The 72,089-nt window shown below is 45.0% G+C and overlaps 2 protein-coding genes across 6 annotated transcripts in view; one reads left to right on the top strand and one right to left on the bottom strand.

Annotated features, from left to right (window-relative positions):
• Positions 1–603: 603 nt before the first annotated feature.
• Positions 604–58,857, bottom strand: LOC140724201 (NACHT, LRR and PYD domains-containing protein 3-like). Of its 5 annotated transcripts, none has more exons than XM_073038686.1 (12): positions 58,699–58,857; positions 54,080–54,246; positions 46,624–46,716; positions 44,932–45,047; positions 39,219–39,311; positions 26,103–26,269; positions 24,773–24,944; positions 24,605–24,670; positions 9,320–11,057; positions 1,705–1,791; positions 1,382–1,549; positions 604–1,217 (listed from the first exon to the last, which is right to left on the bottom strand). In XM_073038686.1, the coding sequence occupies exons 3-12, from the start codon at positions 46,656–46,658 to the stop codon at positions 1,124–1,126; spliced, it is 2,736 nt and encodes a 911-aa protein (XP_072894787.1). In that variant the 5' UTR covers positions 46,659–46,716; positions 54,080–54,246; positions 58,699–58,857; the 3' UTR covers positions 604–1,123. The 5 variants fall into 5 exon arrangements, with proteins under 5 accessions (XP_072894787.1, XP_072894786.1, XP_072894789.1 ...); XM_073038685.1 differs by having other exon boundaries at positions 39,195–39,311; XM_073038688.1 differs by lacking the exon at positions 46,624–46,716 and having other exon boundaries at positions 39,195–39,311.
• Positions 58,858–66,364: 7,507 nt separating this feature from the next.
• LOC140724208 (uncharacterized) overlaps positions 66,365–72,089 on the top strand; it is a 9,005-nt gene continuing 3,280 nt past the window's right edge. Inside the window, exon 1 of the mRNA XM_073038696.1 lies at positions 66,365–66,441. The gene's annotated coding sequence lies outside the window, so the exon portion shown is untranslated. The remainder of the gene's footprint in view (positions 66,442–72,089) is intronic.

Here is a 72,089-nt window from a genome sequence, read left to right on the forward strand (position 1 = left end):
GGCTCGGCACCAGAAATTCCAACGCCAGGAAAGGCTCCATCAGTCCTGAAGAACTTTCAGGCCATGAGAGGTTGAGACATCTCAAGAGATGCTCCAGTTTCTACACCGAACGAGAATCACGAAGATAAAGGAGGAGGGACGTTGTCCCGATGTTAGTGGGGAGACGACGGCATTGTGTCTGAACCCGGGAGTGTGTGAAGGAAGCTTCACTCTGTGTCTGACCCCGGTAGTGTGTGATGGGACTGTGTGGACGGAGATTCACTCTGTGTCTGACCCCGGTAGTGTGTGATGGGACTGTGTGGTGTGCTTCACCCAGTGGCCAATGCCAGTATTCCATCCCCTATCCCTATCATACTTGGGACCTAAGTGAAATTACGTCTGGCATTACAGTCTATTTTAACTGTCTGCAGGGGCAGTTAGCCTTGATGGGGATAGGGTGGAGATGAGATCCTGGGCACCCAGACTCTGCAAGTCCAACATCCCCCAGCCTGGAGCTGAGAGGTTGCTGTACCAGTGTGAAGAGATCAGACCCATTATGCAGTTCACCCGGTGCAGGGGGCAGTAACAGACGGGCACTGTTTCTCCTCCAAAGAGACTCAAGTCTGACACCAAGACAAACAATAGTTTATTGATTTCATCATGACAAATGTAAATTAAACAATGTCTGAACTGCTGATGTGTGGGAACAAATAAGCTGCACCCGATTCACTCAGTCACACACAATTCACTGACTGACACCAGCCAGTGACAGTTTGAATAATCAGTCCCATTTCTCACCATTACTTTGTATCAGGGAACTGATGATTATAGAATCACATTTGAGGGCCGTATCAGAAATTGCTATGGATCCAGGGTCAGTGCCGAGATATTTGTCAATTTAGCATCATTATATCGGCCAGACTGCGGAATGCACAGTCCGCAGCAAAGGGAGCAAAAGGATTCCCTCCCCAGATAATCCCACCCCAGGACACCGGTGTCCCAGACTGAGACCCGGCCCCCTGGCTCTTCCCGTGTGTGTAATTCCCTGCGGTCTCACATGGGAGTGTCATGAACCCGCACATCCGGTGGAAGCAGCGTCTCTAGACAGGAGGTGGGGATGTCCCCTATCCACGGGTGTGGATGTTCACTCATTCAGATGTACACTCAGTCCGGGTCTGCGTTCCTGCAGAAATCTCAGATTTTTCTTCCCATTCCGACTGAACCGATTTCCCCCCAGTCTGAAACAGATGGAAGAAGAAAGATGAAATAAACAGATTACACAACCGTGTCAGTAACAGGGGACTGGGGTTAATGTTTCAACAACACTCACAGACAAATATCACCAGAAAACCCGCAGAACTGCTGATATTTTATCATATTTAACATTAACACAAACACTCACTGGATCTGCTCCAGACTCGGGAGGGTCAGTATGAGGTGGCAGAGAGCGGGGACAGACTGGTCTGTGAGCGAGTTTAATCCCAGGTCCAGCTCCGTCAGTGATCGATTTGTACTGACAGTAGAGGCGAGATCCTTGGCACCAGAATCTATGAGACCGACACGGTTCAGCCTGGCGATGAGAGAGAGTGAGGGTGAAGGACACAGAGAGACAGGAGACGGTACAAATCCCCAGTGTTTATCAGTAACACAATTACTGATCACATTAATGTTTGGTGTCAGACACCCAGTGACTGTAAACTCAATCTCCCAGAGTCTGGTACTTACCACAGTTTTTGTATTTTACACTCCGGGTTCATTAGAGCTGCAGACACCAGTTTCACTCCTGGATCACCCAGCTGATTCCACCCAAGTCTAAACACAGACAAATTGATGAACAAAGTGACTCAAACCATGGGTCTGAGGGAATTTCTCTCACTCGGATATTTCAGGAAACATTAAATCCTTCAGTAAATCATTAATCGGAGTTCCCAACACTGTCAATGTGCCTCACGGCCCAAAACCAGGGCATTCACTGAATGTCGGCAATTTAGTCTACCAGTGTGTCCCTGTAAACTCCACATATTCTGTCCATTCACCGATGGTGAGAGAAATGTTTCTGATGTGAGAGACGGGAGTGACAGGGAAGAAATGTGGGAGAAAGTCCACAGTGAGGAAGATTTCAGTGAGTGGGAAAGTGCCGATGGGAGATGGTGGAAGAGAGCCCACCTGACAAAAAGGGGATGTGGAATAAACATCTGACATGAGGAAGGGGAATGGGAAGTGTGATCCCACAGGAGGAAGGGGAATGGGGAAGAGAGATCCCACAGGAGGAAGGGGATGGGGAAGTGTGATCCCACAGGAGGAAGGGGAATGGGGAAGAGAGATCCCACAGGAGGAAGGGAGATGCGGAAGAGAAATCCCACAGGAGGAAGGGAGATGGGAAAGAGAGATCACACAGAGAGAGGGGAATGGGGAAGAGAGATCCTACCGGGGAAGGGGGATGGGGAAGAGAGATCCCACAGGGGAAGGGGGATGGGGAAGAGAGATCCCACAGGAGGGAGGGGATGGGGAAGCGAGATCCCACAGGGGAAGGGGGATGGGGAAAAGAGATCCCACAGGAGGAAGGGGAATGGGAAAGAGATCCCAAAGGAGGAAGGGGAATGGGGAACAGAGATCCCACAGGAGGAAGGGGATGGGAAAGAGAGATCCCACAGGAGGAAAGGGAATGGGGAACAGAAGTTTGTCCGGTGGAAGGGGGATGGAGAAGAGAGTTCCCACAGGGGGAAGGGGCACAGGGAAGAGAGCTCCCTTTGGAGGAAGTGGGATTGGGAAGAGAGATCCCACGGGAGGAAGGTTGGAGGGAAGATTGAACCCACAGGAGGGAAGGGGATGGGGAAGAGAGATCCCACTGGAGGAAGGGGGATGGGGAAGAGAGATCCCACAGGTAGAAGGGGAATGGGGAAGAGAGATCCCACCGGGGAAGGGGGATGGGGAAGAGAGATCCCACAGGGGAAGGGGGATGGGGAAGAGAGATCCCACAGGAGGGAGGGGATGGGGAAGCGAGATCCCACAGGGGAAGGGGGATGGGGAAAAGAGATCCCACAGGAGGAAGGGGAATGGGGAACAGAGATCCCACAGGAGGGAGGGGATGGGAAAGAGAGATCCCACAGGAGGAAAGGGAATGGGGAACAGAAGTTTGCCCGGTGGAAGGGGGATGGGGAAGAGAGTTCCCACAGGAGGAAGGGGCACAGGGAAGAGAGCTCCCTTTGGAGGAAGTGGGATTGGGAAGAGAGATCCCACGGGAGGAAGGTTGGAGGGAAGATTGAACCCACAGGAGGGAAGGGGATGGGGAAGAGAGATTCCACTGGAGGAAGGGGGATGGGGAAGAGAGATCCCACAGGTAGAAGGGGGATGGGGAAGAGAGATCCCACAGGAGGAAGTGGGATAGGGAAAAGAGATCCCACAGGAGGAAGGGGGATGGGAAAGAGAGATCCCACAGGAGGAAAGGGAATGGGGAACAGAAGTTTGCACAGTGGAAGGGGGATGGGGAAGAGAGTTCCCACAGGGGGAAGGGGCACAGGGAAGAGAGCTCCCTTTGGAGGAAGTGGGATTGGGAAGAGAGATCCCACAGGAGGAAGTGGGATAGGGAAAAGAGATCCCACAGGAGGAAGGGGGATGGGAAAGAGAGATACCACTGGAGGAATGGGAATGGGGAACAGAAGTTTGCCCGGTGGAAGGGGGATGGGGAAGAGAGTTCCCACAGGGGGAAGGGGCACAGGGAAGAGAGCTCCCTTTGGAGGAAGTGGGATTGGGAAGAGAGATCCCACGGGAGGAAGGTTGGAGGGAAGATTGATCCCACAGGAGGGAAGGTGATGGGGAAGATAGATCCCACAGGTAGAAGGGGGATGGGAAAGAGAGATCCCACTGGAGGAAAGGGGATGGGGAACAGATGTTTGCCCGGTGGAAGGGGGATGGGGAAGAGAGTTCCCACAGGGGGAAGGGGCACAGGGAAGAGAGCTCCCTTTGGAGGAAGTGGGATTGGGAAGAGAGATCCCACGGGAGGAAGGTTGGAGGGAAGATTGATCCCACAGGAGGGAAGGGGATGGGGAAGAGAGATCCCACTGGAGGAAGGGGGATGGGGAAGAGAGATCCCACTGGAGGAAGGGGGATGGGGAAGAGAGATCCCACTGGAGGGAGGCGAATGGGGAAGAGAGATCCCACTGGAGGAAGGGGGATGGGAAAGAGAGATCCCACAGGGGAAGGGGGATGGGGAAGAAAAATCCCACAGGGGAAGCGGGATGGGGAAGAGAGATCCCACAGGAGGAAGGTGAATGGGGAAGAGAGATCCCACTGGAGGAAGGGGGATGGGGAAGAGAGATCCTACAGGGGAAGGGGGATGGGGAAAAGAGATCCCACAGGTGGAAGGGGAATGGGAAAGAGAGATCCCACAGGGGAAGGGGGATGGGGAAGGGAGATCCCACAGGAGGAAGGGGATTGTGAAGAGAGATTCCTACAGGAGGAAGGGGGATGTGGAAAAGAGATCCCACAGGAGGAAGGTGAATGGGGAAGAGAGATCCCACTGGAGGAAGGGGGATGGGGAGGAGAGGAAATGGAGCTGGTGAATAGAGATCCCACCGGAGGGAGGGGAATGGGGAAGAGAGATCCCACAGGGGAAGGGGGATGGGAAAGTGAGATCCCACAGGGGAAGGGGGATGGGGAAGGGAGATACCACAGGAGGGAGGGGATGGGGAAGAGAGATCCTACCGGGGAAGGGGGATGGGGAAGAGAGATCCCACAGGAGGGAGGGGGATGGGGAAGCGAGATCCCACAGGGGAAGGGGGATGGGGAACAGAGATCCCACGGGAGGGAGGGGAATGGGGAACAGAAGTTTGCCCGGTGGAAGGGGGATGGGGAAGAGAGTTCCCACAGGGGGAAGGGGCACAGGGAAGAGAGCTCCCTTTGGAGGAAGTTGGATTGGGAAGAGAGATCCCACGGGAGGAAGGTTGGAGGGAAGATTGATCCCACAGGAGGGAAGGGGATGGGGAAGAGAGATCCCACTGGAGGAAGGGGGATGGGGAAGAGAGATCCCACTGGAGGAAGGGGGATGGGGAAGAGAGATCCCACTGGAGGAAGGGGGATGGGGAAGAGAGATCCCACTGGAGGAACAGGGATGGGGAAGAGAGATCCCACTGGAGGAACAGGGATGGGGAGGAGAGGAAACGGAGCTGGTGAAGAGAGATCCCACTGGAGGGAGGGGAATGGGGAAGAGAGATCCCACAGGGGAAGGGGGATGGGGAAGAAAAATCCCACAGGAGGAAGGGGATTGTGAAGAGAGATCCCACAGGAGGGAGGGGATGGGGAAGAGAGTTCCCACAGGGGGAAGGGGCACAGGGAAGAGAGCTCCCTTTGGAGGAAGTGGGATTGGGAAGAGAGATCCCACGGGAGGAAGGTTGGAGGGAAGATTGATCCCACAGGAGGGAAGGGGATGGGGAAGAGAGATCCCACATGAGGAAGGGGGATGGGGAAGAGAGATCCCACAGGTAGAAGGGGAATGGGGAACAGAAGTTTGCCCGGTGGAAGGGGGATGGGGAAGAGAGTTCCCACAGGGGGAAGGGGCACAGGGAAGAGAGCTCCCTTTGGAGGAAGTGCGATTGGGAAGAGAGATCCCACGGGAGGAAGGTTGGAGGGAAGATTGATCCCACAGGAGGGAAGGGGATGGGGAAGAGAGATCCCACTGGAGGAAGGGGGATGGGGAAGAGAGATCCCACTGGAGGAAGGGGGATGGGGAAGAGAGATCCCACTGGAGGAAGGGGGATGGGGAAGAGAGATCCCACTGGAGGAACAGGGATGGGGAAGAGAGATCCCACTGGAGGAACAGGGATGGGGAGGAGAGGAAACGGAGCTGGTGAAGAGAGATCCCACTGGAGGGAGGGGAATGGGGAAGAGAGATCCCACAGGGGAAGGGGGATGGGGAAGAAAAATCCCACAGGAGGAAGGGGATTGTGAAGAGAGATCCCACAGGAGGGAGGGGATGGGGAAGAGAGTTCCTACCGGGGAAGGGGGATGGGGAAAAGAGATCCCACAGGAGGAAGGGGAATGGGAAAGAGAGATCCCACAGGGGAAGGGGGATGGGGAAGGGAGATCCCACAGGAGGAAGGGGATTGTGAAGAGAGATCCCACAGGAGGAAGGGGATGGGGTAGAGAGATCCCACAGGGGATGGGGGATGGGGAATAGAGATCCCACAGGAGGAAGCGGGATGTGGAAAAGACATCCCACAGGAGGAAGATGAATGGGGAAGAGAGATCCCACTGGAGGAAGGGGGATGGGGAGGAGAGGAAATGGAGCTGGTGAATAGAGATCCCACCGGAGGGAGGGGAATGGGGAAGAGAGATCCCACAGGGGAAGGGGGATGGGGAAGAGAGATCCCACAGGGGAAGGGGGATGGGGAAGGGAGATCCCATAGGAGGAACAGGGATGGGGAGGAGAGGAAACGGAGCTGGTGAAGAGAGATCCCACTGGAGGGAGGGAAATGGGGAAGAGAGATCCCACAGGGGAAGGGGGATGGGGAAGAAAAATCCCACAGGAGGAAGGGGATTGTGAAGAGAGATCCCACAGGAGGGAGGGGATGGGGAAGAGAGATTCCACAGGAGGAAGGGGATGGGGTAGAGAGATCCCACAGGGGATGGGGGATGGGGAATAGAGATCCCACAGGAGGAAGCGGGATGTGGAAAAGACATCCCACAGGAGGAAGATGAATGGGGAAGAGAGATCCCACTGGAGGAAGATGAATGGGGAAGAGAGATCCCACTGGAGGAAGGGGGATGGGGAGGAGAGGAAATGGAGCTGGTGAATAGAGATCCCACCGGAGGGAGGGGAATGGGGAAGAGAGATCCCACAGGGGAAGGGGGATGGGGAAGAGAGATCCCACAGGGGAAGGGGGATGGGGAAGGGAGATACCACAGGAGGGAGGGGATGGGAAAGAGAGATCCCACAGGAAGAAAGGGAATGGGGAACAGAAGTTTGCCCGGTGGAAGGGGGATGGGGAAGAGAGTTCCCACAGGGGGAAGGGGCACAGGGAAGAGAGCTCCCTTTGGAGGAAGTGGGATTGGGAAGAGAGATCCCACGGGAGGAAGGTTGGAGGGAAGATTGATCCCACAGGAGGGAAGGGGATGGGGAAGAGAGATCCCACTGGAGGAAGGGGGATGGGGAAGAGAGATCCCACTGGAGGAAGGGGGATGGGGAAGAGAGATCCCACTGGAGGAAGGGGGATGGGAAAGAGAGATCCCATAGGAGGAACAGGGATGGGGAGGAGAGGAAACGGAGCTGGTGAAGAGAGATCCCACTGGAGGGAGGGGAATGGGGAAGAGAGATCCCACAGGGGAAGGGGGATGGGGAAGAAAAATCCCACAGGAGGAAGGGGATTGTGAAGAGAGATCCCACAGGAGGGAGGGGATGGGGAAGAGAGTTCCTACCGGGGAAGGGGGATGGGGAAAAGAGATCCCACAGGAGGAAGGGGAATGGGAAAGAGAGATCCCACAGGGGAAGGGGGATGGGGAAGGGAGATCCCACAGGAGGAAGGGGATTGTGAAGAGAGATCCCACAGGAGGAAGGGGATTGTGAAGAGAGATCCCACAGGAGGAAGGGGATGGGGTAGAGAGATCCCACAGGGGATGGGGGATGGGGAATAGAGATCCCACAGGAGGAAGATGAATGTGGAAAAGAGATCCCACAGGAGGAAGGTGAATGGGGAAGAGAGATCCCACTGGAGGAAGGGGGATGGGGAGGAGAGGAAATGGAGCTGGTGAATAGAGATCCCACCGGAGGGAGGGGAATGGGGAAGAGAGATCCCACAGGGGAAGGGGGATGGGGAAGAGAGATCCCACAGGGGAAGGGGGATGGGGAAGGGAGATACCACAGGAGGGAGGGGATGGGGAAGCGAGATCCCACAGGGGAAGGGGGATGGGGAAAAGAGATCCCACAGGAGGAAGGGGAATGGGGAACAGAGATCCCACAGGAGGGAGGGGATGGGGAAGGGATCCCACAGGAGGGAGGGGATGGGAAAGAGAGATCCCACTGGAGGAAAGGGAATGGGGAACAGAAGTTTGCCCGGTGGAAGGGGGATGGGGAAGAGAGTTCCCACAGGGGGAAGGGGCACAGGGAAGAGAGCTCCCTTTGGAGGAAGTTGGATTGGGAAGAGAGATCCCACGGGAGGAAGGTTGGAGGGAAGATTGATCCCGCAGGAGGGAAGGGGATGAGGAAGAGAGATCCCACTGGAGGAAGGCGAATGGGGAAGAGAGATCCCACTGGAGGAAGGGGGATGGGAAAGAGAGATCCCATAGGAGGAACAGGGATGGGGAGGAGAGGAAACGGAGCTGGTGAAGAGAGATCCCACAGGAGGGAGGGGATGGGGAAGAGAGTTCCTACCGGGGAAGGGGGATGGGGAAAAGAGATCCCACAGGAGGAAGGGGAATGGGAAAGAGAGATCCCACAGGGGAAGGGGGATGGGGAAGTGAGATCCCACAGGAGGAAGGGGATTGTGAAGAGAGATCCCACAGGAGGAAGGGGATGGGGTAGAGAGATCCCACAGGGGATGGGGGATGGGGAATAGAGATCCCACAGGAGGAAGCGGGATGTGGAAATGAGATCCCACAGGAGGAAGGTGAATGGGGAATAGAGATCCCACAGGAGGAAGGTGAATGGGGAATAGAGTTCCCACAGGAGAAAAGGGAATGGGGAATAGAGAGCCCACAGCAGGAACGGGGATGGGGGCAAGATCCCCAGGAATGGAAGTGGGATTGGGATGAGAGGTCCCACAAAAGGATTCTGAGGGTAAACAATAATCCTTCATGATGAGTGGATGCAAATCTATTGTACAGGAGGGTTGGGTCTGAACAGTGGCACAGAGGAGATGCGCCCATGGTGCCTGGATATCTGGTACTGAGCAAAGTCACACACCGGAAATGGCAGGGGAGGACAATCTCACAAAGGTATTTCTCTCTCTCTGACTGGGACAATCCACTGACAGTCTCCTATCCATTGCCGGGGTGGGGCTGTGAATCTCTGACCCAATTGTTGCAAGTAGCATCGGTCTCAGTGTCAGTAACAGTGAGAAGGAACATTGTCAATGGACATGTCAGAGGCAGCGAGAAACACAGCCATTCCTGTGATTTATTACCATTCAACCAATAGCCATTCTTCACTGATCTGATGAAGTCTCCAACATCCCTTTACAAGGAACCAGAGAACCCTCCCATCCTTAGGGAATTACAGACCAATCCCTTAGGCATTTGATATAGTTCTTTACAATCTAATTTGCTACAGTTTTACCCAAAATCCTTTACATTGAAATAACACAATGGAACAGTTTCACAATTCAGGGTGAGAGCTAAATCAAGTTACCTCAACTCCTGGCACTTGTGTAGCCCGGGTCCCAGCCGTTGGATTCCTTCATACTGAATGTGGCAGCTCTGTAGGTCGAGGTGTTGTATTGTATCACAGAGACCGATGACATGAGACAGGACCGCACAGTCAATCGGGGTCAGTGTCATTCTATTGAATGAAAGTTTTTTCACAGATCCCAGTGCGGCCTGAGCCAGCCCACTATTGTGAGACTCAAACAGGTAGTGCAATGAGTTCAAGAGGCTCCTTTTACCAGCTTTACTCCTCGAGTTGCCACTCTGGCGTTTAACCTCCTCCTTCACCCAGTCAATCACCCGGCAGGTTGTTTCACGAGGAAATGGACCCAGAAACTCCTCCAGGCCCCGAGTTGCCATTGGGAAGGAGAGTCCAGCAACAAAACGAAGAAATATCTCAAAACGCCCATCTGACGTGTTGTGGGCTTCAGTGAGGAATTTTAGGATATCCCCGGGATGTGGATTCAGGAATTGTGCAACTGCAGCTACAAACTCTTGGATGGTGAGGTGTGGGAATGTGTACACCACACACCGGGCAGAATCCTCTCTCTCCAAAAGCTCCATCAGGAACCCGGACAGGAACTGGGAAGGCTGCAGATTGTAGTTGATCAAATCTCCATCTGTAAACAGAATCTTCCTCTCAGACACTCCTCTGAAGGCCATCTGACTAATCCTGAGTAACAGATCACGGGGGTTCTCAATCTCACGACTGTGGTTCTTCAGGATGTTGTAAATGTAGTAGGAGTACAGTTGGGTGATGGTCTTGGGAACTCTCTGCGGGTCCCTGACTCTTTGTGTGAAGAAGGGACCCAGTGCCAGAGCAAGGATCCAGCAGTAGGAGGGGTTGTAGCTCATGGTGTATAGGATCTCATTCTCCTTCACGTGTTTGAAAACAGCTGCTGCCACCGTCTGATCGTCAAAATGCCTATTGAAATATTCCTTCCGTTCCTCACCAACAAATCCCATGATTTCAGCCCAGACACTGATCTCTGCCTTTTTCAATAAATGTAACGCAGTGGGGCGGGTGGTCACCAGCACTGAACACCCTGGGAGCAGCTTGTGCTGGATTAAACTGTACACAATGTCAGACACTTCACACCACCACTCAGGATCTGGGCACTGGTGCTTGGGTTCTGTATCTTTCCGACTGTCAGCAAAATCAATTTTGTGTTTGAATTCATCCAAACCATCGAATATAAACAGCAATCCCTCTGGGTTCTTCCAGACCTCTCTCAGGGTATTCCCAAAGTAAGGATACTGGTCCAGAATCAGTTCCCTCAGGTTTATTCTGCAGTTAATGGAGTTTAAATCACGAAATTTGAAACCGAAGACAAACTGGAACTGTTGGTATATTTTCCCTGTGGCCCAGTCATAAAGGATCTTTTGAACCATTGTTGTTTTCCCAATCCCTGCGACTCCGGCCACTGCTACCGAACTCCCAGATTTGGATTTACTCCGGGAAAAGCTGCTCTGGTACAGCTGATCAGTCCGGATTTTTTCCAGCTCTCCACGGAGATCCTTCTGTCTCCACTCCTCATGGTCTCTGCCTCTTGCCAGCAGCTCATGTTCCACCAGTCTCCGATCTCGAACAGTAGAAATGACCGTGAGCTCAGCGTATCGATCAACTAACTGAAAAACCTTTACCTTTTCCGTCATCAGGATCGTGTTCACTCTCAGTGTTTCAGCTTGTGCCCATAGAGTCTGCTTGTGTTTCTCTTGAATATCTTAAATGGGAAAACAGATAAAATAATCACCACATTACACTTGTCCAAGACATAACTTGAAAGTTGCAACGTAATCTCTGTGCTGATATTGCAAGAATTCAACGTTCCTATGGACGACGGTGTGGACAATGAAACCTGGTTCACAGACCAAGAAAATATAAGATTGTACAATCTAATATTCAGTGATCAGTGAAGGTGTAACTTCCCACTGCTATTTCACTTTTTCCTTCCTGCCCATGTAACGGCACATGTGATTTTCCTGTCCAGAGACTCTTTCTGATATCCAATGATTCTTGACAGCTCATCAATAATGACTCCACAATCTAGTTCATAACAACCCCTTCCTGATGGGCCACTCTGGCATTCTGGTGATCTCATCCCTCGTATTTCACTGCCCTGAACTTGTCTGAAAATATCACACCACTTCCTCAGCTCTCAGCAAGACCCTTCACCAAACACCACACACATCTTTCTGCACTGGAATCACTCAGCAACATTTTGAATTAACAACTTTAATTCCCATTTATAGACTATTTCTGCTCGTAACTACCTCTCGGTCTTTCTAACCTGCCCCAACGCAAAAGCCCACATGCAAACTCTGCACCTTCAGTTCAGCCATTCTGCCTCTTCTCACTTTCCAAATCTCCACTGATAGCCCTGAATCTGAAGTATAATATCCCTTCCCTTTATTGTTTTATTTGTTATCTGGGATATTGCACGCATAAATTGGGACAGAATGTGAAAAATAGGGCATAGATTCCTTGAGAAAATGCATATTGAACATGCCGGGCAACTATGCTCGATAGCTCACTGGCAAAGGTTCCTGTTGCACTGCAGCTACAGAGGGATGCATTGCAATGTTATAAATACAAACTGATAAACAGGAAAAGAAACCATATTACAGATTGAAAAAAATATTTTGGAGCCAGTTGAAACTCTGAAGCAAGAGTTGACCATAATCATGTATGTTCCCTGTCAATTAGGTTAACAGGACTGTGGTCAACCATGATACGGTTGATAAAGGGATGTAAAAAATGGAGTTGTTTGGAAGTGAATGCATTTTCATGGATACTGGAGTCTGCAGGTGGCGAATATTGAATTGGATTTCTTCACTTGGACGCTGATTTTATTGGACCACGGCGCTTTCTTATTCCCCTTCTGATTTCTGTCTCTGAAACTGCACCTAGATCCATAATATCAGTTTTAACATATTAACCAACAAGTTAGAAGCATAGAAAATGAAAGCCTACAGCACAATAAAGGCCTTTCGGCCCACAAAGCTGGGCCGAACTTGTCCTCATCTTAGAATTTACCAAGGGTTACCCACAGCCCTCTATTTCTCTAAGCTCCACATACCTATCCAGTAGTCTCTTAAACAACCCTATCATATCAGCCTCCAACACCATCGCTGGAAGCCCATTCGACGTACTTGCCACTCTGCATAAAAAATACTTACCCCTGACATCTCCTCTGTACCTCCTTCCAAGCACCTTAAAACTGTGCCCTCTCATGTTAGCCATTTCAGCCCCGGGAAAAAGCCTCTGACAATACACACGATCAATGCATCTCATCATTGCATACACCTCTGTCATGTCACCTTTCATCCTCTGTAGCTTAAAGGAGAAAAGGCCAAGTTCACTCAACCTATTCTCATAAGGCTTGCTCCCCAATCCAGGCAACATTCTTGTAAACCTCCTCTGCACCTTTTCAATGGTTTCCACATCCTTCCTGTAGTGAGGTGACCAGAACTGAGCAAAATACTCCAAGTGGTGTCTGACCAGGGTCTTATATAGCTGCAACATTACCTCTCAGCTCCTAAATTCAACCACATGTTTGATGAAGGCCAATGCACCATATGCCTTCTTAACCACAGAGTCAACCTGTGCAGCAGCTTTGAGTGTCCTATGGACTTGGACCCCAAAATTCCTCTGATCCGCCACACTGTCAAGAATCCATATTCTGCCAGTATATTTGATCTACCAAAATGAACAACCTCACACTAATATGGGTTGAACTCCATCTGGCACTTCTCAGCCCAGTTTCGCATCCTATCAATGTCCCGCTGCAACCTCTGACAGTCCTCCACACTATCCACAGCACCCCCAACCTTTGTATCATCAGCAAATTTACTAACCCATCCCTCCACTTCCTTATCCAGGTCATTTATGAAAATCACAAAGAGTAAGGGTCCCAAAACAGATCCCTGAGGCACTCCACTGGTCACCGACCTCCATGCAGAATATGAACCCGTCTACAATCACTCTTTGCCCTCTGTGGGCAGGCCAATTCTAGATCCACAAAGCAATGTGCTCTTGAATCCCATGCCTCCTTACTTTCTCAATAAGTCTTGCAAGGGGTACTTTATCAAATGCCTTGCTGAAATCCATATACACTACATCTACTGCTCTACCTTCATCAATGTGTTTAGTCACATCCTCAAAAAAAATCAATCAGGCCCGTAAGGCACGACCTGTCTTTGACAAATCCATGCTGACTACTCTGAAACATATCATGCCTCTCCAAATGTTCATAAATCCTGCTTCTCAGGATCTTCTCCACCAAATTATGAACCACTGAAATAAGACTCACTGGTCTATAATTTCCAGGACTATTTCTACTTGCTTTCTTGAAACAGGGAACAACACCCACAACCTCCAATTCTCCGGAACCTCTTCCGTCCTCATTGATGATGCAAGGATCATTGCCAGAGGCTCAGCAATTTCCTCCCTGGCCTCCCACAGTAGCCTGGTATACTTCTCACCTGGTCCTGGTGACTTATCCAACTTGATGCTTTCCAAAAGCTCCAGCACATCCTCTTTCTCAGTATCTATATGCTCAAGCTTTTCAGTCCACTGTAAATTATCCCTACAATTGACACGATCCATCTCCAGTGAATATTGAAGCAAAGTATTCATTATGCACCTCTGCTATCTCCTTCGGTTCCACACATACTTTTCCACTGTCACACTTGATTGGTCCTATTCTGTAAAATCTTATCCTCTCGCTCTTCACATTTGCCTCAGTGTTTTCCTTAATTCTGTCCATGACCTTCTCATGGCCCCTTCTGGCTATCCTAATTTTCTTATTAAGCTCCTTCCTGCTAGCCTTATAGTCTTCTAGATCTCTATCATTACCAACTTTTTTTGAGCCTTTGGTAAGCTTTTCATTTCTTCTTGACAAGATTTATAGCAGCCTTTTTTACACCATGGTTCCTGTACCCTGTCTCATTGGAACGTACCTATGCAGAACTCCACACAAGTATCCCCTGAACATTTGCCACATTTCTGCCATACATTTCCCTAAGTACACCTGTTCCCTATTTATGTTTTCAACTTCCTGCCTGAATAGACTCATATTTCCCCTTACTCCAATTAAATGTTTTCCTAGCTTGTCATTTTCCTATCCCTCTCCAATGCTATGGTAAAGGAGATAGAATTGTGATCACTCTCTCCAAAATGCTCTCCCACTGAGAGACCTGACATCTGACCAGGTTCATTTCCCAATACCAGATCAAGTACAGCCTCTCCTTTTGTAGGCTTATCTACACACTGTGTTAAGAAAACTTCCTGAACACACCAGACAAACTACACCCCATCTAAACCACTTGCTCTAGGGAGATGCCAATCACTATTTGGGAAATTAAAATCTCTCATCATGACAACCCTGTTATTAATACACCTTTCCAGAATCTGTCTCCCTAACTGCTCCTCAATGTCCCTGTTACTATTGGGTGGTCTATAAAAACACCCAGATTTATTGACCCCCTCCTATTCCTAACCTCCACCCACAGAGACTCCATAGACAGCCTCCTTTACTTCCATGACTTCCTTCTTTACTGCAGCCATGACACTACCTCAGATCAACAGTTCCATGCTCCCACCTCTTTTGCCTACTTCCCTGTACTTTCTGAAACATCTAAAGCCTGGCACTCGAAGTAACCATTCCTGCCACCTGAGCCATCAAAGTCTCTGTAATGGCCACAACATCATAGCTCCAAGTACGGATCCACCCTCTAAGCTCATCCGCCTTGTTCATAATATGCCTTGCATTAAAATAGACACATCTCAAACCATAAGTCTGAGCACATCTCTTCTCTATCACCTCCCTATCCTCCCTCTTGCAAGGTCGACAAGCTTTCTCTATTTGGCAGCCAAGCATCTCTTCCTCCGTCTCTTCAGTTTGGTTCCCACTCTCCAGTAATTCTAATTTAGACGCTCCCCAATTGCCTTAACAAACCGCCCCGCCAGGATATTGGTCCCCCTGGGATTAAAATGCATCTCGTATTTTTTGTACAGGCCACATCTGCCCCAAAAGAGGTCCCAATGATCCAGAAATCTGAATCCCTGCCCTTGCTCCAATCTGCCAGCCATGCATTTATCCTCCACCTCATTCTATTCCTATACTCACTATCATGTGGCACAGGCAGTAATCCTGAAATTACTATGTTTGAGGTCCTGCTTCTCAACTTCAAACCTAACTCCTTGTGGTCTGTTTTCAGGACCTCCTCTCTTTTCCTAGCCATGTCATTGGTAACAATATGTACCATGACCTCTGGCTGATCCCCTTCCCACAATAGGATATTGGACACGATCAGAAACATCCCAGACCCTGGCACCTGGGAGGCAAACTACCATCTGTGTTTCTTTCCTGCATCCACAGAATCCTGAGTCTGACCTCGTAACTATAGAGTTCCCTATCATTGCTGCCATCCTCTTCCTTTCCCTACCCTTCTGAGCCACAGGGCCAGAATCTGTCCAGGGGCACAGCCACTTTTGCTTCCCCCATGTAGGCTCTCCCCTCCCAACGGTACTGAAACAGGAGTACTTATTGTTAATGTGGACAGCCACTGGGGTACTCTGTAGTATCTGACTCTTGCCCTTCCCTCTCCTGACTATTACCCACTTATCTCTCTCCTGAGGCCCCGGTGTAACTACCTGCTTATAGCTCCTATCTATCACCTCCTCAATCTCCCTGACCAGATGAAGGTCATTGAGCCGCATCGAAGTTAGATTCCCAATTCCTGTCCATTAACGTAATAAACAATAAATCAATAAAGTAACAAATCTGAAATGACATCTCAATCAAAACACCTACATTTTGAAGAGAATTTCATCTATTTAGCCATGTCATTTTAAAAAAAGAATGGATAGGTATATGGACAGGAAAGGAATGGAGGGTTATGGGCTGAGTGCAGGTAGGTGGGACTAGGTGAGAGTAAGCATTCAGCATGGACTAGAAGGGCCAAGATGGCCTGTTTCCATGCTGGAATTGTTATATGGTTGTAAGGTTATATGAAGTGAAATCCAACTTGTAAACAAACTCAGTCCCTTCCTTGCAGAAAAAGTGCAACCTCTTTGATTCAGTTATACTACACACCACTGAACAGTTATCAGGAGATACAGGAGTAAATAAATCACAGAGCTGTAATGAATAAAAGTGCCATCATAGGAGATCATCCCAAAAAATGAATCTGGATTGCATTTATTAACGGATTGAAGAGTGTATAAATTTTAAAGCGCGTCGAGGAGAGACCCTGTTCCTTCGTGTAATTAAAGCATTTTCAATATGGAGACTGAAGCTAAGGTTCATAGCAGTTATGTGAAGGAAAACAGATGGATTAAACACAGACATCCTGAAGTAGTAGAGGGATGATTTTGATTGTATACCATAGCGCTGATTGAAAATAATTCTTCACCCAGAAGGCTGGAGTCATTCAAAACTGAATAGTGGGAGTTTGGTGCCAATGTGGGCATGAAAGGAGTAAATGGTAAGGAACATTGAAAATCAAGGTACATCAGTGGTTTTACTAATAAAAGGTGGTGTTCTTGGATTAAAGAATAAAAAAAAACCAAAGAAAATGTTCTGCGAAATATACTTGAAATGAATTATGAGACCAGTCTGGGACATGACATAATGATGTTTAAGAGAAATGTAAAAGCGTTTTGGTTTCCGGTGATGTCATAGTCGGGAATGGCACCTTAAGTCACTAGCTCCTCCGGAACAACGCGTATTAAGCCCCATTAACCCTTCAAATATAATATTTTTTGAAAAATATTTGAACTGAAAAGAGGGGCAAGAATGGGGAGAAGAAATGGAAATAAAAAAAGCGACACTGCGGAGCCTGCGTCCAAGAGGAGTGCAGCGAGCGGCTCTCCATCCCGACTGCGTGCTGGTGAGGCGGACGCCGGGCCTCGTTCAGTCGAAGCGGTGAATGTCTTCAAAATCCTGAAAGAAATAATGGAGGTCCAGAAAGAAATAAAGCAGCAGCTGCATGATTGTAAATCAGAGCTCGCCAGCGTTAATCAAAAAATAGCGGTGGCAGAGACTAGCATTGAGAACGTGGAAGATCGCGTACAAAACGTGGAATGGATACTGAGCAAGACAATAAAAATAATACATCACAAAGAAGGTAAACTGCTTGACCTGGAGAGAAGATCATGGCGGAAATATATCAGAATCTACAACATTCCCGAAGGAGCAGAGGGCTCGTCCATGACGGAGTTTGTCGGAAAGTTACTGCGGGACGCGCTGGAGCTTCCCCTGGCTATGAAGCTGGAAATCGAGAGAACGCACCGCGCGTTAGTTCCGAAACCTACGCTCAATAATAATTAAGTTCCTTCGGTGCAGCACCAAGGCAGAGATTCTACAAAGGACCTGGGGTAAGAAAAGTGTGTTTTTCGATGATAAATTAATATATTTCGATCAAGATTATTCCCCCCCCACCAGAGTCCTCCAGAAACGCAAAGAATACTTTGAAGTAAAGCAAGTACTAAAGCAAAATAAGATTAGATTTCAAACTCCGTACCCTGCTAAACTTCGAGTGTTTTATGACAACGGAACGCGGTTGTACCAGACAGTGGAAGAGGCGACTACAGACATGAAGGCCAGAGGGTTGCCCGTCAGCATGACCAAAACGAAGGAAAGCCTGACTCAGGAATTATCCCTCTCCACTTGGGAAATAGTGTGAGAATCGAGAAGGCAGGAGACGGGAGGAGGCTGAGAGAAATGTATCAGGAAGGGACCTGGAGTTTCCCAAAGACAGTCCTCACCCCCTTCATATATACACATACACACACACACAGGGAAACCTTTTCTGTGTAATGGATTTGTTCACTGACTTTTATGAATACTGCAATGGGGGCCCTCAACTCACAAATAGGAGGGTTTATCCCCCACAGCTAGACATTTCCTGTAGCTCAACACAGGGTCATCTACTAGAGACCTCAGCCTTGGAATCACATGTCTGTTGCCATTTTTGTTATTATTTGCATTTATTGGTTCTTATTTGTTCAGGGAGTAGATCGATTAAGTTTTATTCTAATTTCAATGATACATTGACAGATAAATACAGATGGCTAAGGACAAGGTAAAATTCATTTATTTTAATGTAAATAGGCTATTAAATCCAATCAATCGTAAGAGAATTTTATGCAAAATGAAAAAAAGAACAAGCCCATGTAGTGTATTTACAGGAAACTCATTTAAGTGATAATGAGCATAAAAAACTAAAGAGAATGGGCTTCACTAATCTGTTGTTCTCCTCATATAAATCAGGACATAGGAGAAGAGTTGCTATTCTTATCTCAAGTAAGGTAAATTTTGAGAAAGTATTCGAAATTGGAGATAAAGAGGGCAGATATATTCTGGTAAGGGGAATATAGACGGCAATTCAGTTACTCTATTGAATATATACACACACCCCGGAAGTGATATTGGTTTCTTTCAGAAAATTACTGATATTATGGTAATGGAAAGAGAAGGTCTCCTGATATGTGGGGGAGACTTAAATTTACAATTACAACCAAACTTAGACTCTTCCGATAGAAAAACCTATGAAACAAAATCTTTACACAAGAAAGTTAATACCCTTTTTGAGGATGTTGGTTTAATTGATATATGGAGGGACCTTTTCCCTGACAGAAGGGATGACACTCATTATTCTGCTCCCCATTCTGTATATACAAGAATAGACTATTTCATAACATTTGGAGAAGACAAAGACAAAATAAACACCTGTGGAATTGGGACAATAGATGTAAGTGACCATGCACCTATATACTTATCTGTTGATTTTGACCTACAACCAAAGAATACTATTTGGAAACTAAATTCAAGCTTACTCAATGATCCGTACTAAAGGAACAAATTAAAAAATAAATTGGTCTCTACTTAGAGGAGACTTCACCTCCCATGTTATGGGATACTCTGAAGGTGGTCTTAAGTGGGAAAATTATAGCGATATCTTCATATCAGAAAAAAATAAGGAATAAAACATTAGAGGAATTACAAAATAGGCTGAAGGAACTAGAGAAAAAACACAAATTGAATTTGGCACAGGTACATTAGGGGAAATTAAAAGAATTAGGGATGAAATAAATAATTTGGCTATGCAAGGAATCAGGAAAAACTTAATGTTTCTGAAACAGAGACATTATGAAAGTGGATCAAAATCTATGAAAATACTGGTGTGGAAACTGAAAAAAAGATAGCAGTAAATACAATTCATAGAATTAGGGACCCAAGAACGAAAATGATAAAAAATAAGCTAAGTGAAATTCAAGAAGTGTTTTTGAAAACTCTACATTCCAAAGTTCCAGGGGGAAGCATAACCCAAATTGACACTTTCTTGAATTTTCTAGAGTTACCCACTTTAAGCGAAGAACAAAATAGAATGATGACTGCTGATATAACTGAAGTTGAATTAAAAGCTGCAATTAATAGGCTTAAATTATCAAGTCACCAGGATCAGATGGGTATACGGCAGAGTGGTACAACAAACTCAAAAATGAGTTAATTCCTGTTTTACTCCCCACACTGAACTGGGCTCTAAAAAAAGGCACAAATGCCACCCAGTTGGAAGGAAGCGATAATCTCAGCTATACAGAAAGAAGGCAAGGATAAAATGGAATGTGGGTCATTTAGACCAATATCCGTTCTTAATGTAGATTATAGGTTATTTACCTCCATCATGGCCAAACGATTAGAGGAGTTTCTGACCCATACTGATATGTAATGATCAGACAGGTTTTATACGACAATGCCAGACACAAGACAATATATGAAGGACACTCCACATTATGGATCATATACAAAAAAATAAAATCAAAGCAATAGTGATAAGCGTGGACGCTGAAAAAGCATTTGATTCGATTAATTGGAATTTTCTTTACAGAGTTTTACATAGATTTGGTTTCCAAGGCACAATTAATAAAACTATACAGACATTATATGATAATCCTACTGCTAGGATTAAAATCAATGGATATTTATCAAATAGTCTTGCCCTAGAAAGGGGCACGAGACAGGGTTGTGCATGGTCACCATTACTCCGCGTTATATCTGGAACCATTAGCTCAATACATCAGACAAAATGAAGATATCAGGGGAATTACTATAAAAGGGGCAGAGTATAAATTGGCTTGTTATGCAGATGACATCTTGATCTATCTAGGGCAACCAACATACTCTTTGCCTAAATTGATGCAATCCTTTGAACAATATGGTCAATTATCAGGATACAAGATCAACATAGATAAAACCCAATTACTTTCATATTACTATAGCCCACCAAGAGAAATTGAAAGTCGATACCCCTGGGAATGGCATACAGAGTCTTTCAATTATCTGGGCATCATTATACCAAAAGATTTGGCAAAATTATCAGAATGTAATTATCAGCCTTTATATAAAAAAAAGGAAGATGTGGCAAGATGGAGCCTGATTCCTTTTCTCAGTCTCAGTTCAAGGATTGAGTCTATTAAAATGAATGTACTGCCCAGACTGTTACATCTCTTTCAGACCCTACCAATAGAGATTAATCAAAATCAATTCAATGAATGGAACAAGATGCTATCAAGGTATATTTGGCAGGGCAAAAGGCCTAGTCCTCTTCTCAAAACTTTGCAATTAGCAAAGGAAAAGGGGGGATCGTGCCTACCTTCTCTTAGAGATGATTATTTTGCAGCACAGTTGAGAGCTGTGATATGTTGGTGCAACCCATCACATGACGCTCAATGGAAAAACATTGAGGAGCGGGTACTTCCCATCCCCATACAAGCAATTCTGGCTGATAACAACCAGCAAAGGTACATAAATACTATTGATAACCCATGGGTGAAATTGACTCTTAAAATATGGAAAACTATTATAAAAGAATATAATCTAGAGGGAGATTCTTAAATGGTATGCATATGACTCGGATTTTACACCAAATAAATTGGATGCTAGATTTAAGGACTGGACAGCTAAAGGAATAACAGTTCTTTGCAACATAATGAAAGAAGGAACACTGTTCAGTTTTGAAATGCTTAAAGAGATACACGTATTAGAAAAACAATATTTTTTAAATCGGTATTTACAGAGGTGACAATATGTTAATAAGATGCTTAAAAAGGTAACCAAGGCAAATACATGCTTGATAGAGCTCTTTAGAAAAACATAAAATTCAGATAATGGTAGTAGAAGCATTTCAAGCATGTATAAGGGGTTCTCAAATCTTAAAACACATTCGACTTCATACATTAAAACAAAATGGGAGAAGGAAGGAGGGATAATTATATCTGAGGAAGAATGGACAACAATATGGAGGTATCAATGGAAGTGTAATAGTTCACAAAAATGGAGGGAGTTTGGATGGAAAAACGTGATAAGATATTTTATTACACCCTCTCAGAAATCCCATTATGATAATAACCTCCCTGTTTGCTGGAGAAATTGTGGAAATCTAAATGCAAATCATTATCATATTTTTGGGACTGCCCTGTTATCAAAAACTATTGGAGGGGGATACACAATGCCCTACAAGACATCTTTAAATCTGAAATACCCTTAGAGAGTAAGACCATATATTTTGGATATATACCTCAAGAATGGTTGAAAAGAGATAAATATTTAATGAATATACTGTTGGTGGCTGGTAAAAAGACTCTTACTAGGAAATGGTTATCACAGGAGAGCTCGACTTTAAATACATGGATGGAAATTACAATGGACATTTACAAAATCGAGAAGATAACAGCATCTGTTAATCATAAGCTGGAACAATTTGATGCATACTGGGAAAAATGGTTTAACTACATAATGCCTCATAGGCCTGATTTTATTCTCACAGATCAATGAACCTGTTGTAAAAAAAAAATCACTCCCTACTTATACATAGTTCTTTCCTTTTGCTTGTTTCTTTTCTTTCCACTCTTTTCTATAAGTGTATACCTCACATAAATACTTTGTGGAGATTTGTGATTATATGATTATATGATATATATGTACAATGTCTGAAGTACATCTTATGGAAATGTTTGTTTGATGATGAACTTCAATAAAAAAAATGACAAAAAAATGTAAAAGCGTTTTGTGAATATATTACAGGGCAGAGAGGTTCAGGGTATCAGGACACTGCCAAGAGTACAAGGGAGTTCAATGTCTGCGGAAACCTCCAGGGGTGTATGCAGGGATTGACCATGTACTGGGACACTCTGGGAAGTGAACTTCCCAGGCCAGGGCTGCCTGCTGTTTTACGGTGCATCAACACCCTGCCAGAAGTCTGTTCAGTCCATGGTCGTAATGTGGATTAAACGAAGTATAGTTTAATACTCATTCAAATTATGCTGAGTTGGACTCTGGCTGAAGGAACTGCTTCATTAATTTTAGCGATACAGCATAGTGACAGCCCCTTCCAGTCCATGCGCCCACACTGCCCAATTACACCGATGTGACCAATTAAACCTACTGACCTGTACATCTGGACATGGACCGATTGAGGATAGTCAGCATGGCTTTGTGTGTGATAGGTCATGTCTAACCAAACTTATAGAGTTCTTCGAGGAAGTTACCAGGAAAGCTGATAAAGGCCAGGCAGTGGATGTTGTCTATATGCACGTTAATAAGGCATTTCACAAAGTCCTGCATGGAAGCTTGGTCAAGAAGATTGCTCGGCATTCAAGATGAGGTCGTAAATTGGACGAGACACTAGCTTTGTGTGATAATCCAGAGAGTTGCCTCTCTGACTCGAGACAGGTCATGTGTACTGCAGAGACTGGTATTGGGTCCATTGTTGCTTGTCATCTATATCAAAGATCTGGATTATAACGTAGTTAACTGGATCAGCACATTTGCAATGTCATCAATATTGATGGTGTAGTGGACAGCAAGGAAGTCTATCATGACTCGCAGCTGGATCTGAAATGTTAGGAAAAATGGCTGAACATGGCAGATACAAATTAATGCAGACAAGTGTGAGGTGTTGCACTTTGACAGGGCCAAACAAGGCCAATACAGTGAATGTTGGGGCACTGAGGAATGTGGTAGAACAAAATGATCTGGGAATTCATTGAAAGTGGCGTCACAGGTAGACGGGGTCATAAAGAAAGCTTTTGGCACATTGGCCTTCATAAATCAAAGTACTGAGTACAGAAGATGGGATGTTATGTTGAAGTTGTGCAAGACATTGGTGAGGCCTAGTTTGGAGCATTGTGTGAAGTTTTGGTGACCTACAGGAAAGATGGAACTGGCTAAAGAGTTCAGTGAACATTTTGCACGGACATTACTAGGTCTGGAAGACCTGAGTTGTAACGAAAATTGGAATAGATCAGGACTGTAATCCTTGGAATGCAGAAAATTGAGAGAATTAATAGAGCTATACAAAATTATGGGGGGTATAAATAGGGAAAATGTAAGCAAACTTTTTCACTGACAATATGTGGGACTACAACTAGAGGCCATGGTGAATGTTTTAAGGGGACATTCAACTAGACTCATTGTGCAAGAGCACCGGGACAACCACTGGTCTGTCTCCTGATCCATTCTGTAAATCTACTTCACTCAGATGTTTGTCAGAGTGTGAAACATGATGCCAGCACAAATATATAAAAGTCTATATTTCAACTTTTAAGGTGTTTGATTAGGTACATGGATAGAGGTAACTGGGAGTAGGCAGTTTAAGTGGCTCAGCATAGGGTAGATGGGTCTATGTGCCTGATAATGTGCAGAACTTTTCTATGACTCCATCTTCAGAACATGCAAGAAAGCGGAGTATCCAGAAGAATTCCTCGCAGTCATGGAGAGAAAACACAAGCTCTTTACAGACTGCAGTGTGAATTGAACCAAGATCACTGATGTTGGAAATCAGTACTCCAATACCATGTCGTCCTAACCGTGGATGAACTTCACGATTATTCTGCTTTCAGACAATCTGGGATTTGCAGCTGTATCAACAGTCAGCATTGTTGGGATTCACAACACATCAGCAGACTGCCAGCAACATCTATGGGTTTCTTGGGAAGCAGGACCTTGCTGGTTGAAGATGCCTGAGTGAGTCTTATGGCTGACTGTCCAAAATACCGAACTGAGTTAGTTGCGCAAAATGTCAAAAATGGCCTGAAGTGCAACTTCAACTCAATACCAATTGACTGATAGTAATTTTCAGTCAAGACCATCCCTTTCCACAAACACTGACAGCTGGGCTCCTAGTTTCAGCAATCTGTGAACAATCGCTGTTCAACATCATTCCTGTCAAGTTATCAGTTTGAATTGCTTATTTCATCACTCACCCTTCAGTTGAGAAGATGACTCATTAAAGCCTCGGGTGATATTCATGCCTTCATATGGATCAGGACCTGTTGACATAGAAAAACTTTAATGAAATTGGGTCCAACGTGCATTGTTAAATCTGGAAAGTTTCAATCTGTTTTAGGGTAGATGGTGTTATTTCACTGTACCGAGTTCATGGATTTCCTTCAGTATCTTGTCCAACTTTGGTAACTCCTTCCTCATTTCCACAAAGGATTTCCACATCTCCCTCTGGGCCTGGGTGCCTTTCTCCATCACCAGACTGAGGAAGAGTTTGGAGCTCTCCGTCCGGTTTCTCCTCTCCACAAGCTCAGTGACTTCCTGTGAAGAATAACAGTGAAGAGAGGATTGACAGACACAGAATGATGAGGAAGATATTTGCTCATTGATGGAACATTCAACTAGTCTCATTGCCCAAGAGTACCGGGACAATCACTGGTCTGTCTCCTGATCTAGGTGTTGTAAATCTATGGGTTCAGATAATGGAACCAAAACACGAACTGAACACAAATACAAGTTGGTATTTTGTCGCAGAGTGAAGTAATCTCTTTTGCCACATTCCTCCATAAAGCCTGTGGACCTAGTACATGGTTTTGTCGGTAATGACAACCTGAGCTAGACATTGGACCATTAACCAGTGGATTAGGGCTCGTTACAACTCTGCTGCTGCTGCACAATCCATTGCTTTGCTCTGCAATCTGGTCTGGGTCTGTCTCTTTCTGTATGATAGAAGTGACATGGATGTGCTCCGTGTGAACATTTCACACCCACAAGTACTTGGGATGACAATCTCCATTGACAGATAGCACAGTTGGATTGTTAATTAGGTTTGATTCTATAGGATTGTGCCGTGATTCATCTCTGGAACAGCTTGGCAAATTCCTGCTAATATTTACTGTTCTAGTGGATCCTCCCAGGTGACCCGGGCTGATGTGCCCTGATTTTGAGTTAGCTATCAGGTTCTATAGCATTAGTACATTTGTACTGCCCTGGAAAGATGGAGCTGGTGAGACACAGTGATGATTTAATAGCTAAAAACAAAACTCTAACGACATTTTTCTGTACTATGATTAGTGCAATGTTTTTCATTTGCAAGTTGTTACTTTTGAACCGACTGTATGACCTGGTGTATATGTGGTGCTGTGTTAGAATTTGATGAGCTGGAGTCTCGAGAGTACACATCTGCTATGGACATTGCTGATGCGAACTTGGGGCTGGATTGGATTGACAGGAAGCAGGCCCGAGAGCAAGGAATGAACCAATGCTTGGTCATTCCGCTTGCTAGAGCAGATCAATAAGTTTTGGACCTTTCCACCTCACTGATTTTAGCCCTGGTGTGAAGGTTTTGGACACAAATTGTTCAGTGATCAATAACATCACTGCAGTCCACAGAAACAAGAGGATGAGCCAGACTGACCTTTGTCTCACATCCCACTTTTCACTAAAATGAACAGTATCCCAAATGTTTCCCCCAATCACCTTGTGTTCCCGTTCACTGAATTGTTCTTCCTGTCTCAACATCAAGCTTAGTCCTTCTACGCATTCCTCAATCGCGGGTTTCAGTCTCTCTCGGTAGAAAATTGTCAGGTGGAGCAGTTGATAATCTTCACACCCTGTCAGGAGATCTGAGATCGTAGATTTGGGATCTAGGAATAGAAATATGAAAATACAGCACTGTGCGGTGTGAAGCAGAGAGTAAGTTGGTAAGTATGCTTCAGTTGTAGCTGACATCATTAAAACCTGTCTGGATGAGTGTGTGCGTACAAATACTTTCTGTACATTTCCAAACAAAAAGCCCTGGATGAACCAGGATGTACATCACTTGCTGAAGGCTAGATCTGTGGCATTCAATTCTGGCGACCAGGTCTGTACCAGAAAATCAGGTATGATTTGCGGAGTGCTATTTCAAAGGTAAAGAGACAATTTTGAACGTAGTTGAAGGCAACATCAGATGTTACAACTCTGGCAGGGTTTGCAAGACAATATTTCCTACAAAGTGAAACCCAATGGCATGAATGGCAGTGATGCTTCCCTACCAGATGAACTCAACGCCTTCTATGCCCACTTTGAAAGGGAGAATATAACTACATCTGTGAAGGTCCCTGCTGTACCGGATGACCCAATGATCTCTGTCTCTGAGGCCAATTTTAGGCTGCCTTTAAAGAGGATGAACCCTTGAAAGGTGGAAGGTCCCGATGGAGTACCTGGTAAGGCTCTGAAAACATCTGCCAACCAACTGGCAGGAGTATTCAGGGACATTTTCAACCTCTTACTGTTGTGGGTGGAAGTTCCCACTTGCTTCAAAAAGGCAACAATTATACCAGTGACTAAGAAGAATACTGTGAGCTGCCCTGATGACTATCACCTGATTGCACTCATATCTACAGTGATGAAATGCTTTGAGAAGTTGGTCATGACTAGACTGAACTCCTGCCTCAGCAAGGACTTGGACCCATTGCAATTTCCCTATCGACACAATAGGTCAACGGCAGATGCAATCTTGATGGCTCTTCACACAGCTTTAGACAGACACCTATGTCAGGATGCTGTTCATCGACTACAGCTCAGCATTTAATAGCATCATTCCAACAATTCTGATTGAGAAGTTACAGAACCTGAGCCTCTGTACCTCTCTCTGTAGGTGGCTCCTCGACTTTGTAACCAGAGGACAACAATCTGTACGGATTGTTGATAACATCTCCTTGCTTATGATCAACACTGGTACACCTCAGGGGTGTGTGCTTAGCCCACTGCTCTGCTTTCTCTATACCCATGACTCTGTGGCTAGGCATAGTTCAGGTACCATCTATAAGTTGGCTGATGATACAGCCATTGTTGGTAGAAACTTAGGCAGTGACGAGAGGGCACATGGGAACGAGATATGCCAACTAGTGGAGTGGTGCCACAGCAATAACTTTGCACTCAACGTCAGTAAAACAAAAGAGCTAATTATGGACTTCAGGAAGGAAAAGACAAAGGAACACATACGTATCATCATAGAGGGATCAGAAGTGGAGAGCATGAGCAGTTTAATGTTCCTGAGTATCAAGGTCTCTAAGGATCTAACCTGGTCCCAACATTTTGACACAGCTATAAAGAAGACAAGACAGAAACTATGTTGGAAAAGGTGAGTGTGGAGCACGTGCTGTGGGAAGGGGCAGAGACCCCATGGCAGAGATGGTGCGGGGAGTGTGGGACAGCTTGTAGAGAAGGCAGGAGGGTTGTGGGACATGTGGCAGAGAAGGAGAGCCTGGGGTAGAGTTTAGTGAGGGTACGAGATAAGATGATTTGATTCCAAACAATCGGCTTATTGATCATTACAGAAAAGATCTCTCTGGTTTTCTTTCCCTACCATTTTCCCAACCACGACTCCCCTCTCTGTCCCCTTCCCACTTTCAGTCCACAATAAAGACGCATATCAGAATCACTCATACACATCACTTGTTTTTTTTTGTTTTGCAGCTGCAGTACTGTCCATTATGTAAAATTACTAAGTATGGTGCCAAGGTATTGGGGACATTTACTGTATATAGCTAGGGTGCCAAAGCACAGCACCGTATGTGCACCCCACATTCAACTTACACCATAAGCTGCACAGAACAGACTTGCTGTTCACCCCACACGCTGCCTTCACCATCACTGGTTCAATGATACTTTTTTCTTCATTTTACTAATGCACTCATTCCCACTATGATGATGAAGCAATGGGTATAAAATATTGCAATCTCCCTTCTCTCCCATATGTAACAATGTTCAGTGTTAGTAATTCCAGTGAGATTGCAATATTGCCAACTTTCCTGTCGAGTATCTGCTCTTGGATTATTTGTTTATATAGCATCCAGCCAGACCTCTACTCTGCTCATTCCTGGGATGTGAACACCATTTACAAAACTGCCAGGTGTTGTGGACCTCATTCTAGAGGGAGGGAATGCCTTCATTTTAGAGAGCAGGTAAAAATTGGCTCGATTGTATCATGCTTAGACACAGAGCAACAAGTTCAGATCCTGATCCCTGAGTGGGTCACATGAACAAATTTGGTTCTCAGGATTATGGACACTGGCTGTTCACTGATTTATTCTGTCACTTCACATCACTATTCGAGAATCTCTTGTGAGATTCGAACCTGCATTCTGCTCAATGTCTAAGGGACTGCACAGACAAGCAATGCCACCATATCTGGTATTGAAAACTCTGCATATTGTTCTCCTTTCAACTGCCAGTTTTCTCCTTTGGCCTGTGTGTCTCGCTGTTCCTAATGTGCCTCGATACCAAAATAGTCACCAATCTTCTCATGAAAATTGCCAAATGTATCTCAACACAAGAAGAGAACGCAGGTGAATTGGGTTGAGTGGCATCCTGAATCAGCCATAATGGAATGGCAGAGCAGTCTCAATGGGCAGAATGGCCTAATTCTGCTCCTCTGTTTTATGGTCTGATGACCTACCTGGGCATTTCGATCTGGAGTTGTAGGTGGTGGAAAGCATTTTACTAGGTAGATAGTGGAGTGGCTGCGCAAAAAATGTTGCAAGGCCTGCATTTAAAGTCAGGGACGGTAAGATTAAGCAAAATGGGAATACCGTGCGGAATTGCATGTATATTATTGAAGGGAAAGTTGTTCGAAAGGCAGATAAGCTCAGAGCACAAATCATCATGTGGAATTAGGAATGTGTAGCCATGTTTTACACACACACACACACACACAATATAACAATTACAGCAGAGAAACAGGCCATCTCGGCCCTTCTAGTCCATACCAAATGCTTACTCACACCTAGTCCCACTGGCCAGCACTCAGCCCATAACCCTCCATTCCTTTCCAATCCATATACCTATCCAATTTTACTTTAAATGACAATACCAAACCTGCCTCCACCACTTCTACTGGAAGCTCGTTCCACACAGCTACTGCTCTCTGAGTAAAGAAATTCCCCCTCATGTTACCCTTAAGCTTTTGCCGCCGAACTCTGAACTCATGTACTCTTGTTTGAATCCCCCTACTATCCACGTCAACTCTATCCATCCCCCTCATAATTTTAAATCCCTCTATCTAGTCACTCCCCCCCCCCCCCCAACCTTCTATGCTCCAAAGAATAAAGACCTAACTTGTTCAACCTTTCTCTGTAACTGAAACCCAGGTAACATTCTAGTAAATCTCCTCTGTACTCTCTCTATTATGTTGACATCTTTCCTATCACTCAGTGACCAGAACTGTACAGAACACTCCAAATTCAGCCTTACCAATGCCTTGTACAATTTTAACATTACATTCCAACTCCTGTACTCAATGGTCTGATTTACAAAGGGCAGCATACCAAAAGCTTTCTTCCCCATCCTATCCACATGAGATTCCACTTTCAGGGAACTATGCACCATTATTCCTAGATCCCTCTGTTCTACTGCATTCTTCAATGTCCTACCATTTACCATTATTGTTCTATTTGGATTATTCCTACCAAAATGTAGCACCTCACACTTATCAGCATTAAACTCCATCTGCCATCATTCAGACCATACTTCTAACTGGCCTAAATCTCTCTGCAAGCTTTGAAAACCTACTTCATTAACCACAACACCACCTACCTTAGTATCATCTGCATACTTACTAATCCAATATACCACTTCATCATCCAGATCATTAATGTATATGACAAACAACATTGGACCCAGTACTGATCCCTGAGGCACACCACTAGTCACCGGCCTCCAACCTGACAGTTATCCACCACTACTCTCTGGCATCTCCCATCCAACCACTGTTGAATCCATTTTACTACTTCAAATTAATATCTAACGATTAAAATGATGTCAAACTGATAGGCCTATAATTACTAGGTTTTCTTTTAGAACCCTTTTTAAACAATGGAACCACATGAGCAATACGCCAATCCTCCGGCACCATCCCCGTCTATAATGACATTTGAAATATTTCTGTCAAAGCCCCTGCTATTCTACACTAACTTACCTCAAGGTCCTAGGGAATATCCTGTCAGGATCTGGAGATTTATCCACATTTATATTCCTTAAGAGCTCCAGTACTTCCTCCTCTTTAATCATCATAGATTCCACAACTTCCCTACTTCTTTCCCTTACCTTACATAATTCAATATCTTTCGGCTCTACACATAGCTGTCTACTCTGATTCTGTAAGGGACCAATTGTATCCCTCACTATCCTTTTGCTATTAATATAACTGTAGAAACCCTTCTGATTTGATTTCACCTTACTTGCCAAAGCAACCTCGTATCTTCTTTTAGCTTTTCTAATTTCTTTCTTAAGATTCTTCTTACATTCTCTATATTCCTCGAGTGCCTCATTTACTCCATGTTGCCTATATTTATTGTAGATATCTCTCTTTTTCCTAACCAAGTTTCCAACATCCCTTGAAAACCATGGCTCTCTCAAACTTTTAACCTTTCCTGTCAACCTAATAGGGACATAAAGATTCTGTAAGCACAAAATTTCAACTTCAAATGACCTCCATTTCTCTATTACATCCTTCCCTCAAAACAAATTGCCCCAATCCAGTCCTTCTAAATCCTTTAGCATCTCATCAAAGTTAGCCTTTCTCCAATCAAAAATCTCAACCCTGGGTCCAGTCCTATCCTTCTCCATAATTATATTGAAACTAATGGCATTGTTGTCACTGGACCCGAAGTCTTGCCCAACACATACCTCTGTCACCTGATCTATTTCATTCCCTGACAGAAGATCCAACACTGCCCCTTCTCTAGTCAGTACCTCTATGTATCGCTGCAGAAAACTATTCTGCACACATTTTACAAACTCCAAACCATCCATCCCTTTTATAATATGGGCCTCCTAGTCTATGTGTGGAAAATTAGTCTCCCACAATCAGAACCTTGTGCTTACTACAAATATCTGCTGCCTCCTTGCAAATTTGCTCCTCCAATTCTCTCTCCCCAATAGGTGGTCTATAATACACCCCTATAATTGTTACTACATCTTCCCCATTCCTCAAATGCTTCCAAATAGCCTCCCTAGATGAGCCTTCTAATCTATCCTGCAAGAGCACTGCTGTAATATTTTCTCTGACAAGCAATGGAACAGCTCCCCCTCTTATCCCTCCGATTCTATCGCAGCTGAAGCAAATCCAGGAATATTTTGTTGCCAATCACAGCCATCCTGCAACCATGTTTCACTAATAGCTACAACATCATATTTCCAGGTATTAATCCATGCTCTAAGCTCATCCACCTTTCTTACAATGCTCCTAGCTTTAAAATAAATGAAGTTAAGAAATTCTCCACCTCTTCTTTTCTCTTTATCTCTAACAGTACAAAGAAGTTTACTTGTCTTCTTTTTCTTCCTTCTCCCATACAACTGCTCCTACACTTTGGTTTCCCCCTCCCGCGTCATAACTAGTTTAAATCCACTGGAGCCTCTCTAGCAAACCTACCTGCAAGAATATTTGTCCACCTCCAGTTCAGATGTAAACCCTCCCAACGGAACAGGTCCCACCTTCCCTGGAAAATTGCCCAATTACCTATTGTTATGAATGTACCACAGCTCTGAGGGGCCGAAGGGTGCGGGTCCAGCCCCTCCTTCCGGAGAATCACAAGATCGCTATTAATTCGGGTCTTGGACCCAGGAAATGAGAGATAATGCAACGGATTTGACCATTGTTTTTAGAGGCACCTGTGTGAATTGCAACTCTATAGTACGTGCCAGCTATCAGGGACATGGACACCCTCGGGCAATGTGGGATGGGGATTGTATCACCCTACCTTGATTGACATTTACAAATCCGCCAGTCATGATAAAAAGGAGACTACAGGAGGCAGTACTCCAACGACGCACCAGACGGAGACACCATCGCTCATCGCTCCCCGCTCCCGTTAGGACGAGAAGCTGTTCGGGAGCCACGTGTGATTCGGTTCACTTGCTAGGGAATCGAGTGGCTGATAACCCCGAAAAGGATTCCGAACTGACAATGGGGAACTCACTTTCCCGATTCCACGATTTGAGTCCAACAGGCTGGCAAGTTTATTTTCTCTCTCCAACACGTGAGCCCCAGCGGTTTCCGAAAGGCTAAAAGCCTGCATGAACTTCAGAGACTTTGATATTTCCATCGGACAATAGTTTTACCCCTAGACAAACGATAGAGCTACTTCGCATTGTTGATTATTACTATACCCGTGCTTTAGATTGAGTATTGATGACGCATATTATCTGAATGTTTGTATTAACCTTACTTTTGTGCCCCTTTATAAATAAAAACGTTTAAAAATGGTACCATCAGCCTTCAGTGGACCTCTCTATCTTTGCTGGTAAGTGACCCAGTTATGGGGTTTATAACAACGTGGGGCCTCGTCTCGAGATTTGATACCAAATTGGGAGGTCAGTGAATTGGGTTCGTCAGTCAAAAAATTTGGATCTGGTACGCGGGTAGCCAGACGGGAAACCAGCAAAGATGGACGTGGATGAATTTATGGAAAACCCGACTCTGGGGGCGCTAGAGGCCGCTACATAATTAGACTTGGTAAATCTGGCGAAGGGGTTAAGCCTCACAAGAGGTGAGGTCATCAATGAAAAAGCGGGAAGTGCGAAGGGTCATAACTCAGTATTAGATTGGGAAGAAGGTGTTTGCAGCTGAGGATTTGGAAAATATCCCTGAAAAGGTACTAGCGAGTGGGACGGATCAGTTAGAGTTGGAGAAATTAAGGTTGGAACATGAATTTAAAGTAAAGCAGCTGAGAAGGAGAAGGAAAGAGCTGAGGAGAAGGAAAGGGCTGAGAGAGAAAGGGAACAGGCGTTCCAACTAAAGGAATTAGAGGGGAAACGGGTTCATGAGCTCCAGCTAAAGGAGCTGGAAGCAACAGAGAAAGAGAAAGAAAGAGCTGAGAAGGAGAAGGAAAGAGCTGAGAAGGAGAGGGAGTATGAGGAGGCAGAAAAACAGAGGAAACATGACTTGGAGATGGAGAAGTTAAGGAAAGAGCGAAGAGATCAAGGGTTAGACCGAGAGGAGAGGTTTAATGTTAGTCGGGAGTTAAGGGTAGTACCTCCATTCGAAGAGTCGGATGTTGATAGTTATTTCTTGCTTTTTGAAAAGGTGGCAGTAAATCAGAAGTGGCCCAAAGAGCAGAGGGTGGCGTTGTTACAAACTGTGTGAAAAGGGAAGGCACAACGAGCATATGCAGCGTTGTCCATCAAGGAGGGGGAAGCGGAGAATTATGCCAAAGTATAGGAGGCCATTCTCCGGAGTTACGAGCTAGTACCTGAAGCTTATAGACAAAGGTTCAGAAATTTACGGAAAGGGTGGAATCAAACGTATACCAAGCTAGCCCATGAGAAGGCTATGCTCTTGGACCATTGGTGCACCGCGGAACAGGTGGACGGGGATTATGGGCATATCAGGGAGTTCTTTTCGATTGAGGAATTAAAAAGGTGTGTTCCGGAAGAGATCCGGATGTATTTGAGTGAGAAGCCGAATAAGTCCATCTCAGAAATTGCTAGGTTCGCAGATGAATATGCCCTAACCCACAACACAGTTTCCCTCGAATAAAAGTACCCCGAGAGACCATGGGAACGATCAAGAAAGTCCGCCGGCTGAAGCAGAGGTCCCGCCGGGAGCTAGTGGTAACGTTGTGGGGGAAAGGCCAGGCAGCCCGAGATTTCCGGGCTTGACCTGTTTTAATTGTGGAAAGGGAGGACATATTGCATCTAGGTGCTTTGCTCCGAGAAAGGAGCCAGAAAAAGGGAAAGCAGCGGTCCCTATCGGGTGTGCAGTGGTAATCAGAAAATCGGCAAGAGGGTCCCGGGTAAGCAGAGAGTGCTAGGGGTCTGAGATTTATCTGTCACACGGAACCGTGTCTGTGAGGGAGGGGGACCACCAATTCCCGTACGGATTTGGAGAGACACGGGGGCGGAGCTATCATTAATTAGCCATAACGTATTACAATTTGGACCTCAGACGGGCGAGGTAGCCCTGAGAGGAATAGGAAAATGGACAGAAATGATGTCCTTACGTAAGGTCATTTTGGATTGTGAGCTGGTGTATGGATCAGTTGAAATAGGGGTGCCATCAGAATTCCCGAGAACTGACGTGGACGTCCTCCCTGGGAACGATTTAGCCGGAGGTAGGATTTGGTCAGCCATGACTATGACCCGCCAACCGGTGCGTGTTGAGGCCCCGCCCATAGCGTCCCCGAGCTATACCGCATGCGCGGTCACTCACAGCCTGTCGAAAACGGCAGCTGAGAATGGGAGCAGTTTAAAATTGGCCAGTTTTGATTTGGCCAAGACGTCTTTACCGACCCTGTGCCACAAGGGTTTAGAGCAGGGGTGTCAAACTCATTTTAGGTCACGGGCCGGATTGAGCAAAATGCAGCTTCATGCAGGCCGGATCAGTCGGACCGTGCAAACGCAGCTTTCGTTGCCTCCGTTTTTTCAGCCTGCTCTCATGTGTCTCAGCGTCTGCTATAACTACAAAGTGTTTCACTTTACAAATTCCGTTTCTTATGAAGAAGACTGCCGAATAAACACTAAAAACCCTGAAAACCTGGTACCTGAATAAACTCAGCATTAGCCATATCATACGCCATAGGCGCTTCGATTACTGGGGCCAGCTTTAATAGTAATTAGATATTATCTCGCGGGCCAAAGATAATTCCACCACGGGCCGGATTTGGCCAGCGGGCCTTGAGTTTGACATATATGATTTAGAGGGTGGTAAAACGAGGAATAGTAACGTGAAAGGGGGTAAGGGAGAGGAGATGGAGCTTCCCTTAGCGAAGAGAAAGGTCCTAGAGGTAGGAAATAAAGATCAGAAACGGAAAAAGCTGTTAAAAGGTCCAGAGTTGGACATGGATGATCTGTCGGGGGTGGCAGCCCTGTTTGAAGAAGTTGAGAGTTATCAAGATGTTCCAGATAATGAGATGAAGACAGTCCTAGATGAAAAGGATGCCACTACCTTGGAGAGGTCTGCTGGGTTGGCAGATGAGGTTGTTTCAGCCCGCGGGGTTGAGTTTACTCCGGAAGGGAGTTGCCCAGAGAGTAGCTGGAAGGAGCAAGGGAATTTGGAATTTGAAAAAGGTACGGGTATTGAAAGCCTGGAAGAGGTCAATGTCCCGTTTGAGAGTGTCCAGGATGGGGATGCACGTGGTTCCGAACCTAGTCACGGAGCTCAGAAAAGTTCTGAGGTATCTGATTCAGCTGAACGAGACGGCCGTTCTTTTGGGTCAGATAGACTGGGTTCAGTGAAGACAGGGTTAACCCTGCTAATTGGGGGAAGGGAGGGTTCCCAGGTGTTTGTACACGAAGGGGTGGTGAACCTTAAAGTGGAACTCGACCATGGGGGGATAAATATTATTATTGAAGGGAACGGAAAGTTTGTAGTTCCCAAATCGAATGAAAAAATTTTAAACTCGGCAGCTCGCTTACAGAGTAAGTCGAGAGCTGCCGGGGTCCCACACGCTATTGTTATTCCAGGGCTTGGGGTGAACAGGCAGCACTTGACATGCTGTCTGGACAAAGCGGGATCACTTGCAGATCTTAAATTGGAAACTAATAGCATGACAGGTCCTGAAGAGAAAAATAGCAACTTACTTAAAACTAAAGAATTGGGTAGAAATGAAATAGGTCTGTGATCCGGTGTTGATAAGATAACTCCTATGAATAAGGCGGATGGGGTTTACCCCACCAAACTACTCGAGTTCCTCCCGTAGAAACTCACCAGAAAAAAGGTGATGGTTAATGGGGGCGCCATTTTTTAAATAGGAAAACTGGCTGTACGGGATTTTGACAAAGCATGTGAATAACAAAGACAACCCCCTTGGAACCTGCCTGTTAAGTTGAAATCTGATGCTACCAGCCTTTAGTCGGGTACAAGAAAAAAAATATTAAAGTAAGTGCCACTGTACTCATTACCTGTTTAGATGATGAATTAAATGTATAACTGTATAGCTCTGTAGTGGAAAGAAAAAAAGCTTGTGTATTGTGTTAGATTCTAAAATCCTGTAAGACTCTGTACTACTTCGTTTCCACCACTGGTGAAAACGCTTTGAAGATAGGGGTTGTTATGAATGTACCACAGCTCTGAGGGGCCAAAGGGTGCGGGACCAGCCCCCTCCTTCCAGAGAATCGCAAGATCGCTATTAATTCGGGTCTTGGACCCAGGAAATGAGAGACAATGCAACGGATTTGACCATTGTTCTTAGAGGCACCTGTGTGAATTGCAACTCTATAGTACGTGCCAGCTATCAGGGACATGGACACCCTCGGGCAATGTGGGGTGGGGATTGTATCACCCTACCTTGATTGACATTTACAAATCTGCCAGTCATGATAAAAAGGAGACTGCAGGAGGCAGTACTCCAGCGACGCACCAGACGGAGACACCATCGCTCATCGCTCCCGTAAGGACGGGAAGCTGTTCGGGAGCCACGTGTGATTCGGTTCACTAGCTAGTGAATCAAGTGGCTGATAACCCCGAAAAGGATTCCGAACTGACAACGGGGAACTCACGCTCCCGATTCAATGATTTGAGTCCAACAGGCTGGCAAGTTTATTTTCTCTCTCCAACACGTGAGCTCCAGCGGTCTCCGAAAGGCTAAAAGCCTGCATGAACTTCAGAGACTTTGATATTTCCATCGGACAATAGTTTTACCCCTAGACAAACGATAGAGCTACTTTGCATTGTTGATTATTACTATACCTGTGCTTTAGATTGAGTATTGATGACGTATATTATCTGAATGTTTGTATTAAACATACTTTTGTGCCCCTTTATAAATAAAAACGGTTAAAAATGGTACCATCAGACTTCAGCGGACCTCTCTATCTTTGCTGGTAAGTGACCCAGTTATGGGGTTCATAACACTATAAATCTGAAGGCCTCCCTCCTGCACCATGTCTTCAGCCATGTGTTGATCTGCACTATCTTACTATTTCTAAACCCACCTGCACGTGGCACTGGTAGCAATCCTGAGATTGCTATCCTGGAGGTCCTGTCCTTTAACTCGGCACCTAGCTCCCTAAACTCACCTTTCAGGACCTCCTCACTCTTCCTACCCACATCATTGGTCCCTACATGGACCACAACATCCGGCTGCTCACGCTCCCTCTTGAGAATACTAGGAACTCGATCCGAGATATTGCGGACCCTGGCTCCAGGGAGGCAACAGACCATCCACAGTTTATTAATTTTAGAATCCACCATTCCAATTTTGGTATTAGTATCTTTTGTCAATACGAACTTTCTTTCAGGAGTATAGGTTTCTTCTACCTCCCTTGTAAATTTGGTTTGTTCAGTTTCAGAAACAATTTTGCCACATCTTAATTCCTTTCCAGTTCGGGTTCCAGCCATCGTAATTAAATTGTAAATCTATCACTGAAAGTAATGAATCTTCAAAGTTTAAACAAAAGTAGCAGTAAAAAGTAGGTTGTAAAAGCATAGAGAAGAGCCAACAAGCATCTTACTCCATGAGCTGCCCAGAAGAGACTCCACGACCTTATCTAACTGTGATACCATTTACAAGGTTCTGTGTATCTGTATTCTCAGTTCACTCTGTTCATCCGCAAGCTTGTTAATCCACTTGACCACATCATTATCCAGATTGTTTATACAGATGCAATCAACAATGGACCCTGGACCATTCCTTGTAGCAGACAACTAGTCACCAGCCACCAGTCCGAGAGCCAACTATCTGCTACCACCCAATGGCTTCTGCCACAAATCCAATGTCTAATTCAATTGATTATTTCATTCTTAATGCCAAGTGACTGAACCTTCTTGACTAAAAGGGATTGCCAAGATCCATTTATATATTTACTGTCTTTCCTCCATTAACTTTCCTGGTATATTGCTCAGATACTCTGTAAGATTGGATAGACATGACATACCACCATACAACCATTGTTGACTATCCCTAATCAGTCCCCGTCCATAAAAATGTTATTAGATAGATAGATACTTTATTCATCCCCATGGGGAAATTCAACATTTTTTCCAAAGTCCCATACACTTATTGTAGCAATATTACTCACAGTACTTCCAATAACTTACCGAGTATTGATGGCAAGCCCATCATACTTACCCAGATTATTTTTAGAGCCTTTCTCAGACAATTGAACAATATCAGGGGTGCCGTCATAGTGCAGCCAGACACGTAATACTATTGCTGCTCAGGGCTTCTTAATTTGGAGTTCAATTCTGGTGTCCTCTCTGAGCACATTTGTAGATTCTAACTCGTGTCTGCAACTGTTTTCTCCGGGTGCTCCGGTTTCTTCTCACAATCCAAAAATGTACCGGTGGTTAGTTTAATTAGTCATTACAATTTGCCTGATTATGTCAGGTTAAATCACTGGGGTGCTCCGTGGCACAACTCAATCGATTAAGGAAACTTATTTGAACGCATTTGACAATCTCTATCTCATTCATCACTTTTACAAGCAGGGCAGTCCAAGTTAATATCTATTAAATCTTTCAAGCAGTGATTATAATAAATATGTGTAAATCAGTTCTCTATTTCTCAGCACTTACCTCTTCCCTGTATTCCTGTGAATTGCAGGCCCAGGCATGAAATCTGGAAAAGATGTCAAGGCAACACTTACCTTTAAAAATATTCTGTAACGCACCTGGGCCCATTTCCGCTTTGGAGCTCCCTGGATCCCCATCCATATTCACAGCTTCAGCCATGGTGGGGATGGGGTTTTCAACATTCTGGCTCTCTGCAATAAACAGAATGAGGATTAGCTGATAATCATCAAAAGTAAGACAGTGCTTTGCATTCTGCTCATTCCTCATCTGCAAACTGCTCTCTGTCAGGAAGGTAGAGTCATAATGCACAGATATAGGCCCTTCAGCCCATCATGTATATACTGACCATCTATAACAACCCATTTACTTACCGCTTGTGCAATTGCTGCAATGCATTGGCGATTTTATTCATATCAGAAACAGAATCAGTTGTCAGGTTTAAGAACACCATCATATGTTGTGATCTTGTTAGCTTTGCGATATCAGTACAATGTAATGCATAACAGAGAGAAATAAAAACAGAATTATAATCTATATATCTGAAATATATAGTAATTCCAGTGGGATAGCAATACGTATTGCCAACTTTCTTGTCGAGTATGTGCTCCTGCATTATTTATTTAGATAACATCCAGCCCAACCTCCAATCTGCTCATTCCTGGGATGTGAACATTGTTACGATACGGCAACAATAAATATAGAATTGAGACAGGTTTGTTTATAACACCAGCAAATATGGTGAACTTGTTAACTTGTGATATATATAATCTTATATATAATATAATAAAATATATATAATATATAATCTGTGTGCCCTCAGACTTCTGTTCCTCTTCTCTGATGGTAGTGGAAGTTCTCAATGATGACACCAGCTCTTTGAAGCACCGCTCCTTGAAGATGTCCCTGATACCCACGATGGTGCTGACTAATTTTACAACTCTCTGCAGCTTCCTTTGATTCTGTGCAGTAACACCCTCCGCCATACCAGACAATGATGAAGCCAGTTAGAATGCCTGGCATGGTATGTCTAGAAATTTGTGCAATACTGCTTTTGCTGACATACCAATTCTCCTCAAACTCCTGATGAAATATAGCCACTGTCTTGCCTTCTTAATGGCTGCATCGATATGTTGGGTGCAGATTAGGCCCTCAGACATAGTGACACTCAGGAACTTGAAATTTCTCACTCTCCCCACTTCTGATCACTCTATGAGGACTTGTGTGTGTTCCCTCATTTCCCTCACAGAACTCCTTTCTGGAGTCCAGAATAAGTTTTTTGGTGTTACTGACATTCAGTTGTTCAGGGAAAGCTGCAATAATAGCTGATAATACATCTCACTCCTGTATGCCCCCTCATCTCCATCTGAAATTCTGACAACAATGGTGATATCATCAGTGAATTTATAGATGGCATTTGAGATGCGCTCAACCACACAGTCATGGATGCAGAGAGCGTAGAGCAATGGCTAAGCCCACCACCCTGTGGTGCACTAATGTTGATTGTCAGTGAGGTGGAGATGTTACAGTGGCTTTAAAATTTATTCACCTCTCTTTGAAGTTTTCATGCATTCTTGTTTTATAACATTGAATCACAATGGATTTAATTTGGCTTTTTTGATACTAATCAACAAAAGACACTATTTCATGTCACAGTGAAACATTTCTATAAATTGGTCTCGTTATTACTGTTATTAATCATAAAATAATTGATTGCATAATTATTCACCCTTTCAAGAAGTATTTAGCAAATGCACCTTTGGCAGCAGTTACAGCCCTGAGTCTGCGCGGGTCAGTCACTATCAGCTTTGCACATCTGGACACTGAAATTCTTCTTTACCTTACTGCTGAAACTCTATCAGATTGTATGGGGACCATGAGCAAAGAGCTCTTTTCAAGTCCAGCCACAGATTCTCAATTGGAGTGACATCCGAAATATGACGTGGTCACTTCTGGGCATTAACTTTGTTTTTAAACAATTTCTTGTCAGCTTTGGCTTTATGCTTTGGGTCATTTTCTTGTTGGATAACAAATCTTCTCCCAGGTCGCAGTACTCTTGCAGACTGCATCAGGTTTTCCTCCAGGATTTCCCTGTATTTTGCTGTATTCATTATACCTCTACCTTTACAAGGTTTCCAGGGTCTGCTGCAGTGAAGCATCCCCATAGCATGATGAAGTCACCACCATGCTTCACGGTAGGGATGGACTGTTTTTGATGATGTGCAGTGTTTGCTTACGCCAAACGTAAGATTTAGTCTTATGGCCAAGAAGTTCAATTTTCGTTTCACGAGAACATAAAACCTTCTTCCAGCAGACTTCAGAGTCTCCTACCCCACGCCCCACGTGCCTTCTGGCAAACTCTAACCAAGATTTCATGTGAGTTTCTTTCAACAACAGCTTTCTCTTTGCCACTCTCCCACAAAACTGCGACTGGTGAAGCACCCATATGCCTTCCTTCTGCCGCCTGCGTGGGATGATGAGTCAATCGGGACCCTGAGGACTTGTGGAAACTGTGTGGTGGTTTCTTTCAAACTTATAGTCTTTTAACATCTTTGGACTATTTTTACTGTGCCCATGGTCTGTTTTTTTAATCAATTACGCTAATGTTTGCACTGTTGTAACTGTGTGGTTTTGTGCAGGTCTTGTAGCTTTAGCTTTTGGTCTTGTTTGTCTGGTGGGATTGGAGCTCCTTTCCGGGGAACGCGCTAAGATGGTAGCACGATATTAATATTAGTAACAGCCTCTCCGGACTCTGGATTGGGGATTGCCAAATGTTATGTGGATTTTCTGGTGTAGTCTGTTTGTCATGTGTTTTTGTGATATCATTCTGGAGGAATGTTGTCTCTTTTTTTTTTACTGCATTGCATTTGTGGTTTCTGAATGACAATAAACTGAATCTGAATATGGCAGTTGTTGTATGCACTGTCCCTCTCATCTCAGCCTCTGAAGCTTGTAACTCCTCCAGAGTTGTCATAGTAATCTTGATGGCCTCCCTCAATGATCCACTTCTTGCACAGTCACTCAGTTATTGACGACGGCCTGATCTAGGCAAATTTACAGCTGTGCCATATTCTTTCCATTTCTTGATGATTGACTTAACTGTACTCCAGAGGATATTCAGTGATCCACCTTCTGACTTGTGTTTTTCTATAAAGTTATCCCGGGTATCCTTGGAATGTCTTCATGGTGTAGTTTTTGCCAAGATACTGACTCACCAGCAGTTGGATCTTCTATATATAGGTGTAGTTTTACGACAAGCAATTGAAACACCTTGAATGTGTGACTTCTAAAATCAATTGGCTGTATGAGTCATGATTTGGTGTGTCATATTAAAGGGGATGAATGCCTACGCAATCAATTATTTTGTGTTTTATATTTCCAATTAATTTACATTACTTTGTGGAGATTTGTTTTCACTTTCTCATGAAAGAGTCTTCTTTATGTTTATCAGTGTCAAAAAAGCCAAATTAAATCCACTGTAAAACAATAAAACATGAAAACTTCCAAAGTGAGGAAGGGGGGGGGGTGAATATTTTACAGGTAAGGCATTCCAAATCTGCACAGATTTTTGTTTTCCGGTTAGGTGCAAAGATGCAGAGGGAGATACAGATGCCTAGGTTCTGAATGCTTTTGATCAGAACTGCAGGAATGATGGTATTAAATGCTGAGCTGTAGTTAACTAACAGAATCCTGGCATAGGTATTTGTATTGTTGAGGTGATCCTTGGCCACATGGAGATGCAATGAGATCATATCTGCCATAGACCTATTGTGGAGATTGGCCAATTGCAGTGGATCCAGGTTCTTGCTGAAGAAGGAATTGATTCCAGCCATAACTACCCTCTAAAATAACTTCCAACGCCGTAGATATGAGTGCACATGGGCAATAGATGTTAAGACATCTCACCCTGCTATTCTTGGTTGCTGGTGTAATTGTTGAGCTCTTGAAGCAGGTATGGACTTTCAAATGTAGCAGTGAGATATTGAAAATGATTTGGAACACCCCTGCCAGTTGGTTGTTTTTTTTTCGGTATTCATTTCTTTTTTCCATGGAAATAATTTTAGATAAACTCAGGTCCCATAATGGCCATGTATAATCTCAGTCGACATGGACATTTGTACCTCTTTATTTCTGATATGAGAAGCCAACATTTCTGAGGGAAATGTGCATTTGGGTAAAAGTACTCATTTGGCATATAATTAAACTGGGAATTTTGAAATTAACAACTGACATTTCAATCCCTCTGGTATTCCTGTTTCCAGAATCCTCTTCCTGAAAATTTCTTCTTCAAGTCCTCTGGAAACAGCTTCCCCATTACTCTGAACGAGAGCTTCACAACCTTTATTATAGAATGGGCCTCTAACATTAACTGAGAGGTCTATGGACTCCAAGTTGGGAACAATTGCTCTGTACCCATGTACTCTGCTCAGTCATATTGCTGTCCCCAAATTGGCCATCTGCAGGTATCCTGTGATTGTAACTGGTAGCAGCCTGTACTGCAGGGGATTTCATTTGCAGTGCTTCCTGAAAAACAGGCTGCTGTATCAGCATCTCCCCAGTATGATAATCCAAGGGTCGTCTGCCTCCCTCTCACAGTCCTTTTACCCACCGTCCATTAGCCCTTCTGAGTTTAATTTGATAATCTCATCTCCCAGGACATCATCCTACACAAGCTGCCTAATGTCTCATTGGCAGGCCCCACACACTTGCAGGGTCTCATGATGTTTCATTCCAGACACCCTACCTTCACCGTTTCACATATTGCCCCATCCTTCGAGACACGTACCCTCCTCAACCATGTGCTGCCATGGTCCCAGGACCTCACCTCTTTCAGGTCAAACAATTCACACGCTGATAATTACGCCACCGTCGGGAGAGTTCATGCAATTCAACTTGCCTACATTTGGGGAGGATGCAACTGATCTGGACAGGGTACAGGAGGGAATTACCAGGAAATAGACTGAAAAATGGCACATGGGTTTTAATTGAGCTTTGAAATGTGCGCTTTGGAAGGGCAACTGGGGGTAATAATTACACAGTGAACAACAGGGCACCGAGTGTGGTAGGATAGGGGTATCTGGGATACTTCTTCGGAAATGGTATAGCAGGTAGACAGTGTCAAACCAGAGATTCTGGCACATTGGGCTTCATAGCTCAAAGTATTGAGTAGAAGAGTTGGCTTGTTATATTGAAGTGCATAAAGAAATTGGTGAGGCCTAATTTGAAGCAGTGTGTGCTGTTCTGGTCACCCAGCGACAGGAAAGGTATCAATATGATTGAAAGAGTACAGAGAAAATTTACAACGATATTGCCTGGATCTGAAGACTCACTTTAGAGTTAAGGTTGAATTGGTTAGGAATTTAGTTTAGGGCGGTATGGTATCATTGCGGTTAGCATAATGCTCTACAGCCACAGTGACCTGTGTTCAAATCTCGCTGTTGTCTAAGGAATTTATATGTTTCTCTCTGTGACCACACATTTTTGGTTCGCCCCCACATTACAAAGATGCTTGTGCTAGTAGTTTTAATTAGTCATTGATGTATATTCGGTGGCACGGACTTGCTGGGACGTGCCGTAAAGGAAGGGAGAGAGGAAGAAATAAATTCGATGCCATGTCCACTGGTTCCCACTCATCTATTTCAACAGCTACATTTTCTAAAAAGGTCCCACAAAATACTGAAACATGTCTGCCATTTGAGAAATATGTTCACACAGTATGTTGTGTTTTCATCAATTTGAGAATTAGTATCAGTTCTTAAGAAATACTTGCTTGACACTCAATGTTTAATTTGAAACGATTTGCAGTCAACTAACCTGCTCCACATTCGAAGTTCCCAGATGGCTTCGATTTTGTGGCATGATCAACTTCCTCTTGCGACAAGTTTTCAGGCTGAGTTTTACTGGATTTTCTTTCCATTTCAGTTCTTTTGCTACCCTCAAAATGAAAATCCAGGTTAAGGAGCAATGCAACACACCACAGAAGCCGGTAGAGATATTTAGACTATAAGATTGTAAGACATGGGACAGAAATAAGCCATTCAGCACATCGTGCCTGCTCCTCCGTTCCATCATAGCTGATCCCAGATCACATTCAACACCATTCACCTACTTTCTCACCATATACTTGGATTCCCTGACTGATCAGGAAAAAATTAACTTCCGCTTTAGATATACCCATGGACATTGTCTCCACCACAGTCTGTGAAAGAGCATTTCACAAGACTACTACACTCTGACTAAAAAAAAGATAAAATCACCCTAACCCCTTTTCTAAACAGCCACCCTCAATTTTGAGGCTGTGCCCTCTAGTTCTGGATACCCCCAACATAGGAAGTACATCTACCCAATCAGGTCCTTTCAACATTCGGTAAGTTTCAATTAGATCTCCCCACATTTTTCTACATTCCAGGGAGTACAGGCTCAAAGCTGCCAAACACTCCTCATATGGTAAACATTTAATTCCCGGAATCATCTCGTTAATGTCCTCTGGGTTCTCTCCAATGGGAACACATCTGTTCCGAGATATGGGGCCGAAAGCTGTTGGCAATACTAGTGCGGCCTGACTTGTGACTTATAAAGGTTCAGCATGACCTCCCTGTCTTTATGTTCTATTCCCTTAGAAGTAAATGGCAAAAATGCATTTGCCTTCTTTACCACAGGCTCAAGCTGTAAACTAATCTCCTGGGAGTCCTGCACAAGGACTCTGACGTCCCTCTGCACTCCTGAAGATTGAATTATTATCATTTAGATAATAATCAGCCCTACTTTTCCTCTAACCAAAATCCATTATTATACATTTCCCAACACTGTATTCCATCTGCCCATTCTTCCAATTTGTCTGTCACGCTGCAATCGCATTACTTCCTCAGCAGTGCCTACCGCTCCGCCTATCTTCATGTCATCAAAAGACTTTTCCAAAACCCATCAATTCCATTCTATAAGCCATTGACAAACAATGTGAAAAATAGCAGTTCCAATACTGACCCCTGAGGAACACCACTAGTCACTGCCACCCAACCAGAAAAGGCCCCTTTTATTTCCACTCCCTGCTTCCTGCTAGTCAGTCATTCCACTATCCATGCCAATATCTTTCCTGTAATGCCACAGGATTTTACCTTGTTAGGCAGCTTCACGTGTGGCACTTTATCAAACGCCTTCTAAAAATTCAAGTGAATGACATCCACTGCCTCTCCTTTGTTCACCCTGCTTGTTACTTCCTCGAAGAACTCTTAACAGATTTTTCAGGCAAGATGCCCCTTCACAGAAACCACACTGACTTTGACTAAGGTTATCATTAGTCTCCAAGTACCTTGAAACCTCATCCTTAATAATAGACTCCAACACTTTCCCAACCACTGAGGTTAGGCTAACTGGCATATAATTCCCTTTCTTTCCTTCTTAAAGAATGCCTTTGTAATAGCAATGGCACTCCCTCCTGCTCCCTAACGCTCACAGACCTCTGGCACATTGCTAGTGTCTTCAACAGTAAAGGTAGATGCAAAGTACCCAATATGTTCATCTGCCATTTCTTTGTCCTCCATCACTACCTCACCAGCATCATTTTCCAGTGGTCCAATATCAACTCTCAGCAACAGTGTCCTGTCCAAATAATCAAAGGAAATCTTGGTTATTTTTTCAATTTTGCACTTTATGTCCCAAATAAGTGCCCTGCGCTATTATTCAAAGGCCCAATTATGTGGATTTGACTTCTTAAAAAAGCATGCCCTGGCCCGTCATGACTTTGCGCAGCATCACCTAAGAGATATTGTAAAGAATTACACGTACGTCTTCTGATTGGATGAGACATAATTAAAAATGTTGGCCTCAACACTAAGCAGCATATGCATGTAAATCTAATGCTCTGCATCAGCCAGTTAACACCATCCCTACTGTAAAGAATGCTGGCTGTAGTATCAAACTACAGGGACGCTTTTCTTCAACAGGACTGGCCATCTGGTCAGGATTGATGTGAAGATGAATGCTGATAAATACAGAGAGATTCTGGATAAAAAAAAACAAACAAACCTACTAGATAGCAATATTGAGTAGGGCAACTACCCTCAATAGCAAGAATGTCCTTCCTCAAATTTGTAGAAAAAAACTGAACACAATACTCCAGCTGTGGTCTCACAAGGGTCCTGTACAACTGCAGCAGGACCTCTTTGTTCCTATACTCAACTCCCCTTGTTATGAAAGTCAACATGCCATTAGCTTTCTTCACTGCCTGCTGTACCCGCATGCTTACTTTCAGTGACTGATGAACAAGGACACCTAGATCTTGGTGAACTTCCCCTTTTCCTAACTTGACTCCATTTAGATAGTAATTTGCCTTCCTGTTCTTGCCACCAAAATGGATAACCTCACATTCATCCACATTAAATGCAGCTGCCATGCATCTACCCACTCACCCAACCTGTCCAAGTCACCCTGCATTCTCCGAACATCCTTCTCATATTTCACACTACCACCCAGCTTTGTGTCATCTGCAAACATCCTAATGTTACTTTTAATCCCTTCATCTAAATCATTAATGTATGTTGTAAATTGCTGCGGTCCCAGCACCGAGTTTTGCGGTACCCCATTAGTCACTACATGCCATTCTGAAAAGGACCCATTAATCCCTACTCTGTTTCCTGACTGCCAACCAATTTTCTATCCATGTGAGTACTCTGCCCCCAATACCAGGTACTCAAATTTTGCCCACTTATCTCCTATGTGGGACGTTATCAAAGGCTTTCTGAAAGTCCAGGTACACTACATCCACTGGCTCTCCCTTGTCGATTCTCATAGTTACATCCTCAAAAAATTCCATATGATTAGTCAATCATGACTTCCACTTCGTAAATCCATGCTGACTCAGACTGATCCTGTTACTGCTATCCAAATGTGCAGTTATTTCATCTTTTATAATTGACTTCAGCATCTTCCCCACCACTGACGTCAGGCTAACTGGTCTATAATTCCCTGTTCTCTCTTTCCCTCCTTTCTTATAAAGTGGGATAACATTAGCTATCCTCCAATCCTCAGGAACTGATCCTGAATCTATAGAACATTGGTAAATGATTACCAATGCATCCAAGATTTCTAGAGCCACCTCCTTAAGTACCCTGGGATGCAGACCATCAGGCCCTGGGGATTTATCAGCCTTCTGTCTCATCAGTCTACCCAACACCATTCTCTGCCTAATGTGAATTTCCTTCAGTTCCTCTGTTAACCTAGGTCCTCTGGCCACTATTACTTCTGGGAGATTGTCTGTGTTCTCCCTAGTGAAGACAGATCCAAAGTACCTGTTCAACTCGTCTGCTATTTCCTTATTCTCCATAATAAATTCACCTCTTTCTGCCTTCAAGGGCCCAACTTTGGTCTTAACATTTTTTTTTCCTTTTCACATACCTAAAGAAGCTTTTACTATCCTCCTTTATATTCTTGGCTAGCTTACCTTGGTAGCTCATCTTTTCTCCCCATATTGCCTTTTTAGTAATCTTCTGTTGCTCTTTAAAAAATTCCCAGTCCTCTGGCTTCCTGCTCATCTTTGCTATGTTATACTTCTCTTTTATTTTTATACTGTCCCTGACTTCCATTGTCAGCCAGGACACTGCCTGGAAGCTGAATGTGGGGAGGAAGTTTGTCTTTCAGCAGGACAATGACCCAAAGCACACTGTTAGAGCAGCCATGAGGTGGCTTCAATTGAGGAAAATTGACATCTCCGAGTAGCCCAGTCAGTGAACTGATCGAACATCTCTAGCAAAACCAAGAATGCTGTCCACTGCCAGTCGCCAACTAACCTGGCACAGCTTGAGCAATTTTGCAAGGAGGAATAAACCATCTTGTTCCATCATGTTGTGCAAAGCTAATAGAGACTTGTCCGAAAATACTACTGTCTGTAATAGTTGAGAGAGGTGTTTCAACCAAGGACCGAGGAAAGGGGGATGAATACTTTTGATCCGCTGATATTTCAGCTTTTTAAAAATAAATTTGTTCATGCTTTACAGTTTTCCTATAGTTTTGGGCTCTACTGAAGAGAGTGAGGATGGGGTTCACAGATAAAAATAAAAACAAAACCTCAGCTAAATTGATTAAAATCCCTGGTTGCAATAATAATTTATGTCAATAAAGGTTTGGCGGGGGGGTGGGGGAGGGGTGCGGTTGAATATTATTTGAAGCACGTATATACAGTGCCATACTTGCATCATATATATACTTTATATACAGTATATCTATATGTACACATATAATTATACTGTATATATGATCATCCCATCTTTCTCAGTACACAGACGCAAATCTTATTTGGTTAGCTACTCTTTACAAGACAAATATTTAAATGAGCTAAAAGATATATTTTGGACTGCATCCAATGATATGTGCTTTTGGATCTCAAAGAGGGTAAGTAGTAGAATATGGAAATATAGACTAGAATGATTTAGCAGATAAGATGACAATATATATTTATGACGAGGAGTCTCTACCCAAGGATCCACTGGCTGACATACTGTCAAAAGACCTCAGTGCTGAAGACTACACAATTACATCCGAAGTTACTATCAGAGAGGGAGGAGCCAGGGTGTAGCAGCTGAGGGATATTGTGAAGGATATTAGGACATATGTGCTCGGGGCTGATTCTAGAGAGTCTTTCCAAGTAATTAGTCACTAGAGAGAAATACACAGACAAGGTAATGAACAGGGAAAGGAGGTTAATTCTTCTTGCATCTGAACACACAGTCTTGTGATGAACCTCTAGGTTTATCTTGCTGTGAAGTGTCATCTTTAAGAGAGAGCGCCTGAGTGACGTTAGCCACTGGCTTTCTCGGCTCCTGTTTGATTCTTACTGAGAGAGAGGGAGGGGTGGAACTATTGGACTCTGCCGCTTGTTTTGATTGAAGCAAGGACACTCACTCACACACAGCCAGTCACAGTTGGAGTCGGCCAACGGAAGGAAGCCAGTGACTAGGGGGTCACTGGTTGGAATTTGAGTGCCCACAAGGGTGGGTTGAGCATCGACCCAACACGTCGATAAGTGGCTATCACATTGTGTGATTGCGGAAACCTTGTGGAATCTATCTATGTTAACCCTTGCCTGTGTGGTAGTTCCCTGTGATAAGCTACTACCCCCCCCCACCCCCACCCCAACGTCAATAGTTTGGAAGTTATATTTACACATATGTATACTCATAACACTGTTAACGTTTGATCATTCTTGTTTAAATTTCTATATTTAGTAGATACTAATGAAGATAGTGGTTTTAACATCAAAACCAGACTCTAGGTGTGGTCTATTGCTGCTGGGTCATTTAAACCATTACAGGTACGTAACACTCTGCTTTGCCAGAAGCACAGTGCCAAGCCAGGGGAATAAATGAGGAATTAAAGAATGTTAGACTGACTGTTATGGGTAATAACAATGGAGACACAATGGACAACCAACATAAATGTTACCAGAGAAAGGAGAACACCCCACTGCATTTGCAGACTGTGGATGGTGCTTCATGGGGTGTTCGGATCAACATTAGATCGAGATCATTCAGAGCCAGAGCCCACAAATAGATGGTGAAGAACATTCATGTCTCATAGCAATGCTGAATCTGGAAAGATGCTGGGACTGTCTGCTCCCAGTGACCCTACACATGCTGAGATATGGGCACTTTGGAAGTAAGGGTTTTAACTTTAGGAATACTCCAGAGGCAGCTAATGCGTATTCCCTTCCAGAAAATACACGGCATTTCCTGTGATGTAATGCAGGTCAGAACAAAAACCACCAGAGATTGTAGAAGGGAAGTAATACAGCACTGCAATGTGCCTTGACCCAATCAGGGAAGCAGCTGTCAGAGGCAGTACAGCACTCATGTCTGCTGAGGTAATATGGGTCATTATGCCTGGAATAAATAGCTCATATAACTTAAATCCTACCAAAATGCAGAGACTGGATTTACAGAAATGTCCAAAAGTGTTGGCATTTTGGTTACTACTGGGATTTCATGATTTAAACTTGTGTAACATTGTTTTCTTGTGCATGATGAGTAACTTACAAAATTTATTTGTTTTGAAGTCTCAGAGTTTCTTCAATGTTCTCAAATTATAATTCAGTATTGTGGAAACTGTTTAACCCTTAGGAACAAGGGACTTCTGAAATGGTTTAAATTGTGAATATTTTGCATGCTTCAAATGTGTGAAATGTGGCAACATTGAGTTTATTTGAGAGACAAGAGAGTGTGAGTCTGTGTGCGCGTCCTTGAAGAACAGAGTGCAGAAGCAGTTTTTAAGAGGCTGTTCTTTTAAGACATTGCATCAATGTGTTAATTTGTTGGGGTCCCCACCCAGCAGCTAGCTCTCTTCTTTGGTTCTCTGAAAAATGTGTGAAAGCTTGGCATGGTGGAAAAAAACTGTTTTAGGTTTTGCAGTTACCTACAAGGAAGAACAGTACAAACACATTGGTGTTTGGTTTTTCTTGTGTTTTTTTTTTGTTTTACATTTCTTTTATCCATGGAATTGATTTTAGATAAACTGAGATTCAGGCGACAGATCCTGAGAGCGTACTTGCTCAGGCTCTGACTTTGTGTGTGGATGTGTTCGACGACATTTACAAATCCTCACTGTCAAGAGTCAGAAGCTCCCTCCTGCTTCGAAAGGGCAAAATCATACCAGTGCCCAAGAAAAGCTGGGTGATCTGCCTTAATGAGTGTTAGCCAGTAGCAATCTGCAGTGATGAAGTGTTTTGAGAGGTTGGTTATGGCTGAAATCAACTCCTTTCTCAGCAAGGACCTGTACACAAGATGAGAGCCGGGGTGTTGTGGCCACCATCTCTAATAAGACCACCACCAAGACATCTGCCACCTGACTGACCACCTTTATTGTCTACTACTAGGTACAGTATGGCATCTCCTCCAGTTTCCCACCCACATAATATGTCAGGAATACTTACTGGACATTCAGCGTTCTGGAATAAGTAAATGGGAAACAATATTAGGAAAGCAGAAATCACCATTGATAACAACCCAGTTATATTTGCACTTTTCCAAAAGCTGCAAACTTTACTGCTCCTTATTGTCACAGTGGCCATTGGAAGGGCCCATAGAATTCTCCAACAGTGATGGCACCCTTCCTGTTTTTGATAATTACCCACACTGAATGTATAGATGGTCCCTCCATGATGTTTCTGTAGTTGTGATACCATCCCTAATTGGTAAATCACACTTGCTAGTCTTTCACCTCCCTATATGCCTTTTGAAACCAATAAACCTTGGAGCATCTAACAGCCAATCCTGCACTTGTCGCAGTCAATTCTCTGTAATGGCCACAAAGTTGTAATTCTATGTTCTGAAACATTTTCTAAAGTTACTCTTTATGCCCCCTTGTCCAGAGCCTATCCTTTCAGTGTCTCTGAACACTGCATTTCCCTTTATATCAACTGCTCCATCATATGACCTAACAATCTGGCTCACACACTCTCCCCCAAACAGCCAATTTAAACCCTGCCTAGCAACTCCTGCATATATGCTTACAAGGACATGGGTACATCTTGGGTAGAACCCGTCCCCTTTATACAGGTTGGAAATGGGAACATAACTACTTTCCGCTTAATTAGAGGTCCACTGGTACTCTGACAGTTCAATTAGTTAAAAATAACTTGATAAGACCTGGTGTATGTAATATAAATTATTGCTTGCCATTTGCTGGTGGGGACTGAAGGATCTGTGGTGTTGGTACACGTTGCTTCAAGACGGTTTGTTTTCAGCAGAGGCTTGCACAATGCTATACTCGATGGCAAGGGCAGAATTGGGCTGAGAAGTGGCAGACGGTCCAACCCAGCTAAGTGCGAAGTGGTTAATTTTGGTAGGTCCAATTTGAAGACAGAATATAATATTAATGGTAAAACTCTAGGCAGTCTGGAGGATGTATGAGATCCACTCAAAGCTGTTGTGCGGGTTGACAGTGTTGTTCAGAAGGTGTATAGCGTGTTGGCATTCATCAACAATGGAACTGAATTCAAGAGCCGTGAGGTAATGTTACAGATATACAAGACCTTGGTTAGACCGCAATTGAGATTGCTGTGTTCTGCTCTGGTCACCTCATTACAGGAAGGATGTGGATGCTATGGAGAGAGTGCAGAGGAGATCTACAAGGATGTAGCCTGGATTGGAGAGCATACCTTATGTGAATAGGTTGAGTGAACTTGGTCTTTTCTCTTTGAAGCGACGGAGGATGAGAGGTGACTTAATCGAGGTGTTCAAGATGATGAGAAGCATGGATCATGTGGATAGCCTGAGGCTTTTTCCCAGGGCTGAAATAGCTAACATGAAGGGGCATTGCTTTAAGGTGCTTGGAAGTAGGCACATGGGGGATGTCAGAGCTAAGTCTTGACACAGAGAGTGGTGGGTGCATGGAATGCATTGCCAGTGAAAGTGGTAGTGGCGGATATGATAGTGTCTTTTACGAAATGCTTAGAGAGGTACATGGTGCTCAGAAAAAGAGAGGGCTATGCGGTAGGGAAATTCTACGCAGCTTCTAGAGTAGGTTACATGGCCGGCAAAACATTGAGGGCTGTAATGTGCTGCAGATGTTCTATGTTCTACATCACTGCAGCTTGCAACAGCCAGAAGAATTAATGATATGTTGCTATAGCTCATGGTAATTCCACATTTCTGCAATCACTATGGCACTTGGGGCATCTTATAAAGGGAGGAATTGTCAACAAATTGTGAGATGATTATGATGTAACGCAGCCAAGCATGGGAACATATGAACTGAGCCAGAGCTTCTTCAGAAGATGCAAGAGCTTGAATTGAGCGGGAATGTGAGTGGTTTTAAAGAGCTAGGGCGCTGATTGCACATGAACACATCTGGATCTGACAGAGGCACAAATGGAACATCTGGGCAATTTCAGTCTCATGACAACTATTTCCTACCTTCCTTTGTACAGAGCTGTAATGTCTAAAGGGCCTGTGTTTGAGTAAATGAGACTTACCAAAATTTCTCCTGTTTGAATCATTATGAACTGTTGAGTCAGAAGGTTTTAACTCCAGTTGCTGCTCTCAGTCCTCGGGCTGGTTCACTTGTTGCTGTCTCTTGTCTTCAGTTGTGGTTTGCTTCCAGTTGTGGGCTTTTCCAATAAATCTCTCAACGCAGGTCTAACTGTAACCAGGGAGATAATGAAGCTCGTTAACAATACAAAGCTCATTGTTCCAAAAAACAAAACTCACTGAAACTTAAATGTTGAAGACAAATATAATGATCTCAGTGAACAATCTTTTATTGTCCCTCACACGTCACAAAACGATATGGGATAAGAAGGAGCCATCATTCAGTCATGGTAAGACATAAGACACAGGAACAGAATTAGGTGATTCGATCCATCGAGTCTGCTCCACCACTCAACCATGGCTGAGATTTATTCCAACACTATATTCCTGCCTTCCTCCTGTAACCCTGGAGCAGCATAGCAATCACAACTATATTAATTTCTGCCATAAATATACCCGTAGCAGTCTCAACCAGCCTCTGTGGCAATAAATTCCACAGATCAACCACCCTTTGTCCAAAGAATTTTTTTCTCATCTCAATTTTAAAGGGAAGCTTCTTTATTCTGACACTGTGCTCTCAGATCCCAGAGTCTCCATCTGATGGAAACATCCACTGTATCCAAGCTTTTCAGCATCTGGTAAGTTTACTTAACCATAGATTCCGCAGCCCCCCCCCCCCCCCCCCCGCCCCCACCATCCTTCTGAACTCCATTGAGCACAGGCCTAGAACCATTGACTAACAGACACATGACTGTGAGGGGGAATTTCCAATAACGGTTTAAACACTGAACCCCTGGGTCCAATTCTACTGCTGCAAACATTAATGACCTCCTCTCCATGTGAGGGACGGTAATGGGAACTCAGATTAGCAGTCATTGCTTGCAAAGTAACTCCAGAAACAAATATCTGATCCCAGACCAGAAATACTCGCACAACACCTCATAAATCAAAGCATCTTGATCCCACATCCAGTCTCACAGCTGAATGTGCCACTTATTGACCCCAGAATCCTCACACATCGTCCCCACATCAGGGATTTCCCCACAACCAATGTCCAGCACCCTGAGGCTTCTGATTCACTGTGGAAGGAGGAACATTCAGCCCCATCTACAGAAGTACAGACCTGGTCAAATCCCAAAAACTGACAGTTCCATATGCCCGGAGTCTACATCCCAGGATAATAGGCCAAGCACCAAATTTCCCAGGACTCCCTTGCTGCCGGTAACATGCTGCAGTGTGTCAGCCATTCAGAGTTCAAAAACTAACACTCCTGCATCAACCTATGGTAGAATGGGAACCTGATAATCCTCTGACTGACCAGATATTGGGCTGGAAAACCTGGGTGTGTGTCACCAGCAGGCATGGATACATTTCACATTGTCTCCAGCAGCTAAACTGAACACTTTTTATTATCCGATTGTTAAATAAGATTTTTCCCAGCACAATTGGCCATCACATTTCCTGTAGGCTAACAGGAATAACAGGCTTTTCATTTCAAATTGAAGTTAAATGCTGGAAACTCAGTATATTCGAATGGAGGTGTGGAAAGAGAAACTGTGGAAGACACAGGATCAGAACTGATGTTGCCTGACCTGCTGAACATTTCCAATATTTTCTCTTTTTACTTTAAATGCTGCACAACTATTGACTGATTACAAGTTGTTTGGGACAGCCTGAACAAAGTTGCACAAATGTAATGCCCACATTCATCAGTTTTGCCCTCATTCCAACACAGGGATAATACAGTCAATGCTCACCACATCCTCCCCACTCCACTATCAATGTGTTCCACCTGCTCCCGAAGCCACTCACTCTCACTGAGGGGCAGTGAGCTGAGAATGAAAAAAATGCTTACCACTCCATGCTGATCCTGTGGCCTGTTATTCTGGCAATAGAAAAAGTGGCTCTCCAAAAATGACCAAAAAAGAAAATAACTTCAAATTTTAACTTTATTTTCAAAATTCAACTTTAAATAGAGCAAACTTCCTTATCTGAAATATTAAAATAGTGGCCATTTTGCAATGTTGAAACTAAACTTGTAATTACTGTCTTTACCCTTACTCATGCTGCATTTAATAAATCCTCTGGCAGTTCCAGGTAACAAACACCGATTACAGAAATAACTCGGTGAGGCAAAACACTTCACAATGAAAACAATGGAGCAGAAATATTGTTGATATCTAATCATTGGTGGGGTACAGTCTGGACAGAGTTTGAACAAGATGGTTTGTATATATCATTCAGGTGATGGAATACAGGCCGGACAGAGGTTGAACAAGATGGGTGGGGAATGAACAGATGGAACCAGGTGGGAGAAGGGATCAAGGACGATCACTGATGGGTCTCGAGCAGTACATGGATACCAAGTTAATGATAAATACTGTGCTGCACTGGGGGGTGGGTGGAGTCGTGGTCGATAGCCCACCCCTGCATTCCTAATGACCAGCACTGTTTATTGTTCAAACACGAGGAGATCTGCAGATGCTGGAAATTCAAACAACAACACACACAAAATGCTGGTGGAACACAGCAGGCCAGGCAGCATCTATAGGGAGAAGCACTGTCGACTTTTCGGGCCGAGACCCTTCATCAGGACAGGTGGGAGAAGGACGAAATGTTCCACCAGCATTTTGCGTGTGTTACTGTTTATTGTTCTTGTGCTAAAATGCTTTTGCGAGATTATGATGTGAATTTCCGGTTCACTTACTGTTACATTTTAACCTGGGTTACACAGTAATTTGCTCGTGTTGTTTGTGGGTCAGACTAACTGTAACCGGTGGGTGTGACGGTCACCTCCCCCATCTGTTGGAGACTGGTTGGGTTCACTCTCCGGGTCACGGTGCTCAGTCTGTTTTGCGTTTATCACAATAAAACCGTTATTGAGATTAAGCAGCTCCCTCGTCTGTCATTACGGACCAAATGCTCGACACAATACTACTGTATAAACGACACCAAAACGACAATGCTAGAACGAACCGCAAGAACTTTGTCATATAAGCTTTGCCAATCACCAAATTCTATCAATGCACCATAAAAGTTTCCAATCCGGATACTTCACGCCTTGGTATGGCTAATGCTTTACCCGTGGCTGCAAGGAACTACAGAGTTACGGACACAGATCAGCTCATCACAGAAACCAGTCTCCCCTACGTGAACTCTTTCTGGAGTTCCCACTCCCTCGGTAAAATCAAAGATCCCCAGAACCTGGCACGTCCCCCTTTCTCACCCACCCCAATTTGGGAGAAGATACGACAGTCATCAAGCACGTATCATCAGGATCAAGAACGGCTTATCTGAAGTAAACAACATTTAGAGGAGTTCCAGGAAGCGAGGCAAAGCCACCAGTTCGGGAAGTTAATGGGACTCATTGGGCAACATCCAATTCCCCCAACACGAGAAAATATGCCGCTGCTGAAAATCCGTACCGGCGCTAAATGGTGAATGAACTCAGCCGGCCAAAAATCACTGCCATTCCGCAGACCGTGAGCATGCGCAATATGAATCTCAAGTCAATAGAGGGAGCGGGGGGAGGGGGCCCTCGGGAAAAATCGCAACGCGGTAGCTCTGCGGTAAAATGAGAGCGGAGAACGGGATCACGTGACCGGTGGGTGGGTCTCCCCGACAACAAACCAATTCTCTAAAACATACGAGCATAATTAGACTGTTTGGCCCACCGAGTCCGCTCCGGAATTAAATCATGTCTGACCCTTTTTTCCCTCCTCAGCCCCACACGCCAGCCTTCTCACCGTAACCAATCAACAATCTATAAATCTCCGTTTTAAATACCCCCAAAATGGCCTCCACCGCTGCCTCTGCTAGTTCCACATATTTGCCATACTCTGGCTAAAGAAATCTCTCTGAGTTAAGTGAAGCGTATACCTCTGATCATCAACACTTCAGGGTCTTGTGTTTCACAGCGTACTCTCTCCTTACATTCCACCCTCCGAGCTGATCATCACTGATCAAATCTCACGGGGATTTCTCAGTTCCTGCTGAATTTATTACCAAATGAGCAAGTACGGGAAGGTGGAGGGACAGAGAAACACTGACTTGTAGCAGCATCACAGGCAAGTACATTCAGATAACACACGGAACACAAATTATACAATTCTCTGTCAGTAACAATGTAGACATATGTTTTACGTCATCCTGCTAATAGGACCAGAACAACAGGGGCTGAGCGGCGGCTCATCTCAGACGGTTCGGTGTGAAGGTCTCACAACCCGGACCGACCCTGGCAGATTCTGTGAAGGAAGCGAGGCGAGGCCGCCAGTTCGGAAAGTTCATCCCCTCCCCCTTCAAGTTTCACCGATCACTTTGTGTTTCTCTCCGCCCCCCACCCACCATCTTTTATTCTCCAGTCCTGCCGAAGGATTGCGGCCGGTAACGTTGACCGTACTCTTTTCCTAGCTGTTACCCGGACTGCTGAGTTCCTCCAGCATTTTGTGCGCGTTGCTCGGATTTCCAGCATCTGCAGATTTTCTCTTGTTTGAGTTCGGGAAAGCTAACGGGACTCCCTGCTCAATGTCAGACCTCCCCGCTCGGAACCGGCTTCAATACTCACCGAAGGGAAATAGTTGGTGTCGCTCCGCAAGAATAATCCGCTCCCGGCTCCCCGCCCCAAGGGGCGAGGACCACTCCCCTCCCCCTCCCGATCCTGATCCCTATCCCACCGCCGACCCGCTTTGACAAAGAACGAAAGCCACGGCCCATCCAAGACTGACCATGCGCAATATGAATTTTGCGTCATCTGAACTGTGGGCGGGGCCTCGGTAACAAACCTGCAGATGCTGCAGAGCTGCGGCAAAACGGGATCGCTTGACATGTGGAGGGTCTCCTACGTGACACGGTGACTCAGCTCCTCGCCCCTCACACGCTGCCCGACTCCCCGCCACATTTCCCACATTATACCATATTTACACCAGCTACATTTTTAACTTTCCTTACCTATCTTCCCCGTCCCATCCCATTACACCCGGGTCACAGAGTTACGGGTTCAGTTCCCATCCGGTCCAACACAGAAGTCAGACAAAAACAGGAATTGTGCAGGTTTCATTCAAATCATTTTATGCTTAAGAACACTAATTCGGTGCCTCAGGGATCTGTTCTGAGACCCTTACTCTTCGTGATTTTTATAAATGACCCTGATGAGGAGATGGAGGGATGGGGTAGTAAGTTTGCTGATGACACAAAGGTTGGGGTGTTGTCGATAGTGTGGAGGGCTGTCAGTGATTACAGCGGGACATTGATAGGATGCAAAACTCGGCTGAGAAGTGGCAGACGGACTTCAACCCATATTAGTGTGAGGTGGTTTATTTTGGTAGGTCAAATATGGTGACAGAATACAGCATTAATGGTAAGACTCTTGGCAGTGTTGAGGATCAGAGGGATCTTGGGGTCCGAGTCCATTGGACACTCAGAGCAGCTGCGCAGGTTGTCTCTGCGGTTAAGAAGGTGTACAGTGTATTGGACTTCATTAATTGTGGAACTGAATTTAGGAGCCGAGAGGTAATGTTGCAGCTAAATAGGACCCTGGTCAGACCCCACTTGGAGTACTGTGCTCAGTTCTGGTCGCCACACTACATGAAGGATATGGAAACTATAGAAAGAGTGCAGAGGAGATTTACGAGGATGTTGCCTGGTTTGGGGAGCAAGCCTTATGAGAATAGGTTGAGTGAATTCGGCCTTCCCTTCCAGTGACGGAGGATGAGAGGTGACCTGATAGAGGTGTATAAGATGATGAGAGGCATTGATCATGTGGATCGTCAGAAGCTTTTTCCCAGGGCTGAAATGGCTAACACGAGAGGGCACAGGTTTAAGATGCTGGGGATCAGGTACAGAGGAGATGTCAGGGGTCTGTTTTTAATGCAGAGGGTGGTGAGCGCGTGGAATGGGCTGCCAGCAATGCTGGTGAAGGTGGATATGATAGGGTCTTTTAAGAGACTCTTGGATAGGTACGTGGAGCTTAGAAGAATAGAGTGCTATGTGTAAGCCCAGGTAATTTCTATGGTACGGACATGTTCGGCTCAACATTGTGGCCGAATGGCCTGCATTGTGTTGTAGTTTTCCTATGTTTCTATGTTACTAATTGCTATTCACATCCCTCCGGCCTCATTGGACAGGAACACTGAAACATCAAGTGAGAAACAGCGGGAGGTGGCCATTCAACCCCTCTAACCATCAACAAGATGGCAGCTGCTCGTTGACATGATCCTCATTTTCTCGAACCCTCCCGTCTCCACACATCTGCCGGCCTCTGTTTTATGTGAGGACGATCACTGAGTCTTCACCGCCCTCTGTGGTGGGGATTTACAGAAATTCACCCTCGAAGTTTTTTCCCTACTGCGGTCACTTTGCTGAACAGTTAACTGCCGGTTAACTGTCGGCTAACTATTACTTGGATTGCACTACCTGTATGTATAATCTATATTTTCATTTATATTTATCATTATTATTGTTATGAGCAGAGAGACAACATCTGCTGGAAGTAAATTCCTTGTATGTGCATAGGTACTTGGCGATTAAAGTCTGATTCTGATTCTGATTCTGATTTTCATTGCACTCTCTATAACAAATACTCTCTAAACTCTTTATTAATCCTCTATGGAATTAATTTCCATCTTCTGCAGCCCCGTGATGTCCCAACCACTCAACTCCTACCCCTGTAACTGTTTCCACCTTCCCACTTCCTCCTTCCTGGATCCACCTCTCACTCCCCAGCTCTTGCCCCATCCTCACCCCTCACCTCTTTTCTCTATTTCCGTCCACTCTCAGTCCAGAGGGAGGGTCTCGGCCCGAAATGTTGACGATCCATTTCCCTCCACAGATGCTGCCCGACCCACTGAGTTCCTCCAGCAGTTTGTTCTTTGGTCTGTACAACCCGTGTTAGTATTGGGAGCGGGATTTTACACCATATTCCAGGTACAGTCTCAACAAATCCCTAATAATTGTCACTTTGCCCGGACCATTGGCCTCACTTGCAGGTCAACAGTCTGCCGGTGTTTGCCCCCAATGTGGTAAATCCCTCTGCTCGCCACCAACGTGGGCTCAGACATTTCCACAAATGAGCCCCTCCTGTCCCCACCGGGACACACATCCTGTCCGCGCCCTCTCACACCATTTTCATCCTTTCAATAAAATCCCCCGCTTCTCACCCCGGGGAACCGGCATCAAACCGACAGGCCGCGCGGTCTCCTCCTACCTCTCAGTGATACATCAGGCCCCGGCGGCAGGAGATGCTTCACAAACGCCCCAACTTCCCTCGGGGGGAAATGGAAATAAGTCAATAAGCGGGATATCTACTTTTAGGTTTATTCCACTTAGAAGGACAGTTCGGGGCGGTTGTGGGAGACAGAGTCAGCTGGGGTAACGCCCTCTTTGTGATATGGTGCAACTCAAACTACCTGCGTCTCAATGTCACCAAGACCAAGGAGATGGTGGTGGACTTTAGGAGATCTAGGCCTCATATGGAGCCAGTGATCATTAATGGAGAATGTGTGGAGCAGGTTAAGACCTACAAGTATCTGGGAGTACAGTTGGACGAGAAGCTAGACTGGACTGCCAACACAGATGCCTTGTGCAGGAAGGCACAGAGTTGACTGTACTTCCTTAGAAGGTTGGCGTCATTCAATGTCTGCAGTGAGATGCTGAAGATGTTCTATAGGTCAGTTGTTGAGAGCGCCCTCTTCTTTGTGGTGGCGTGTTGGGGAGGAAGCATTAAGAAGAAGGACGCCTCACGTCTTAATAAGCTGGTAAGGAAGGCGGGCTCTGTCGTGGGCAAAGTACTGGAGAGTTTAACATCGGTAGCTGAGCGAAGGGCGCTGAGTAGGCTACGGTCAATTATGGAAAACCCTGAACATCCTCTACATAGCACCATCCAGAGACAGAGAAGCAGTTTCAGCGACAGGTTACTGTCGATGCAATGCTCCTCAGACAGGATGAAGAGGTCAATACTCCCCAATGCCATTAGGCTTTACAATTCAACTGCCAGGACTTAAGAACTTTTTTTAAGCTATTATTAATGCTTTTGAGTTAGTGATTTAGATGCATATCATATTATTACTGAGTTAAGTATTGTATGTAATGAGTTTTTGCTACAACAAGTGTATGGGACATTGGAAAAATGTTGAATTTCCCAATGGGGATGAATAAAGTATCTATCTATCTCCGCTGCTCCGGCTCCTCTATTGGGTGTAACCAGTGAATGACATCATTTCGCACCAGCGGAAGTAAAGCAGCTCCCGAAGCGTCCGTTGGAAGTAGTGGGGAAGGGGTTGGTCACGGGATTAGTAGCTCAGCCGTTAGACCGATTAAGCTCGAGCACAGCAGCGCGTGGATGACGTAAGACAACGCGCACGTGAGGGCAGATCCCAGTGTGAAGTCAGGCGCGTGGGGGGCTGTGTGACGTCACCTGTGGCAGAGCGCTCGTATATAAAAGCACCTGAATGGACGTTTCTGATTAATTCAGTGGGACAACAAAATTAATCACGAGTTTCATCACTGAATCCAGTGTTGTGAGATGTAAAGTCCCTTGAAAATTGTCCGGCTGTGCCGTGTTGTTGGTGGAGTGGGCAGCGTAGTGTTTGTCTCGATTCGGGTCACAACACAAGAATTACCAGCGGGGTCCACACACAGTGTATTAGTCAACAGAAAATCTCACGTCCCTGCAGTCTTTGTCTCCTGATAAATTTAACCCCTGACAATGTGGACCATAGACACCCCTTCCTCTTTAAAGTCAGTTATTCATTCAGACTTCAGATGTGGAGTTAGGGGTGTCACAGTGAAAGGGCCGGACGGCCGTACTCTCTCAGTTGTCCAAACATCCTTCCAGGTGAGGCGACACTTCACCTGTGAATCTTCCGGGGTCGCCTATTGTGTCCGTTGTTCCCGATGCGGCCGCCTCTACACTGGTAACACCAGCTCATCCGCAGTTGTGCGGGGTAGGGTTGTATTTTGGGGGGTCGGATCGATGTTATTGTTCCCTTCTGTGCTTGGGGGGTGGGTTTTGGGGGTTGATGATCGGGATGCCGTTGTTTTTGATGCGGGGGGTGGGAGTTTGATTTTTCTCTCTGAACGAATTTCATGCTCTTTCTTTGTTTTGTGGTTGTCTGGAGAAGAAAAAAAAAACCGCGAGAATTGTTTATGGATACCTGCTTTGATAATAAACTGATCTTTGAACTATCCGCTCCCAGCGGGACTTCCCGGTGTCCAAACATTTTCAATCCGATTCCGATTCCCATTCCAGTCCCGACGTGTCAACCCATCGTCTCCTCTTGTGCTAAGCTGTGGTCACCCTCAGGGTCCAGGACCTGCACCTTATATTCCGTCTGGGTAAACCCCCCCCCCCCCCTACCTTCCACCACCACCTGATGGCAAGAATATCGATTTCTCCTTCGGTGAACAAATCTCCCTCCCTCCCACTCCCTCTCTGACTTTTCACTCCTCTCACGTGCTTATCACGTCTCTCTGGGGCCACTGCTCCTATTCTCCACTCTCCTCTCCTATTAGATTCTATTTTCTTCTGCTCGAGCTTTCCCACCTACCTGGCTTCACCTATCACCTTTCAGCTAGATATTTCCTCGCCTGCCCCGATTTTTTCACATAATTCCCCCATTCCATTTCAGTCCTGAAGGAGGGTTCACTTTTCGATAGATGCTGCCCGGCCTGCTGAGTTCCGCCAGCATTTTTGTGTGTGTTGCTCTGTATTTCCAGCATCTGCAGACTTCGTCGTTTGTGATTTACCTCTCCGTTGTCCCTCCGCCCTCCGGCCACAGGCGGTGATGTGCAGACCTACAGCCACTGGTGGCGCCATACAGACCTCCGGCCACTATTGGCGCTACGGTGAACCTCCTGCGAAACGTGGGCGTCTTGCCGACCGCAGCGTTTGCCGGTGTGTTTCCTATTCGGGCGGTGGCCAGCTCCGTGTTAAATGTTTAACCTTCACGGTGACTGAAGGAAGCTGCAGGTTCATGAGGGACTGTTACTGTCAGATTCGGCAGTTCTTGCGGCTGCTTATCGGACCCAGGACCGATGTTTAATATTGTGTGTCAGAAACGAGCCACGCTCCCGAATAATGGCTTCAAGACAAATTCAAGGAAACAAAGTTTATTAACAGTTCTGCAGAGCTGGGTGCCTTCAGAGAAGGGAACCCTGAACCTTACAGGGCAGCAGGTTTTATCCTTCTTCCTTACCACCCCCCTCCCTGACTCGGGAGGTACACAGTGTTTTCCAATTCCATATTTGGAGTTGTTTTTTTACACGTTTCTGTAAAACAATAGTCCATATCTCAGGACTTCAATGATTCTACAAACAGTTAATCTTGTCAGGGCTTCTGCATTCATAATTAAATCACATTTGTTTACAGACTTTAACCCAGACATAATTAAATCACATTTGTCCCCGGACATAATTAAATCACCTTTGTCCTCTGACTTTAACCCAGACATAATTAAATCACATTTGTCCCCAGACATAATTAAATCACATTTGTCCTTTGACTTTAACCCAGACCTCTTTCAGAAACGCACATCTTAATTTTGAATCTTACATTGTGGATCTGTGAACGTTGAATCAGTTCTGTATCAAATCCCCTGTCTCAGGTACTTACTGTCTCTACCACACTCACAATGTACACTAGAAAGGCCACTCTGCCAATCTGGTCCCAGCCCATATTTCTGTTCCGTATCAGTATATCAAAATCTATTCCTGCTGTTCACCACCTCTCACTCTCCCTGTGATGACAGGTTGCAACTGGTCACCAGTCCGTCGGAGAAGAGATTTCCCTTGAATTTCAGAGAATCTCAGAAATCTACAACACATTACATGACCTTCGGCCCACAATGTTGTGCCGACCATGTAACCTACTCTAGAAACTGCCTAGAATTACCCTACCTCATAGCCCTCTATTTTTCAAGGTTCTATGTACCAATCTAAGAATCTCTTAAAAGACCCTATTGTATTAGCATCTACCACCGTCGCTGGCAGCGTATTCCGCACACAGACACCACTGTTTGTTTAAAAAAAACTTGGCTCTGACGTCTCCCCTGTGCCTACTTCCAAGCAGCTTAAAACCATGCCCACTCGTGTTAGCCATTTCCGTCCTGGGAAAAAAGCCTCTGGCTATCTGATGCACCATCAATAACTCTCAGAGACGTGAGTCAAGGTAGGCTTTTACTGGCTGGAAGAAAGCACCGTCAGCAGCAAGCAACCACCACACAACATCCTGGAGCCTGAACGAGGAGCAGTACCTCCAATCGCCTTTATACAGGGGTTTGTGGGAGGAGCCACAGGAGCAGTCAGCGGGGGGGGGGGGGGCGTGTCCAGACAGGTACATGTAGTTCACCACACTATGCACACGACCAATGCCTCTCATCATCTTATACACCTGCATGAATTTACTGCATGACTTTCTCCAGGCTGAATAAGACGATGAGCTCACCGTGGTTTTGACGTTCCCCAGGGCTCAGGACTAAGGTGGTTAAACTCGTTCCCTGCTTTTTTTTTTCAATGTTTTGGATCATTTTCACTCATTTCAAAGGACTGTGCCTCAGAGAGCTGGGTTGTTGCAATGTACCTCTAAAGTCTGACAGCAGACTGGCGAGTGAATCTTCGATAGAGCAGAGTCACAATCCAAAGAGTTACCAGCCTGAGTCAGGGCTTTGGGGCTCAGAGATGGGGTCTGGAGTGTACAAGGAGGAGGAAGAAGAGGAATCAGACCAGTAGGATGTGGCTACAAATGGAAGATCAGAAACATTTGGAAACGGGTTGATCGATAAAAAAAGATGGTTAATTTCTGCAACATACTGGTGGAAATTAACAGATCAGGCAGCAAATGTGGAGAGAAATAAATAGACGGTTAGGCCAACCCCTTTCGGCATGTCTAGACTGATAACTCCTCTGCTTAGTTGCTGCCCGAACTACAGAGTTCCTTCAGCATTTTGTGTGTGTGCGTCTCTGTATTTCCAGCAACAGCAGAATCTCTTGTGTTTTCAATCTGCATTTGTAAGTAGGTTCTGCTTTGGCATTTGACACGTGGAAAGGTTGCTGATATTAAGTGCATTGTTTATAGGAGCTGCTTTCTGCTTTGAAAGAGCTGCAGAGTTTTCTACACAAAAGAATATCTGAGGTATGAACATGGAATCAGTGCTTGCAGAAACTTTTAATGGGACCGTGATTACCCAGAATGCTCCGCGTTCCAATTTTCGCCGTCGCTGAAGCACCGATCGAATGCGCAGGCGTCAGGGATGCGGATTCTCCCGTTTTTCACGCATGCGCGCAGTACCCAAAGGCCTCGGTAAACCGGCTCCAGGTAAGAGAGGATTCGCGGTCTGGATTTTTTCAATACCGAATTCGGGGCCATTGCTGTGACTTCCGGACACCGTGGCCCGTAATCCCGGGACCGTCCTGCTCTCGTCCCCCTCTCTCTCAGCCCCATGATCCCTACACGGGCCCCGGGGAGCTTCCGGCTGATGAGGGAATGGGAACCGATGGATCTCTCAGACAGAGCTGAGCTCCAGCTATCTAAATGCAAGGATTAGGAACTCGGAGAAAGGGAACAAAATCTTTTCCATCACCAGTTGAGAAAATCACCTTTGTTCTACCTCCAATCACAAACAAGAGAAAATGTGCAGAAATTGAAAATCCAAGCAAAACATACAAAATGCTGGAGGAACTCAGCAGGCCAGGCAGCATCTATGCAACACAGTACCAATGCCGAGTTCCTCCAGCATTTTGTGTGTGTCGCTTGTTCTACCTCCTCTTGTTCTAAACTTTTCTACCGGTGAGAACATGTTCTGACCCATTCTGTTTGGGTACATAATGATATCAAACACCTTTGCCCTGGGTAAGAAGTAGCTTTCACATCACAAATATGTCAGACTCCAATGAGCCAGAGTACTGCCCTTCCCTTTATATACATTGGCATTGCCAACAATGAGTTCAACACCGTCAGGTGGAGGGTTCAGGGGTAATATTTATGTACAATACAGCAACTGGTGTTACCTGTGTGTATTGTGGTGATGCAAAAGTTGCTGGAGAATTTGCAAGTGGGAAGAAATGGAGTGATATTTGGAAATTTGACTTTTTAAATCAACATTTAGTAAGCGAATCAGACATGGATGGTGTGCAAATGCTGGAGTGAGAAAATCCTTCATTATCCGCTACAGGCCTGCTACTGAGGTTATATGAGAGTGCAGATGAATTTGATCAAACCCAGAGGATATCAAAGTTCTTATTGACAGTATTTGCTAGCTGTTAAAATAAGTACCTATCTATTTAAAATTCAGTGTGCACATGTTGTCGTCACTGGGTAAAAATTGCACAGCACAAGATTTTTTGGCACACTGGTCATTACAAATTAGAGGGGACATTGGTGGGAAGGTGGGGAGACCACCAGGGTCCCTGATGACCTCATCTACAAGATGTGCATCCAGCTGTAGTTTGTAGCCCTGCACATTAGGGAGCTGGAGCTGGAAATGGATGAATTCCAGATCATCTGGAAGTCAAAGGGGGTTTTAGATAAGACATGAAGAGAGGTGAGTTGCGCCCAAGGTGCAGGACACAGGAAACTGGTTGAGAGTTAGGAAGGTGAATGAGGTTAAATAGCCATCACAGAGAACTGTTCTGGCAATCCCAAACAACAACAGGTAGACCACATTAAAAACGGTAAGGGGGGATTACCTCGCAGAGGAATGTCAAAGGGCTGATAAAGGATTTGTTTGTTAGGGAATTAAAACCAGCAGAGGTCTAATATCCTCGTGGTAAGGCTTGCTAGTGTTAGTGTGTGGTGGGGTGGTGGGGGGGGGGGGTGGGTTGTGTGGTTAATCTAAAGTTGCAGGGGGATTGGAGTCAGAGTGCCAGAACAGATAGTGGAGAGGGAGTATTGAATTGATTTATATCCTTCATATACATGGGGAGTGGAAATCTGTACATTACTTCTCCATCTAAATGTGCAATATGTAATATATAGTAATTATAGTAAGGACAGTCAATACAATTGTATCAGCATGAATTAATCAGTCTGATGAGCTGGTGGAAGGAGCTGACTTGGAGCCTGTTGAACCTGGTTTTTATGCTGTGGTACCGTTTCTCAGATGGTGGCAGCTGGAACAGTTTGTGACCCCAGTGATCCTTCGGGCCTTTATGCACACCTGTCTCTGTAAATGTCTGAACAGTGGGAAATCCACATCCACAGATGCGCTGGGCTGTCCGTACCACTCTCTGCAGAGTCCTGCGATTGAGGGAAGTACAGTTCCCATACCAGGCAGTCAGGATGCTCTCAATTGTGCACCAGTAGAAATTTCTTAGGATTTGGGACTCCATACCAAACCCTCTGAGGTGAAAGAGGCGCACAGCCACATACCACACGGCCAGTATGTACAGACCACATGAGACCCTCGGTGATGTTTATGCCAAGGAACTTAAAGCTGTTCACCCTCTCAACCCCAGATCGATTGATGTCAATAGGGGTTAGCCTGCCTCCATTCCTTCTGTCATCCACAACCAGTTCCCTTGTTTTTGTGACATTGAGGGAGAGGTTGCTTTCTTGACACCAGTCAGATGTTGTTCAGACCTCAGATAGAGTCAGCAGATAAATGGTTGAGCATGGTGCGATGAATGTGCTGAGCTGTGTATATCACAATGCAAGAAGCATCGTAGGAAAGCCAGATGAGCTCAGGGCAGGGAATTACGATATTGTAGCCATGATTGGGACTTGGTTGCACCCAATAGTCTGAGGGATTTAGAGGAACAAATGTGTGGAGAGATTGCAGACTGTGCCAAGAAACAAATGTTGATATGGTAAGCGATTTTAACTTTCCAAATATTGACTGCGTCTCCCATACTGTAAAAGGAATAGCTGGGGTAGAATTTGTTAAATGTGTCCTTATTCAGTGCATAGAATTCCTAAAGTAGAAGTGTGCAATAAGTTATTAGGGAATGATCCAGGGCTAGTGACAGAAATTAGTGTATGGGAACACTTTGTATCTAGTGATCGTAATGCCATGAGATTCTAAGTAAATATGGAAAAAGAGAGGTCTGGAACAGAGGCTGGGGTTCTAAATTGGAGACAGGACAATTTGGATGTTATCAGAAAGGATCTGAGAAGTGTGGACTGGGACAGGATGTTTTCTGTCGAAGGAATACTTGGGAAATGGGTGTCGTTCAGCAGTGGAATTCTGAATCTGTGGAGTTTGTATGAGCTTGTCAAGTAAAAAGTTGAAAGCTAACTGGTGCAGGGAACACTGGTTTTCAGACAGACAGACATACTTTTTTGATCCCAAGGGAAATTGGGTTTCATTACAGTTGCAACAACCAAGAATAGTGAAGAAATATAGCAAAATAAAGCCATAAATAATTAAATAATAATAAATAAATTATGCCAAGTGAAAATAAGTCTAGGACCAGCCTATTTGCTCAGGGTGTCTGACACTCGGAGGGAGGAGTTGTAAAGTTTGATGGCCACTGGCAGGAATGACTTCCTATGACGCTCTTGTGTTGCATCTCGGTGGAATGAGTCTCTGGCTGAATGTACTCCTCTGCCTAACCAGTACATTATGGAGTGGATGGGAGACATCGTCCAAGATGGCATGTAACTTGGACAACATCCTCCTTTCAGACTCCACTATCAGAGAGTCCAGTTCCACCCCCACAACATCACTGGCCTTATGAATGAGTTTGTTGATTCTGTTGGTGTCTGCTACCCTCAGCCTGCTCTCTCCACTTCTTCATCCAGTTCATTTATGAAAATCACAAAGAGTAAGGGTCCAAACAGATCCCTGAGGCACTCCACTGGTCACCGACCTCCATGCAGAATATGACCCGTCTACAACCATTCTTTTCCTTGTGTCATTCATTGAAACATCCAATCCTTTGGTATCTCCCCGTCACCAAGGATGATTTAATTATCTGCTCGGGACCCCGATAATTTCCGCACTTGCCTCCCGTAGTATCCAAGGGAGCACCTTGTCATGCCCTGGAGATTTACCCACCCACATCTGCCTCAGGATAACAAACATCTCTGCTTCTTTAATCTGTACAGGGTCCACGATTTTAATGCTGCTTTTCCACTCTCACATAGATCCTGTGTCCATCTCCTGAGTAATTGAGATGATGAGAGTATTTAAGACTTCCCCCATCTGCTTTGGTTCCAGAGGACCAACCTTGTGCCTTGCAATTCTTTTGCTCTTAATCTATCTCTAGAATCCCTGAAGATTATCCTTCATCTTTTCTGTGAGGGCAACCTCATTCATGCCTTCTTTTAGCAATCCTGATTTATTTCTTATGTCAAACAACACACACAAAATGCTGGTGGAACACAGTTGGCCAGGTGGCATCTATAGGGAGAAGCACTGTCGAAGTTTCGGGCCGAGACACTTGGTCAGGACTTTCTTATGTGTTCTCTTGCATTCCTTAAACTCTGTTAGAACCTACCTGGTATCCCTGTTAGTGCTTTACCAGGGTCTCAATATCTCTTGAAAATCAAGGTTCCCTACAGTTTCTATCTTTACCTTTTATTCTGACACATTGTACTTTCAAAATTTTGCTTTGAAGGCCTCCCATTTACCAAGCAAACCTTTGCCATAAAGCAGCCTGTCCCAGTCCACAGTTGCCAGATCCTAGTGTCATAATTCCAGGTGTTGATCCATTCCCTGAACACATCCGCCTTTCCTACGCTGCTCCTTGCATTGAGATATACAGGACTCAACATATTCTGTGCACCATGCTGAACTTTTTCATTCCTGACTTTGTCTGAGGTCTGGACAACATCTGTCTCCAAAACCCCTCCACTATCTGTTATGCTATTCAGGCGCCCATTTAGTTTAGTTTGCATCTTTAGTTTAACACCCACCCACCCCCACCTCCCACCATGCAGCTCTATCACCCCTTTGGCTTTCTTCTCCCAGATCAATAAAAAGGAGGTGCCTAACAGGTTCAGGCAAATAGGAACAAATGGGGTACTTATGAAGTACAGGAAATTCAAGTGAACACTTATGAAAGAAATAAAAGAAGGCATGAGGTTGCCCCAGCAGACAAGGTGAAGGAGAATCCTCAGGGATTCTGCAGATATGTTAAGAGCAAAAAAGATTCCAAGGGGAAAAAATTAATCCTGTGAAAGATCAGAATGGTAATACATATGAGGTAACAAAATAGATGAGGGAGATTATTTTTTTGCATCCATATTTACACAGGAGGTGGACACAGAGTCTATAGAAGTGAGGCAAAGCAGCATCAACTTCATGGACACTGTACACGTTACAGAGGTGGAGGTGTTTGTTGTCCTGAGGCAAATTAGCGTGGATAAATCCCCAGGGCTTGACAGGTTGTTCCCTGGGACCGTGGGGAAGACGTGTAGAAATTGTCGGGGCACAAGCACAGATATTTAAATTATCCTTAGTGACAGGTGAGGTACTGGAGGATTGGCAGACAGGCAGCATGGCTTTGTGCATAGTAGGTCATGTCTAACCAATCTTATAGAGTCTCTGGAGGAAGTTATCAGGAAAGTGGATGAAGGCAAGGCAGTGGATGTTGTCTACATGGACTTCAGCAAGGCACTTGACAATGTCTCATATGGGAGGTTGGTCAAGAAGGTTCAGTCACTCAGCATTCAAGATGAGATAGTAAATTGGACAAGACACTGTCTTTGGGAGAAGCCAGAGTGTGATAGCAGATGGTTGCCTCTCTGACCAGAGGCCTGTGACTAGTGGTTGCCACAGGGATCAGTGCTGGATCTGTTGTTGTTTGTCATCTATATCAGTAATCTGGATGTGAACATGGTTAGCTGGATCAGCAAATTTGTGGATGACACTAAGATTGGGTGTGTAGTGGACAGCGAGGAAGACTACCATGGCTTGCAGTGTGAACTGGACCAGCTGGAAAAATGGGTTCAGAAATGGAAAATGGAATTTAATGCAGACAAGTGTGAGGTGTTGCACTTTGGTAGGACCTACCAGTGTAGGT

The sequence above is a fragment of the Hemitrygon akajei genome, unplaced genomic scaffold, assembly GCF_048418815.1.
Source record: "Hemitrygon akajei unplaced genomic scaffold, sHemAka1.3 Scf000173, whole genome shotgun sequence".
Classification (NCBI taxonomy): Eukaryota; Metazoa; Chordata; class Chondrichthyes; order Myliobatiformes; family Dasyatidae; genus Hemitrygon; species Hemitrygon akajei.

Coding starts and splice junctions, on each gene's coding strand:
- LOC140724201 (XM_073038685.1), bottom strand. CDS start 46,658: ATGGAGGACAAAGAAATGGCAGATGAACATATTGG. Junction 26,270..39,194: donor GTTACAGAATATTTTTAAAG/GTAAGTGTTGCC, acceptor TTCTATTCCTAG/ATCCCAAATCTACGATCTCA. Junction 1,792..9,319: donor CACAAGTGCCAGGAGTTGAG/GTAACTTGATTT, acceptor GTCTGTGTTTAG/ACTTGGGTGGAATCAGCTGG.